Source organism: Carassius auratus, chromosome 15 (genome assembly GCF_003368295.1).
Source record: "Carassius auratus strain Wakin chromosome 15, ASM336829v1, whole genome shotgun sequence".
In the NCBI taxonomy this organism is placed as follows: Eukaryota; Metazoa; Chordata; class Actinopteri; order Cypriniformes; family Cyprinidae; genus Carassius; species Carassius auratus.
In genome coordinates this window covers 22,460,775-22,532,863 of record NC_039257.1, presented here as the reverse complement: position 1 = coordinate 22,532,863, position 72,089 = coordinate 22,460,775, and the positions used below count along the sequence as shown (strand labels likewise).

Genomic DNA, 72,089 nt, shown 5'->3' with positions numbered 1-72,089 from the left:
AGGAACATTATTTATAGAGGCTTCATGTCTTTCTCTGCCCTGTTTGACATCGGCGGTGTTGAGTGATCAAAACTGTGTTCTGTATGTTAGCTTAAAGACAACACGACTGAGAATACACTGTTTGCAAAATTAATGCAGTGACACTCTTAACTGAAAAATACTGGCTAGTTGTTGTAAAATTACAGTCCCTTGAGGATACTGTCATCTTTGCTATACTTTGACAACTGCAAGTGTTTGAAATTGCTACAGAATTCCTTTGACAAACATTTTACTTCCATGCAGTGTTTTATTATATAATTACATTTCCTTTTTTGCACTTATTTTATGCAATTGTGAAATTAATTGTTTCAATAAACAAAAATCACAATTCAGTCCACAATATCTAATGGCAAGACAGATTGTTATGCACAAATTCAAATACTGTATGTGAAATAATGTATTGTACTACATGAAATGTAGTAGTACAGTAAATAATCCTGTCCAGAAGTTAACTAGAGGAGAAAATGGGAGTGTTGTAACACATTTTGTTATATAACATTTCTACATGTATCCTTTATAAAGCAGTTTGGCAAAAAAAAAATATAAGCTGTATTTATTAGTGTTAAATACAATTAGGGATACTGTAGGTGGAATAATGGAGTTAAAGCTACTTTTCTACAGCAAATTGTGCTTTACAAACAACTATACTTATATATAATACTGTTAGTGCTTAATTTATTAGAGTATGTAAATAGGCATATCTTAATATCAGCATTTTTATATCTGATATGTTTTATAATATATATGTATGTTTATTTGCAGAAAATTTAATAAAAAAAATAAGCAGCATTTTTAGACTTCAAATCATGCAAAGAAAACAAGTTCATATTAATATATTATTATTCATTTTTGAACAGCACATGATTTCACTTAGAAAGAGTTCTATCATGACAACTCTTGGATGGATTGGTATGGTAATGTACTTTACAATGGTAATGTATTTGGTCTTGACAGAATAGATCTGCTGCTGCATCCACAACATGCTGTTGTGAGCATGTAAGAAATACTGCTGCTGCAGATACAACATACATAAAATAACCCCCATATAACATACATAAATCACCTCATATCAGATTTATACAGGTAGAGCTGGGGAAGGTGGAGGGTTTCTGAAGCATGCTGCAAACTGCTACAGCAAGCACTAGTCATATTTTTAAATGCTAAGCTCATTGGCTACCGATACAGAAAAGCATGCATCAGCTGTACCATGTGATAATGATGTAATTAGGTCAGATTGAGTTAGACCTATCAGATTGTGCCATCTAGAGTTTCATACCAGAACTCAGTATTTCAGAAATTAATATTTGGTGGAATAAACCTGATTTTTTAATCTCAACTTTAATGTGTCATGGAATGCTCTTCACCAGTCTTTCATCTTGCTGTTGGGTGACTTTAAAGCCTCACACTTCTGGTGTAATTATTCAATCAGCTCAGCTTTGTTTGATGCATGGTGACCATCCATCTTCCTCTTGATCGCATTTCAGAGGTTTTCAATGGGGTTCAAGTCTAAAGATTAGGCTTGCCATGACAGGGTCTTGACCTGTTGGTCATCCATCCACAACTTGATTGACCTGGGTGTGTGGCACAGAGCATTGTTCTGCCTGATTCAAGTCTTATTAAAGTACCCCAGATCATCAGTGATCATCCACCAAATTTTACAGTGTGTGCGAGAGACTGTGGCTTGTAGGCCTCTCCCGGGCTCCAGCTAACTATTAGACGGCCAGATTATGCAAAGATGAAATTTGGACTCTGGTATTTTGAAAAGTTCAGCCTGGCTCTTCTTTGCCTCTCAACGATGAGTTTTATTTGTTTCATTTTTTTTTTTTTTTAGCTTTGCCTGTTTTGAACTGTATTTGCCATGCACTTCATCCCAGCTTCCATTTGCCATGCTTTTTGGAGGTCACTTGATGTCATCCAGAAGGCCATTTTAAATATGGCCACAGAGTGAAATGGCTTGCCTTAAAAAATAATTGCATCACTCCCATGGACTTCTACTGGAAACCCAAAATGTGTAAGTAGCATGCACTGGCACAAACAATACTTTCAAACCCTGTATAGTTTCAGACCTAAACCCAAATAATTCCAGTGTTTCCAAAGCACCCTGTCAAGTTGAAAATGTATCTCATACATATATGTTTGTGTGTGTGTGTTTGTGTGTGTGTGTGTGTGTGTGTGTGTGTGTGTGTGTGTGTGTGTGTGTGTGTGTGTGTGTGTGTGCAAAAAAAGAAAAGAGAAAAAATACCAGAGGAAAAAACAAACTTTATTAAAATTATAACTGACCCTCAGGGAACATATTTAAAGTAACAAGAAAAACTCATGTCATGACCCCTTTAATTCTAAGTCTAAGGTCCTTCTCTGTTTTCTTTTGTTGTTGTTTCTTTTCCACTTTGTCCTTTCTCCACTTCCCTCTGGGAATTACTGACACGTGGTTGCTCAGGCTTTTGACTGAAGCGTGTCCAGACCCGCTCTTAAACTTGTAGTGATGACTCCATGGAAAAGTTCACAAATACACACGCTGGTGAGCCTCACACCACAACATCCATGCAAGCCTTTACATAAATTGTATGCAGACTGCAATGGCTAAAAGCTTCGATCACCTACTACACTGTTTTGTTCATAAACATTTTAACATTTTGCAAACTCTTGTCATCAAACTCTGACTTGGAGGCATCTTCACACAAATGCTTCCCTCCAAACATCATCGGTATTGTTTAATTGACGCCCCTTGAGGTTTTTAACAAGCACACATTAACCAAATTAGTTTCTGTCTTTGCCAAGGCACAGAATGAGCTTTGAACAACTTTCAAGTTAACATTAAATCAAAACTGATTCTATTGCAACACTCTTATATGGAAGCATTACTATTTTATCCTGCACCACTGAAATGTTTATGGAAGCCTGTTTCTATCACTGAATAAAAAATAAAAAAGGTAACTTGTACTTTTTATCTCACAATTATCTCAAATATATATATTTATTTTTTAGATTGGCATTATATGAATGTCTCCAGGTTACGCTTGTAACCATGGTTCCCTGAAGGGAATGAAATGCTGCCTCAAAAGCTACTGGAATGCCTTCAGCGTGACCACGCTTTAAATTTCATGTGTAATCAGTCCAATAGAGGGGTGAGATGTCACGGGCGGGTGACATAATGACCAGGGAGCCATAAAAGCATGTGCAGTGGAACCGGCGTCAGCTGAAGCAAGCGCTTGCAGAGGTGCCGGAAGTATGGCCTGAGACAATGCGTCTTGTTGACTTCGGGGACCCATGGTTACATGTGTAGCCTGGAGATGTTCCCCTTCAGGAAGTCAAGCTGCTTCGAACACTATGGGAATGAGTATGCCCACGCCACCAGAGTTGCAAATCCCGGCTCTGTTGTGAAAGCCAGGGCGAGAGGACAGGAATCTCTGAAAATGCTTGACAGTGAGTGACTGGTCTCCTGTCACTTTCTTTACTGCAGTGAAGATCTACTCGATCTGAGCAGGGGACAGAAGTGTCTGCATCATGGTCAAATCCCACACCATGCCCAGATAAGTGGTCCTCTGAGCTGGAGAATACACAATTTTCTTTGCATTTAGTCTTAACCCCAATTGTTTCATGTGAACTACATCTCGATGTCGAACCACCATCTCCTCCGAATGAGCTAAAATCAACCATTTGTCTATATAATTAAGTATGCAGATGCCCTGGAGTCGCAGGGGAGCAAGAGCTGCAGCCACACATTTTGTGAAAGTGCGGGCTAAGAGTGCAAGGCCAAAAGGAAGAACCTTGAAAGAAGACAAAGAAGAAATTGATAGGCTTCCCCCCCCCCGAAAGCAAACCTCAGGAACTCCCTGTGACTGGGAAGGATGGAGACATGGAAGTATGCATCAATCATGACAAACCAGTCCTCTGATCTTATCCGAGACATGAATTGTTTAAGTGTGAGCATCCTAAACTTCAGTCATGACTGAGCAGTTTAACTGACGCAGATCTAAAATTGGACTCAACCCCCAATCCTTATTTTGAGCTATAAATTACCGGCTGTAGAACCTGGACTCTCTTTGGTGAGGAGGGACCACCTCGATGGCTTACTTCTTCAAGAAAGTATCTACTGTACCTCTTGTTCCATTACCAGAGCCTGCTCGGGACCCACCAGGGTGGGAAGAACCCTATTGAAGGGAGGAGGAGGAGAGACTAACTGGATTCTGTAACCCCTTTCTACAGTGTGCAGGACCCACTGAGAAACATTTGGCAGAAGTTCCCATACTGTTATTTAATGTACTATAGGAATCAGTCTCTCAAGACTGACCTGTGGTGTAATGGAAGCAGATAGCTTGGTGCCCTGAAGCAGCGGACCAGCAGGGGACGGCTGAACTAGCTGTTCTACAGAGTTCTGTAGAGGTGGCGAGCCTCTTAGTAATACTATCTTTATTGGGAAGTAGCTGAGAGAAGAGCTCCCTGGAGACAACTGCACCCTGTAAAACCAGCAGGGTTGGCAGACTGATATCCTGAGGGCACTGAGGAGAGACAGGCACCATGTAATGTGGTGAACCCTGCTCCACTCCAGAGGAGCTTGCCCTTAGAAGTCCTGAGGCACTGGCGTAAGGTTATGCATGAAACGCTGGAACTGCTGAATCCCCGCTGCTAGTTTACAAGCCTCCTGGTACCTGTGGACAACGGATCTGACAGTATCACTGAACAGGCCAGAAGAAGCAAGAGGTGCATCGAGGTGGAAGGCCCTGTCCTTTTCTTTCATATCTGACAGGGTCGACCATAAATGCCTCTCCGCCCATAACTGCCATGGACTGCCTAATGGCGCAGACAGCCTTTTTGGTGGTGCGGAGAGAAAGATCAGTGGTCCTCCTGAGCTAATCTCCTCGCCTTCATCCTACTCTTTAAGCAGGTCAGCTTGGTACACCTGTGACACCCCCATGGTGTGCAGACATGCACCAGCCTGAACTGCTGCCATGTACCCCTTGCCCACTAGTGCTGAAGTTGTTCACAGTGGCTAGAAGGGCTAGGCCAGAGCCGTCAAGGATGATGCAGCACCCGGGGACAGATAGCTCACGAGCGTCTGTTCAACCTGAGGCATCGCCCTATAACCGCGCTCGTTCAACACTGCAACATTGCCATACACAGCAAAATCCCCAGTGTTAATTTAACACTCTGAGTGTGGACACATATAAACACTGAAGCAGTGTTAAAAGTAACACTGAAGCAGAGTTGAAGTTAATGAGGTAATTAAGAAGTTTATTGAGTTATGATTGACCATTATAGAAGACACCTGATGTTAACAAGCAGAATCACCACCCGAGAAAACCACAATTTGTGTGTCACCATTATAGTGGTCAGTGTTTGCTTTAGTTGGGATCTTGGCTTGTAACTTTTAAATTTTTAAATTTGTGTGTCAAGCCAAGAGCAAAATTGGCAATAATTATGTTTTATTGCAATCATTGCTTGGCCTTAAATACGTAACTCATTTACAGTTTTTCCTCTTCTTATTGATCATTATATATTGAAACAGCTTTGATTCTGCAAAGAAAGTCTATATTTTCTATACATTTTGAATGCATCTCTTGTGATTCTGTGATTATGATTTTTTTTTTCGTTTATTAAAGAGTTTTAATTTTAGGAACACACAGATAACAAGAATCAGCGTATGAATCTCAACAATGGTGACGAACAGCATATTCAGATAAACAGATCTACTCTGAACATCACAAAACTAGATACAAAAAATTCACATAAAAACAGCAAAAATAAAATATATTTAGAATAAAAAGTTAAAAAGACTGTTCAGCTCATAATTTATTCATGCCGCAATGCATGATGGGAGCCATGGATGAGTTTTTATTGGCTACAACATGCTTTATTGATGGTCACCATTGTTGTGATGATCTGTATGTTATAACTCAGTTACCACAGCCACACAAAATCTAAAGTTAATAACTGAAGGGTCAAGATCCCAACTAAAGCAAACACTGACCACTATAATGGTGACACACAAATTGTGATTTTTCTCAGTTGGTGATTCTGCTTGTTAACATCAGGTGTCTTCTATAATGATGAATCATAACTCAATTAACTTCTTAATTATTTCATTACCTTCAACTCTGCTTCAGTGTTACTTTTAACACTGCTTCAGTGTTTATATGAGTCCACACTCAGAGTGTTAAATTAACATTGGGGATTTTGCTGTGTAGTAATCAGAAACGGGGATGAAGAGGCAGGCTGAGAATGTATACAAATATTTTGTATTGCAACTATATTCTGAACTATATTACAAGTGAACTTATAGATGAACTTTTAATGTACTAGTTTTATGCTTCTAGCCAACTTTTCATTTATGAAGTACAATTTGAAGAAGTCTCTCAGCATACCAGTGGGAAAAAAAAAACTTTATACTGAAATTAAACTTGTAAATTTAATTTAAATAAAAAGAAACATCGTTTTCTACTGTATATATTGTTTTTTGCACATTATGTATACTACTAAGTTACAACTAAAACATTTTCAACAGTACTGCCTCAAAGAATCCAATATGTGTGAGAAAAAAAAAATACTTCCACTTTTTTAAGTATATCTCAATCAAAAGATTAAGGATAAGTTTAGGGCAAATTTACTTAGACTTTTTGTGTATAATTGTCAGTATAAGCCATGTTTAATTAAGTATAATTTTGTTATGGCACTGGTAATTACATAAAAAGTAGACTGAAAATATGTTCTCTTCTTTTTAGTTTATATGAAGTATACTTCAACACACAACAAAATAAATAGCAATAATAGTCAATAATAATATAAATTCTATCTTAGTTATAATCCAAATCTTTAGACTTGAAACTTACAGTTCTTGTACTCATTTAGTGATTACCACAACCTCAAAAAGTGTTACAACACAGGTTTGACATCAGTGATGTAAGTACTATTGGCTCTTGTGTGTTTTGGGACCAAATGCGACATGCCAAATTTAGTATTTATCTTTTTTAAAGATGTTACCCATATGAGACTTTAATGTTCTATTTGCTTTATTTAATAAATGCTCCTAGTCTTATCATAAATCATACATAAGTGCACAAACAAATTTGACCTTCAATTTTAATCCTTAGAAATGAGCCACATCACAGAAGTGCATGTGCTTTCTTCTGCAGTCCTACTGATGATGAACTAAATTGGCGTGGTTGTTAAATGTCATGTACATCTTTCAGGGTGCTAATATAAGAGCCCCAGTGGGCCGATAAAGCCGGAACATTCTGTGTCCTCAAACGAGCTTCATTCAACAGCTGCACTGGAGACGATAGGTTCAGGGGAATTTATATACACTGTGTATTCTCATCAAGGTCTTCGCCATTGTTCCCACACTGAGATGTGAAGTGGTTACGCTCCATGTTTCTGCTTGTATAGCAAACATGAGGTCTGTCATCTGAAACACTCACACATCCACAGAAAGCATGTTCCAGCAGTGTCTATAGCTCTTTGATGAGGTTAGACTGAAGCCAAAGCAGGTGTTTTATCTACCAAGTAACGAGTATCTTAAAGCAGCCATGGCATGTTTTTTTTTTTTTATACCTGCATGTTTTCAAGGTTTATTTATTTATTTTTACAAATAAAAGAAATGTGAAAAAATAAGAGGAGGCTTCTTTAAGGGGATAGTTTACCCCAAAATAAAAATGATTTCACCTTTTGCTCACCCTCAAGTTGTTCCAAACCTGTATGAGCTTCTCTCTTCTGTAGAAGAAGATATTTTTGAAGAACACTGGTAACCAAATGGTAGCCACTGATTTTCATAGTATGGAAGTCAATGGCTACCGTCAACTGTTTGGATACCAACATTCTTTAAAATATATTATTTTTTACATTCCACAGATGATTTTAATTTCTGGGTTATCCATCCCTTTTAGGCTTTTCAATAACAGACCATTGTTTTGATTGGAAGTAATTGCATAAAAAACAGTATCAATGTCCTCTTGCTACTGCCCACAAGTCAAACATTATCAATTTGAAACTGTCATTTATAGACAAAGCATTATGAAATCATTTACTTACAGTATGCAATCCAGCTGCTGTCAGATCCAGTACTACTTCATCTTTCGACAAAGTTTTTTGTGAAACTCTCCATTGCAATGTGCCTCGTTCTGCAGTCAAAGTCAGCTCAGAACAAAAATATAGTCCTCTGACATGATCCAGAATGCCATTAAAACAGTTCATCCACTTGTTCCTGACACAGAAGTCCATCTAAAATATGTGCAGAGCCTCAAAGGAGATGTTTAAGGCTATGTCTACACTCATCCATATACATTTGAAAAGACCATCTTTTTTGTACACACTAAAATTTAATTTTACTAATATATTGAGCTTTTCGAAGACATTCTTTCATTTTCAAATTATATAAAAAGGCAGACAGTTGTTGAAGCCACTTCATTCTTTTCCATTGTTGAGGAAAGTTACTTTGAAAAGTAATGCATTACAAATATTGCTTTACTCTAAAAAAAGTAACTAATTGTATTATTTAGTTGCATGGAAAGTAATAAATTACGATACTTTTTTGTTATTTTTTGTAACCTGGGCTGTGCTTGCTTGTTTGTTTTTTAATTTAAAAAAAAAGGCAACTGAAAAAGGACTTTTCACACCAAAAGTGAAATCAGACTGAAGGACATCCCTCTGTTTCCACACACACAGCAAAATCCCCAGTGTTAATTTAACACTCTTGAGTGTGGACTCATATAAACACTAAAGCAGTGTTAAAAGTAACACTGAAGCAGAGTTGAAGTTAATGAGATAATTAAGAAGTTAATTGAGTTATGATTGACCATTATTGAAGACACCTGATGTTAACAAGCAGAATCACCAAACGAGAAAATCACAATTTGTGTGTCACCATTATAGTGGTCAATGTTTGATTTAGTTGGGATCTTGACCCTTCAGTTATTATCTTTAGATTTTATGTGGCTGTGGTGACTGAATTATATCATACAGACAGACCACAGCAAAGGCAATCATGTGTGCCATTGATTGTGATTTGAGCTATTTGTTATAGAGTGACCTGAATGCCTGAGTTTAAGTTTCTTTACTGCATACATAATTTAAGTGAAAAAGAAAAGTAAGCAACTCAGCATTTCTGACATAGTATGACATGTTTTTAATAGTTAGTACTACGTAAAAAAAAAAAAGAAATCTTTTGTTTAGACACACAGACATCAAGAATCAGCGTGAGCATCACAACAACGGTGACCATCAAAAAAGCATGTTGTAGCCAATAAAAACTAATCCATGGCTCCCATCATGCATTGCGGCATGAATAAATTATGAGCTGAACTGTCTTTTTAACTTTTTATTCTAACTATATTTTACTTTTTCTGTTTTTATGTTCATTTTTAGTATCTAGTTTTGTGATGTTCAGAGTTGGTCTGTTTATCTGAATATGCTGTTTGTCACCATGGTTGAGATTCATACGCTGATTCTTGTTATTTGTGTGTGCCTAAAATTAAAATTCTTTAATAAAAAAAAAATCAGAATCACTTGCAAGAGATACCTACAAAATGTATAGAAAATACAGATTTTTTCATTGTGGAATCAAAGCTGTGACAATCAATAATGGAAGTTTTACTTTGAGAAAACACTGTAAATGAGTTCAGTGACTCATGTCAAACAACGATTACATTAAAACATAATCATTAACACACGATGATTTTTGCTCTTGGTTTGACAAACAAACTTTAAAAGTAAAAAGTTACAAGCCAAGATCCCAGCTAAATCAAACATTGACCACTATAATGGTGACACACAAATTGTGATTTTCTCGTTTGTGATTCTGCTTGTTAACATCAGGTGTCTTCAATAATGGTCAATCATAACTCAATTAACTTCTTAATTATCTCATTAACTTCAACTCTGCTTCAGTGTTACTTTTAACACTGCTTCAGTGTTTATATGAGTCCACACTCAGAGTGTTAAATTAACACTGGGGATTTTGCTGTGCACCCAATTTATATCAACACTGGGAAAAGAGAGGTGCCAGTGAATAAATGGAAAAACAAAGTATCTTGCATTATTTATTCAAAAATCAGATAACTCAGATATTTTGTTGTAATTTAAATAATGCAGTACTTTACTAGGTACTTGAAAAAAAGTAATCTGATTATGTAATTTGCATTACATGTAATGCATTAACCCATCTTCCCTTCAGATAGGTTAGTTTTGTTGATAGTTGGTCAATCAAGTCCAACAAGCACTATTTTAAAGCTATTTGTATTGGGTAAAATTCACTCATACACCCTTGTAAATACGGCAAAGGAACAGATATCTGTTTTAAGTGTTCACTTCAAAAAGAACAGTTAAAAATAAGTAAGTTTTCATGTGTCCTTAAATCCACCCTTCTGTTTAACTAATCAAGCTCTAACCTAACCTTTTTAGCCTCTAACCTAAAAGATGAAAAAAATTATGTATTACTGCTAAACACATTTGCTCTGTTTTGGTTTTATAAGACAGCACAAAGTCAACATGTGGTTGTCATGCTAAAAATTGATTGTTTGTCTTTCTTTGTTTCTAATCATAAAAAATGTAACCCACAGTTCCATCCTTCTAAATCACAGGCCACTGAAGATAATGAAAAGCACAGTGGTGATGAGGACACTTCACTGGAACTGAAAGGGAGGACGTCCTCATTTCACAAACCTACCACAGAAAAACTGATCTACTGCAACAATGCTGCAATGCAAAACCACACAGTTTCTTACACAAACACACTTCTGGTGGGAAATGTTTTAGATATAAACAGTTTAACAAGCTTTTTATTTATTCATTTAATTATTTAAAATTAATTAAGTTAATGTATGCTTAAATATGCTGAAATCCATCAGCCTACATAAGCTTCTGTAATTAAATACTTTAATTTCCTACATTACAATTAATTTTAAATATGGTCATGGTCCTGTGACTCTTAATCTTAAAAAAGTTAATCTTTTTCTTCATTACTCTGTCCAGTATATCCTTGCCAACTTTCAAACCAAACTTTCAGCCTTGGTCTAAATTCACTTATCTTGGTTCCTCCTGAAGTCATTTTCTCATCCACAAAAATTCTATAGGGAGTTTTATTTTGTCACCTTTGACATACTCTCTCGAAGGATCCATTATCCAAGCGTATGTCCCACGTAGGGTTGCAGATGCTGGATTCTATCCCAGTGTCTCAGGTCAGAAGGCCTGTTTTTCTTTCCAGAGACTTTTCTTTTGACATACTGTTTATACTGCCGTAATGCTGCTTTGGAACAAATATCCATTGTAAATACATCTCAGTACACTCAATCAGTGAGTACTTTGTGCACTCTAGTGCCAAAAAAAAAAAAAAAAAAAAATCATATATATATATATATATATATATATATATATATATATATATATATATATATATATATATATATATATGATTATTTGAGAAGTATGTGTTATAATATTTTGAAATTATTAGACTAATGTCATACCTATATGACATTAAAACTGTAATATTTTGAGAATAAGTCATGGAATTTTTAGATTTTCACATGAATCACATGAAACTTTATTCACACAATATACTTTATTCTCAAAATACTGCAACTTTAATCTCATATTACTACAACTTTATTCTTGCAATTGTAATATTTTTTTCTGAAAATATTATGACTTGAATCTTCTAATCTTAGATTTAGTTATTTATTTTCATTTACATAGCTCTAAAACTCTATTGTAACTCTAAAACAAGGCATGTCTCTTCAAAAGCAAATGAGCTGCTGTTACCCGCCCCCTTTTCCAGAATAGAGCTGTGCCTTTGCAGCTTGCACTTGAGATCTCATCCAAAACAAAACATCTGTTTGGTTTTGATTATTATGCCTGTGTATTACATTGGCATGTGAGTACTTAACTCTCTTTCATGTCTTTTTGAGCTTAAACTGTCAAATACACATACGTTTAACAGAGTCAGTTATGTCTGTGAAGGTAAACAGCTGGGAAATAAATTGCATGTTTATATTAGATATGTGTATTATGTTGCAGCAGCATTATATACAGTACCTATACTGCTGTCAATGCTATTAATATGACCCAAACAATAAAATAAAAACAGAAAATCACTTACTGCTCCGGACTGAATAACATTAAAGGTCCCGTTTTTCGTGTTTTTTGAAGCTTTGATTGTGTTTACAGTGTGCAATATAACTTGTGTTCATGTTTCTGTCACAGTGTCTGGGTTGTGTTCCCTGGGTGTCCACTAGATGTCCTCTTTTCCCACAGTGTCTGTCACTTCATTAATCACATTCCTCACGTCCCTGCCTAATCAGTGCACCCAGCTGTCACTAGTTATCAATTATCTCACTCTGCCAATCTCCCATTAGCATTTGTCTCTCCTAGTGTGTATTTAACCCGGTCTGTCTTAGTATGTGTCACGGAGTCGTTGTTAATTAATGTCCGTCAATCTGTCTTGCCCGTGCCTTGTCTTCTTGTTTTGTTTTCACCCCTGCCTGGACTGTTTATGCTCTTTGGATTATCCCTTAAATAAAGACTCAATCGCAACAGATTCGTGTGTAAAAAAAAAACACAGTATTTTTCACACAATTCACCTATCTGTATACCGCAATTTTCACTATCATAAAAACGGGCTGATGACTTCCTTATTCTATAAAGTCCCTCCTTCAGAAATACATAACGAGTTCTGATTGTGCCAGCGGTTCCTGTGTTGTGATTCGACAGTAGCTGAGAGCAGGCTGCCCTCCTGGAAAATGAGTGGGCTAGTTCTGAGAAGCAAGTGGGCAGGAGCATGTGCTGGAGATGTACTTATAATCACAGGAGTGTTTTTACTGACGAGATGTGCATGAAAATCGCATTCTATTTTTTGTGTCTGCTACTATCTAGTTAACAAAGCTAAACAGCATTGCCCTTTGTGTAATAAGTTACAGAAACTGTTAAACGCACCAACTTAAATAATAAAATACACTTACTGGCTGTGGTCCATAAACAACGCTTTCTCCAGACAAACTGCTCCATCTTTCAAGAATAATCTTTGTGCGAATCCTGCATTAAACTGATTGAGATTGAGGAAGCTGTCCTCAGCAAAATGTGCTGCACATAGTTTTACATGTGGATTATAATTTTCGGGAACCGAGTTAAACATAAATTGTAACCACTGATCTCTAAGTACAGCGTCCCTGGGAAGGCCAAACAAAGATGATTGGAAAATAACAGCGTTTCGACGACATGGCAAACACAAACGCAACTGTTCCTTCTTCTCCGTTCTCTGCTCTTTATAGCGTTCATGAATGTTACACAATGATCAACTTGCATAGTGCAAATAGCCAAAACCTGGATATTTTAGGCAATATTAAAATCCTGGCTGGGACGTGTCCCGTATGAACGGCGCATTTGGTCACCCTAAGATAAACAATCATTGTATCTAACATTTACAGAACATCATATCTTGTTAGATCTACAAACCTGCTTTTTTTTCTATAGGATCTTCTTCCCTTTTCTCCTTCTTTTCACACCTGGAAGATAACTATCACAAACCTATTCAGCAGAGCAAAGCATGTCTTTTTTATTATCCTTATCTGTCTATGTGCCTGTCTTTTTCTCTTGTCAATTCATAATGCCACTTTGAATATGCTCCCTAACCCTTTGTCACCTCTACATAACTCCGTATGATAGGGGAAGAACAAAGAAGAGGAATAGAGAAAGCAATATAAAATGGGAAGAAAAAAAAACAAGACCACACACTTCTTCACTGGATGACCATAAAATAACAATAATGTGTTGGTCATAGAACATCTTAAGGATTCATATGTTAGGGTTCAAAGTGATCTCTCTTTTGATCTTTGAGAGAGGAAACCACAGTTTTCACATCAAAGGGGCGAATCAAGAGGGAGGAATGTTTTTGAGAATAATTTGTACTTGAGATCTTCACACACCCACACCCACTCGCCATTTGTGTATGTGTAATGTGTAATTTTTGTTTGTTAAAGTGAATGACTTTATAGTACTGTTTAGGTTTGAAATGTGACTTGGACATGATTTTACAAATATATATATATATAAATATATATAATATATATATATTTTTTTTTTTACAAATAAGCTTAATGACACTGGAAGCTATTTTTAGTCTGTAGACATTTGTCTAAATTAGAACATTGTGTCAGTGTGTATTTTGGGTCAGTCAGTATGTGTGGTATTGATGGGAGCGTTTCAGACTGGAGTTGTTATGAGTCAGTGTGTGTAGTCTGGCTTGTGTTTGGAGGCATGGTCAAGGCTGACTCATAGTCAGTAACTCAATGAGGGATTTTCTAAAAAGAAAAAGACTAATGTGATTTTTGGAAAGCTCTTCCATTCACACTACCCTCCCTTCCTGCCCATGACTCTCACTGTCTCTTGATGTCACTTAGCTTTCAAAATGCCTGAAACTTTAGTCCTTGTGTCTAGATCAGTATTGGGGAAGCTACTTCAACCAGTTATTTAAAGGGGCAGTATATTTTTAAAAATAAAAATCAGTTGATGTCATTCATTTTCACAATCTGGGGTGTGTTTCCATACAACAAGGTTGAACAACACAACATGTAGGGCCATATGATTTCTGCAAATTGAGAAGGCAGACTGAAGGTGGAATCAAATCATAAAAATGGAATTCACAGTTTAACCCGGAATGTCATGGAATTTGTCAAATTTTGAATGAATGAATCAAAAATAGGTCATTACACTTAAATCAAATCGTGATATGGACTACTATCTGTAAATATTAAGCCACAAAAGTCAATTTAAATATGAATCCTGCCTTTTCTCTGTGTTCTCTTAAAGGGACAATAAGTAACTTTTTGGGTATTTTATTATCTAAAATCAATATTTTTATTCATAAATATGCCCTCATTGGTGTACAAATACCTATGCCAATGTTTAAACTAATCCTTGTAAATGAAGAATTTATTATCTTTATATACATGGGACGGGTAGGTTGACGGAGGCTTCCATGTAGTTCCGCCATCTTGCAAAACTATAATAGCAGAGAGGGACAAAAAGTACTAAGCCAACGCGTTTCCACAGCGCGTTTTCGGTCAGAGCCAGAAACGAAGGTGCAGAGCAGTGAGAGGCGCTTGAAACTGCACCGGCAAGTTTAAAAGTCTGGATTGCATTCTTATTATGGACCATACATATGCCGCGCCACAGGAGAAGAAAACATCGTCGCCAAAACAGTAAAAAATAGAACGTAAAAGGAAACGTGACCGTAAATTACAGAAAACAAGAGTTAATGTCGGGGAAGCTTTGTCTAGGTGGAAAGAGCTAATGCTTGATAAAGATTTCAAAAGAGACGCTGAAGTGGCCAGTTTTCTTCTCGACAGGTAAGTCAGTGTTACAGTCTATATTATAATATTTTTTTTATATCTAACAACGCATATAATTCAAAAAAAAAAAAAAAACGAATAAATTAGACATAACTACTAATTACAATATTTCATGTTTTCCACAGTCAGTAATTCATACTGTAACATTCGTTTGTTAGTTGTCATGTTGCAGTTTGTTTGAAATAACACACCTGTTCACCTGAAGGAAAACTCAACGAAGTGCTATTAGAATACATCCTGTCAAAGCTTTTTGGTACATATCACCTACCGTAGATGCAATGCGCATTTGAAAAAGCGAGGCGCTGGAGAGCAAAATTAGTTTGAATGCAAAATACAATTTCACCACTAGATGGGAGTAATTCCTACTCAGTGTCCCTTTAATGAATGGCACAGATTTAAATACACATCACAGAAATTTTGAGGGGGGAAAAAATCACAAGTCTACTTTAAGAAAAACGATTAAAAGAATAAATTAAGTTGTTTTATGCATTCAAATTATTAGACATGCTAAAACATAGAATTTTGTTAACAATAAAAAATAAAGCATTTCATAGGCCCTAAACACAATTTTTGTAAAACTTTTAATAAATTTATATGAAAATGTATGTTTCATGGTTTTAATTAATTAGACATGCTTTTTGATTAATAATAAAAAAAATTTTTTTGAAAAAATATTAAATGTTTTTAAGAAAAAATAAAACAGCCCTAAACATGGTCTCACCTCTGTTATTTGAACTGCATTAGTTTAACAGTTATATAGAGAAATATAGGTCATTAACCCTTGTGCATTGTTAAAATTCACTACCATTTCGTTATGTTCAGGATGAAAACATCCACTAAATTAAGATGTTGTAAAAATGTATCAGAGAATTTTTGTTTAATTTTTTTATTTTTACATAAATCTATTAATCAACCTCAGTCCTGATCAAAACTACCAAATGTTAAAAACTCTTTAATTGCCAAGTTCGTAAATGATGTCACCTTATTTGTGGGGGAAAAATAACAAAATTACTTATTTTCAATATAAAAGTAATTGTGGCTGGATATTTTTTTTACCCTTTATCACAGTCTTGGGCATGTCAAAAATTACTAACAACACTGGCTTTGACACATTTTTTGTTTTTCTGCAGCATTAGATTTTATTTTTTTCTCCCTTATTTATTGTTTGTGGCTGTTTTTGCCCCATTGACTTCCATTATAACAACATTTTTTGATTGCAAAGCCATGGCACCATATAATCATGGTTCCCTTTCAGTCGGTCACTCTCGACGCCACGTCGGATGACCGACGAATATGGGATATCGCTTCGATAGACCAATCTACTTCGAGTGTAAACTAAACGAGCCAATGCACATTGGCATGCAATTATTGCATCCAGCTGCCGCTGATCACTGCGTGAGTATAAGAGGGCAGCAGGTGCAATGCATACCAGCTTTTCACTTCGGAGCCGAGCGTTAGTATCGCTCTGCTCAACTGTGTCTGCTGTGAACTACGAGTTCAGCACGCTCTCGGAAGCTTCGTGTGTTGGCGAGATGGCGCTTCAGCGGCGGTCGTTCCTGTGTCGAGTGGATTGCACACTTCAGGTTGCACTACCCCTGTCGTGTTGCAAGCGGCCAATTCCCCTGTGCGCCTCAGCACTAAAAGAGCATTTCCTAAAAGAGCAAGTTTCTCTAAAAGAGCTTCACGGGTGCGACTTTATAAAGACGACGGATCGTCCTTATAAGGATGCCTTTCACCCTTGCGTTTCTGGGTGCGGTTGTTACCTGGCAACGGGTGATGGTCACGATCGCTGCCTCACTTGTCTGGGCCGACAGACGAGAACCACTTCCGGCAGTAGCGCGAGTGGTTTGAGGGTCACAGTGGTGGCAAACCCCGCAGGGAACCAACCCTCTGGGGACCACCACTCCTCTAGCACCTCCGATCCAGTGGAGCAACCCATGGAACGCGCTGGGCCCTCTTCAAGGAGCGTACCAGCGGTATCCAGTGGGACTCCCCCCGACAGCTATGCTTTCCCGGGCCGCCGAGAGGGTAGGGCTCGAGTGGAATCCCCCACCGCGTCCCGAGCCCTCACGGCTGGATGATTGGTTTCTCGGGGTGGTGCGCGCTGGTTCTCAGCGCCCCACCCCAGTGCCTTTCTTTCCGGAAGTGCATGACGAGCTCACCAAGTCGTGGATGGCACCTTTTACTGCCAGAAACCAGCCGGTGGGCTCCTCCTCCCTCACCACCCTCGAGGGCGGTGCAGCGAAGGGGTATTCAGGAATCCCGTCGGTGGAGCGGGCGGTGGCGATGCAATTGTGTCCTAAGTCCGCCACCTCCTGGCGTGGAGACCCGGTGCTCCCTTCCCGGGCCTGTAGGCACTCGTCTGGTCTGACCGGCAGTGCCTATGTGGCTTGCGGGGAAGCTGCTTCCTCCTTACACGCTATGGCGTTACTGCGAGTTCGCTGGGTCGTGCGATGTCCACATTAGTGGTCCAGGAGCGCCATCTGTGGCTGGGTCTGGCAGACATGAGGGACACCGACAAGGTCCGGTTTCTCAATGCCCCAGTGTCCCAGACCGGCCTCTTCGGCGACGCAGTCGAGGTCTTGGCCCAGCAAGTCTCGGCTGCCCAGAAGCAGACTGAGGCAATCCGACACATCCTGCCCCGGCGGGCAGCTGCTGCTATCTCCACCCACCCGCCGGCTGCAGTGCCCCAGCCTGCTCGTCGCCAAGGGCAGCCCCCTGCATCCGCCCCTGTTCACGCATCGCATCTGCAGCAGCCTCCAAGTGGTGCCGTTGAGCTGGGCGCAGGCAGGCTGCCCCTCCCGTCCTGGCCCCCGTCAAACTTGGCGGTGAGCAGAAGAGCAAGAGGCCCTGGGACGGGTGACCCAGAGAGAGGTAGCTGCTCTCTGGGGGATGGTGAAGGCACCTCTCCCTCCCCTGGAGGAGGGCCAGGCGGAGAATCTGGAAATCTCAACAGGAGAGTAGTTTCCTCCCTCTCTGGGTCCCAGGAGGGCACGGAGAGTTGCGGACGGCCAAGCACCGGACCTCACTCATCCTCCTCCTTCGCCAGATGGCAGCAGCGGGTTGTTCGAGAGCGTCAACAAAGGCCCTACTCACGCACCGTCTGCCAACCTGTGGAACCAGGTGAGCCCTGCACCCCACACTCGCACCACACTCCGGCCTGCTCACAAGCCGCCCGAGTTGGGCCCCACTGCGGGTACGGCTGTGGTTCCTTACACTGCTCGGCCTATTACATATGAGACCGCTCCAGCACTGGCTTTATGGCCGAGTCCTGAGGTGGGCATGGAAGCGCGGCACTCACCGGGTCCAAGTTACACCGGCCTGTCGCCAAACCCTCACTCCGTGGTCCGATCTGACATTCCTATGGGCAGGGGTGCCCCTAGAGCAGATCTCCAGGCATGCTGTGGTTTACACGCATGCCTCCACCACCGCCGGGGGGGCCACGTACAACGGGCATGCAGTCTCAGGGGTTTGGATGGGCCCGCAGCTGCAGTGGCATATCAATTGCCTGGAGTTGTTAGCTACGCACCTTGCCTTGAACCGTCTCAAAGGTCTCTTACGAGGCAAGCCTGTGCTGGTCCGATTGGACAATACTGCGACTGTTGCGTACATCAACCGCCAAGGTGGTCTGCGCTCTCGTCGCATCTCGCAACTCGCCCGCCACCTCCTCCTTTGGAGTCAGAAGGTTCTGAGGTCACTTCGTGCCGTTCACATTCCAGGCCTGCTCAGTCGTACAGCCGACGAGCTGTCTTGAGCAATGCTCCCGGGAGAATGGCGACTCCATCCCCTGACGGTCCAGCTGATTTGGAGGCGGTTCAGAGCCGCTCAGGTAGACCTGTTTGCTGCTCCAGAGACCTCTCACTGCCAGGTTTTCTACTCCCTGACCGAGGGAACTCTCGGCACGGACGCACTGGCACACAGTTGGCCGCGGGGCCTACGCAAGTATGCGTTTCCCCCAGTGAGCCTTCTCGCACAGACATTGTGCAAAGTCCGGGAGGACGAGGAGCAAGTCTTGCTAGTAGTGCCATATTGGCCTACTCGGACCTGGTTCCCCAAACTAGTGCTCCTCTCGACAGCCCCTCCTTGGCCAGTTCCTCTGAGGAGGGATTTACTGACTCAGAGATGGGGCACCATTTGGCACCCGCGTCCAGACCTTTGGAAAATCCATGTTTGGTCCCTGGACTGGACGCGGAGGTTCTAGGTGACCTACCCCAAGAGGTAGTTAACACCATCACTTCGGCAAGAGCACCGTCTACGAGACACGCCTATGCCTTGAAGTGGAACCTGTTCATTGAGTGGTGTTCTTCTCGCCGAGAAGACCCCCGAAGATGCCCGATTGCGGTCGTGCTATCCTTTCTGCAGCAAGGGTTGGAGCGAAGGCTGTCTCCCTCCACCCCCAAAGTCCAGTTTGCCGCTATTGCTGCGTACCATGACCCTGTGAATGGGAAGTCTTTGGGTAAGCATGACCTCATCATCAGGTTCCTTAGAGGGGCCAGGAGGTTAAATCCATCCCGGCCCCCCTGTATAACCTCTTGGGACCTGTCTCTAGTGCTTAAATCACTACAGCAGGCCCCATTCGAGCCTTTGCATTCAGTTGAGCTAAAGTTTCTTTCATTGAAATCTGTGCTCCTGCTTGCACTGGCCTCCATCAAGAGGGTAGGGGACCTGCATGCATTTTCGGTCGACGATTCGTGCCTAGAGTTCGGGCCGGCTGACTCCCAGGTAATCCTGAGGCCCCGGCCTGGCTACGTGCCCAAGGTTCCCACTACACCCTTCAAAGACCAAGTGGTGAACCTGCAAGCGCTGCCCCTGGAGGAGGCAGACCCAGCCCTGGCTTTGCTTTGTCCTGTTCGAGCATTAAGGTGCTACGTGGACCGGACGCAAAGCTTCAGGACCTCAGACCAGCTCTTTGTCTGTTACGGAGGCCGGCAGAAGGGGAATGCCGTCTCTAAGCAGAGGATGGCCCACTGGATTGTGGATGCCATAACCCTGGCTTATCAGGCTCAGGATGTGCCCTGCCCGTTCAGGTTGCGAGCTCACTCAACTAGAAGTGTTGCATCCTCCAGGGCGCTGGCTCGTGGCGCCTCGCTGACACATATTTGTAGAGCTGCGGGCTGGGCGACCCCTAACACGTTCGCTAGGTTCTATAGCCTTCGTGTAGAGCCGCTATCCTCCTGTGTTCTCACCTCAAACGGGTAGTGGCACTGAGAGGCCCCGGTTAGTGTCGGCTTGCTAAAACTGCTCCAGAGTGTCCGTACTGTAGACCCTGTTGAGATCCTCCATCACCCTAGGCAGCTGGACGCGGCGGAACGTCCGGCGCCAGGCATTCATGATGAATCCGTGAGAACCATGGAAGGCTGGGCTCCATATTGAGACCTAAGCGGTACTCGTATGTGTATAGTCCACGGTATAGCCTTAGAGCCCGTGTTTCCCCGGCAGACTTCTGCCTTCCCAAGAGGGTTTTAATCACCTCAAATTTCTCCGTATACTCATAAACGGATGCTATATGTGTATTTGCCTCCGAGACCTCCTTCGGGAAGGATGGGGCTTCCGCAGCGTCCCGGCTCCAAGCGGACCAGGTACGTTTTCCCAGTGTTATCCAATCTCACCCAGTGAGGTAGTGCTTTGACAATGGTGAGTGGAGCTACTTGTTCTGAGCCCCGGCCTACACCTAATAGGGGTGCAGGCGGCTCGCACAGGGCACTGGAAGGGGCAGCACCCATGGCGCTTTGATAGGGATCCCATATTCGTCGGTCATCCAACGTGGCGTCGAGAGTGACCGACTGAAAGGGAACGTCTCGGTTACATATGGTAACCCTCGTTCCCTGAAGGAGGGAACGGAGACGCCACATCCCGTCGCCATGGTTGCTGTACCGCCGCTGAGCTGCCGGGTTCCCGCCTCGGCTCCTCAGCGAAAAACTGGTATGCATTGCACCTGCTGCCCTCTTATACTCACGCAGTGATCAGCGGCAGCTGGATGCAATAATTGCATGCCAATGTGCATTGGCTCGTTTAGTTTACACTCGAAGTAGATTGGTCTATCGAAGCGATATCCCATATTCGTCGGTCATCCGACGTGGCGTCTCCGTTCCCTCCTTCAGGGAACGAGGGTTACCATACGTAACCGAGACGATTCTTGATGGTTGGTGGTTTTCCCTGTTGGGAAGAGGTAAAATTTGTAATTTTTATGGTTGATTACTAAGTGGGACCATTAACCCTTTAGATAGGCTTGTGCAAAAATAAAAAAGCTTTGTTTCTGGCGAGCACAACAGCATATTATATTGTGTGTGTGTGTGTGTGAGAGAGAGAGAGAGAGTGAGAGAGACCTTTGCGCTCTTACCTTGATGTATTTGAGAAAATCAAAATGTACACCTCAGCTCTCAGAACTACATGGAGTAAACAAAAACAAAGTAAGTGTATTTATGCACCTGCTGCCTTTTAATGGTGGTGACAAGTACAAACAACAAAAAAAGCAAGGTACAAGGATTTAAACACTTGCATGCCATCCTGCTGGTCATTTGATGGCTAGAAGAGCAGCAAGCAACACGAGAAAGGGTTTGACTTGTGCTGAAGTTTTAGAAATTATTATGCCGCTTGACACCTCCAGCGAGCTGCAGTTTATTTGAAGTTGGTGTTGCATTTTGGTTCATAATAAATTATCAAAAAAATAAAAAAAGTTTTGAAGGATTCTAAGCTTTTAAACGGGCTTTACCATCAAGAAAAGACAAGCATTTCACACATAAGCCGTTCATACTTTTCACCATCAAAAGGCAGCAGGTGCATAAACACACTTCTTTTTTATTGTTTACTCCATATATTTCTGAGAGCTGAGGTGCATATTTGTTTTTTTTCAGATACATCAAGGTAAGTGCACAAAGGTCTCTCTTTCCCTCACACACACACACGCACACACAGAATGTATACTCTCAAATACATTCATGCCAAGCTCGATAAACAGTGACGACTTTGGTAGTTGATACGCTGGAGCTTCTTCCTGTTATAGCGTCCTGTGTTTCACACTGCGCATGTGCAGAATGCCTACATGCAATTCAGCTGTTTGGAAAAGCATATGCATTTTACTTGGTTTTACTGGCACTTGAAGCCTTCAGAACGTGAAAATATCGATCCTAAAGTATTGTGGCAGAGCAAATGAACACCTCCCAAAAATAAGATTGCCCAGAGTGCTGCTTATGTGATGGTGGCGCATGTTTGTGTTTCTGAGTTCATTCTTTCGAGTTTCTCTATGCATAATTTCATAGATATGTGGCTATATTTAACCACTGGTTCACCTAAAACTCTTACACTATCTGTAGTTAAATGGCATGGTTTGATATAGTGCTCAGGTAAATTTGATCTAAGTAAATGTTAAACTTTTGAAATTCAGAAAAAAAGAACCACATATTGAAGAATCAATACATTTAAATTATGTATCTGTGTCCTGTTATTTATCTTTTGGTATGCATTTCAGAAAAAAAAAATGGTTAGGATTCAGGTGTAATTGCAAATAGTGATTAATCCTGATTAATCCACTGAAAATTCTGATTAATTTGATTAAAAATTTTAATCATTTGACAGCCCTAATATATATATATATATATATATATATATATATATATATATATACATATATATATATATATATATATATATATATATATATATATATATAAACAAATTGTAAAAAAAAAAGTTTAAAGTAATAAACAACCTGCAGTTTAATGTTCGCTTTTCTTTCCCTTACTGTACCTAAAATAAACCGGACTGTGACTTTTAAACCGAGGTACGCACCGAACCGTGATTTTTGCATACTGTTACACACCTAGTGACATAATTTATGAACTCTGTAATTAAAGAGTTAAAATCTTGCATTTGAAAAAAAAAAAAAAAACATTTGGTAGGGGAGAGTGGGGGTGGTTGCAACACTTTTTACATTTTCTTCAGTTTCTCAGCGACTGTTTGTATTAAAAAGACAAAATATACATATATTAAACCCATATAATCACATATCTGCCCATACTGTTGCAACATGTGTACATGTGATAATATGAAAGTAATTTGTACTTAAATGGACCCAGAAAAATGTTGCAACTGTCCCCATATATGGGGACAGTTGCAACAGTACCGAGGGGCAGTTGCAACAGTCATTTAGATGTAATAAAACTCATACTTTGGCATCATTTTTCAGTTTACCTGAAATATCATTTATCTTTTTTAGTTTATTTGAGACCAGAGTTCACAGAGTTAACTTATTAAAGTAAAAAAACAAGTACACAACCATGTAACACCTTTGTCAATCCCACAAACTGATTTATGTAGGCCCTAACAATTTCATAATGGTTTGGTTTGGTTTGGTTTGTTGGCTTGTTTCCAGTGGGTTTTTTGTCAGTTTTCTCTTAACTTTTGCTTTCTCCCTCTCCAAAGCCTCCTTTCCGGGGGTGTCTGTCAAGATGGCCAGTTTGCATTTTTTCCTACCGTTTGCTTTTGTTATCTTCTGTGGTCCTGCTCTGGGGTGAGGTCTAACAGTCTCGCATGAAAACTCAGCTTGCACTGGAGGAACTGCAGAAGAAGCAGGACTCCCAACTTGCACTGGAGGAACTGCAGAAGAGGCAGAAGTCCCTGCGTGCACTGGAGAAACCTCCAAAGAAGCAGATGTCACAGCTTGCTCTGGAAGGACTGGTGGTGACTGGTCTGTCACCAAAGATGTCACTGTCTTTGAATTTATCTTGGTTATAAGGCCACATTTCAGTGCTGCTAAAGCCATTCTGCACAATGCCTGGTGTTCCATTTGCCTTTTATAAAAACAATGCGTTGCAACTGTCCCACCCCCTGGCAGCCATCTTAAAACTAGTGATGCCAGCCTAACAAATTAACTTGAACACATTGTACCTAGGTCTGTTAAGAGCTAAGAAACTGCACATTCAAACTATAAAAACCAATGGTTAATCAGTTTAGACATTATGACAAATAATCTAGTTGTAAAAAAAGTTTCTTTTTTGCCTTGAATTTCAGTCCTCCCATAAGGTAGTTTCACATGTGGCTGTTAACTTCCAGAAAGAAGGAAGGGCACACTGAGCATGTGCAGTAGAAGTGTCATGACTCCAGCTCATTCCTGATTGGAAAAATCAGCAATGTTGCAACTGCCACACGTTGCAACTGTCCCCACTCTCCGTTTTGATCAGGACTGATGTTGATTTATAGATTTATGCAAAAAAAAATAAAAAATAAAAAATCTGATACAATTTTGCAGCAGTTTAATTTAGTGGATGTTTTCATCTACGAACATAACAAAAGGGTAGTGAATTTGCCCACAGCATTTTCCCAAAATATGTGTCGAAATCCAAACCAAAAATCATTCCATTTGATGAAACACAGAGAAAGTTGTGGTCATGAGATGCTGCTGTAACAAACATGGCTACTACACTATTTTTGATCCCTGTCATTTTGTATTATTTGATGTCGGGATGCACTGATCAGGATTTTTATTTTCCTGGCTGATTCTGATTCTTTTGTTAAAGTTTTACCAGCAAATGGCCAGATTGCAATACTAGTTGCTTGTTTTTTCCATTTAAAAAGAGACAAGAAAAAAAATAGAACTGGCCTTCAACAAACGGTAGGCTATATGAAGCCATCTGAAATAGAGGCGAACACTGCATCTTTATCACAATCAAAAGAAAGATGCTACATTCATGTGACATTTTTTAATCCAGTTAGATTAATTAGTCATTTATTTATCGATGGCCAGTCGATCGCCACATCTCTATTTGATGTTTGAATTTAAACCAACAACTCAGTTCAAAACTTTACATGCACTTACATGAAAACTGCAAACATTCACTGATGCTCCAGGCATCACACTAATTTAAGAGCCAGGGGGTATGAACAGCACCATTGGTGAAAATTCTTATTTTGTTTAAAGATATTCTTTCTTAAGTAGCCTACTGCCCTTAGGAATGTGCATAAGATATTTTCCCAGAAGACAAAATATGAATAATTGACCTTGATCATTCTGTTCAAAAGTTTATACCCCTGGCTCTTAATGCATTGTGCTTCTTTCTTGAGTATCAAACAGTGTTTGCATTTTTTTTTTTTTTACCTACTTTTCTGCATACCTCAAAAGATGGATATAAATGTCATACAATCAGACTGCTGGAAAGAGTTCAAGTATGCAGAAGATGATGGGAAACCAAGAATGTAGGAGCTTGAGGATTTTTCTGAAGACCAGTGGGAGGATTACTCAGGAGAAACTGTTTTATTTATTTTTCTGTTAATTTTGTTTGTTTATTAATTTCTGTTTACAGCGCCTTGCGAAAGTATTCATACCCCTTCATTTTTTAAGTGTTGTTATGTTCCATCCTTCTGTTAAACTGCCTCAAATTACTTTTTTCCCCATCAGTGTATAAGATCCACTCAATCCAGTGGCTCAATCCACCAAAATATTGAGATAGCCTTAGTGAAAACCCAATCCTGAAACTTTTGACCCATTCAATGTATTGTTGGCTATTTCTACAAATATACTTGAGTACATTTACAGTAATCTGTTTCAGGAAATTTCTCGACTCATTTTTCTTTGAAACTGGTACAGGTTCAACTGAGATCAAGTAGTCTGAACCCAAGTGCAGTTTATTGAGTAGAAAGTAAACCAAATACAAACAAACACAACTAAAACATTACACGGACATGAGAATTTGACTTAAACATGGAAACATGACCAGCAACCGAATTGACTACACGCAGGTTACAGGTTACAATAACAATATATAACAACCAAACATTATGGCATGGACATTAATACATGGTCATTGGGAATGACATGATTAAAAAACAACCAATGATGAAGTGGAACTAATCAAACAAGAATCAATAAAAAAAGAGAACTGAAGAAAAGTAAAAAGCAACAAAACAAAGAGTATGACTCATGAACTCAAAGTTGAGGACTTAAAGCAGTGCTGTGCAGACTAATCTGTGTATGGCATCAAAGCACTTCTAGAGCTAGAGAGCTCTCTATAGCTCTCGCTGTACTCAGATGTCATACAACGATGGGAAGTGCAAAACACCTAAAGAAACCAAGTGACGATTACATAACAGGACCATGACATTTTAAAGATATCTATATTTGATTTCAGATTCTGGTTCTTCGGAGGCTTTATTTTTAAGGCTGTATATAGTTAAATTTTGTGAGAATAAATGTATATTAGACTCTCATAAAATCCCACTCCCACGGCAGCATGAAACTATTTGGAGGAAGTTCGAAGGCAGGGGCAGAGACAGTATCATGACATGGGTCAGGAAATTCCCCAAGCTGCTGAATCTCATTTCTGAACTGTATTACCCCAGCCCTTCAGATTTAACCCTGAACTCCATCACCCCATTGCTCACCTATTTCAAATAGATTTTGGACAAAAAAAACACAAAAAACAAATATATATATATATATATATATATATATGTATATATATATATATATATATATATATATATATATATATATATATATATATATATATATATACACACACACATATGGGTGACAAACAAATTCTATAAACCAAACTAATTTTCAGGACTCACAGCTATACTTTCACTGAATTCCTACTGTGTGAACGGAACCGAACTGGACAAACACAATATTCAAGAGATCCTCTTTTATCATCTCAAATGTGATATGTTTTTACAGTTTTATGTCAGCATCTCTTTGATATTACATGAGTTACTGATGTACATTCATTCAGGTAGGATTTGAGCCACTGTTATAAGCAGGACATTTGGAGATTCACACCTGTACGTATAATTGTGGGAATTAATCTCAAACACTGATCGTGTGAATGTAACCCTAATGCTTGAATCCACAGTAGTTGGCTGAGGTCTCTTCATGGCTTCTGTGCGTGATTGTGCTCTTCATAGTAGCCTTGTTGATTAACCCCTCTAGTACATTTTTAACCCTTTAACTGCCCCACCAAGAAAAAAGCATTTTTTGTTTGCATTTCTTATCTCATGTCATTAGTTACCACACTCAATGTATTTTTTTTCCAACACGTCCCATAATTTTTAAAACATTAGCTTAGCTTTTCTACGTTTACCATAAAGTGACAAATCAACCATTTGGTTGAGCACGTTTTTGAAAAATTATTGAAAACATGCTAAAGTTTTTTTTCATGGCACCAAGTAAAATAATTTTGTAAAGTTAGGGCTCTTACAGTGTAATATGTCAAAAAAATATGCTTACCTTGCAAAATTTCACCAAAAACAGTTTACATCGCAGGAGTGATTTCTTTCTCTCTGACATCCATCAAAGAAGAAGTGTTGTGACAAATGCTGTTGATTTTTTTTGGCTTAACATACCTCTACCAGATGGTAGAGATGGCTCAATCAGCTTGAATTAAGTTAGGTACTCCTCTCAATAAAATATAGTGACTCAAAATGTGCTCAACCATTTGGTCGAGCGGCAGTTAAAGGGTTAATGGTGTGATTAATCAAGCTTCCAGCAAGGACGGACTATTCGTAATTACATTAGTAACAACACAAACATCCCATTTTTTCTGTCACACTGCATGGTTTTAAAACTTAATTGACAGATTTAGTCACAATTACTCTAATAATATAATGACTATTTACAACACGATTTCCTGGGACTGTGCATCTGCTTTCATTTGCTTGTTATACACAAAATACACTTTTTGTGCGACTAGTTCGGGTCGTAACCTGTTTTGGTTTTGTTTTCTCTCATTTTGACTTATCATTAGATTTCTTGGTTGTTAATTATGTAATACACCTGTTCTGTTCACTTTAATTTATAAAAATTACGTTGATCAATTTGCAGGAAGTGGCTGCTGGGACAAACAAAACAGACTTATTTTAAATCAAGAAAGTATGAAAAATTATTATTATTGCTTGCTTGCTAAACTTTAGTCATCTTTACCCGATCATTTAAAGGCTTTATGACTTAATTTCTCCTTTTGTATGATTTCACAATATTCTGGTGAGTGGTTCTTTGCAGTCTTGGAGTTGAAACTATAATAATGTATGGTATAATGTTAATAATCTTTTTGGAGACTTATAGCCAAGGTTCCTCTTCATTCACATTGTATGGAAAGAGCCACTTGTCATTTTAAGCAAATCATATTAATAGAGATGTTTACATTCTGCAAAGCATTTTCAAAGTGCATAAATCTTTAAATGCTGCTGTTTCTTACAGTATGTGCCAACTAAAGTTTAAGCTACTGAGGTTACATTTCTTCTGTTTCTAGTGAACTGCAATATGTTTGGATCCATATTGTTACTACTGTGACACTTTCTCCTCCGTTCCTGGGCCGCTCAGAATCCCTCACTCTCACAGGACACCACATTCCTTTCTATTCCCAGTCCGGTAACGCCAAGCTGGCCTTTCAACTGTCCACACAAACATTTGTGTCAGTGTATGTATGCTTGTGTCCATATTTGAACATGTCAAGTATGTTTGGGTTTCTTGGAATGTGTTCTGGAATCATCTCTTGGTGGATTCATTCATTTAATTTCATAGTCATTTATTCCATTATAAAAAAAAATCTAACAATTAAGCACATTTTCCTTTACCCATTAATGCAATGCAAATAATAAAGCTAGGTTTTATTGCATGTTATGTATTTTATATTGTTAAAAAATAGCGAGGTGCTCAAACATATCTGTATAATGATGTCACAAAAACAATGTGACTATAAATTTACCTGCCTTTGTTACTGAGTGGTTTCATTTAGTATTTTGGTGGGGTTCTAGGGATGTAAAATATTGATATGAGAGTATAACATAACTAAACTAAAATATTTATATAAAACCATGGGCGTAGGTTTGGTCTCAGCTTCAGTTACTTGCTAACGTAGCATTCTATCATCCTGGGTAATACTATCACCAGTTAATACTATTTTCCAGAGAATATGAATTTGAAAGCCTGGTCAGTCACTACTGCTAGTTTATTTTTGTGGCTAGCTAGTTGTTTTGCCTACTTACACTCTGACTCTGCTTTATGAAAAAGCTTCTTTTGTCCCCTTTCTTCTTCTTGGGTGGCATCTACAAAGTACAAAAAAGGGGCAAAAAAAAAAAACTCTGGCCTTTGTATGTGGCAGAGAGACAGCCCTTGTAACTTACCATCGGAGTCGTCTACATGCGCGCGCACACAAACCACCCGCTCGCTGCTTGTGCAAGCACAAAAGTAGTCCCGGTCCGCGCGTGTAGCCTGTCAGATACCCCGCCGCCAATCAAATTACGGCGTTTCTTATACTGTCGTCTAGCCTGGTAATACCAGACTCTGCTACTTCACTTTGCTTCGTAGACAGAGTCTGGAATGGCATAATAGAGAAGTGTTTTCTCTCTTGCTAGGGGGCGCTTGTCTGAAGTTTAAAATCATTGGTTACCAGTAAGCCAATCAGATACGTTTAGTTATGTTATTCGCCTGTACAGCCGCATCGAAGCACAGACATCATGCATCGAACTCAAATCTATGATTGAACTTCCACTGTAAACCTGTTGTTAAACAATCTTCTTGATCTGGCTTCAGTTTGAAAAAGAGTTGAATGTTCTCCATAACAGAGCGAATTGCATCCCGTGTCTCGTTTCCCATTTCCGCGGTTGATTTCTCTAACCTACAATGTAAAACTCGGCGCTTAGCATCTACGTCACGGCTCTCAGCCCGCCCTCTGTTCGTTGATTGGCCCGGCTGTTTCCAGACCGGTGGCAAACAGAAAGCTCTGACGCTGTATCAGACTGAGTACAGAAGCGAAATGAAATTGAGCGGAAGAAGGAAGTCTGACGTAGTCAGGCTAACTGTCGTCGTCCTGGCCGTTAGAATCGATCCAAATAGCAGTGCAAAGATCCAAATGGCAGTTCAAAGGAGCTTGCTAAATATTGGTGGGGACAAATTTGTCATCTCAAAATATTGATGGGGACTAGTACCTAGCGTCCCCCCTAAACCTACGCCCATGTATAAAACACACAAATGTTACACTTTCTGATAGTCCACTTTAGACATAGAAATATAAGTAATTTTGCAACTACATGTCAACTAACTTGACTTTAGAATATTAGTACTCACCCTTAGGATGCTGGTAACCATACAGTTGTTGGTAGCAATTGACTTTATTTTTATTCAGTATTTTTTTGTTTATTTTTTTATTTTAGAAGTAAATGGCTACTCTCAAAGGTTTGGTTACTGACTTTTTCCAAATGTCTTATTTTGTTTTTAATAGAAGAAAGAAACTCATACAGGATTGGAACAACCCAGAGTTATGTGAAAATGAATGAGCGCACACAGGGTCAGACAAACAAAAACACCCAGAGCAAACGCATATGGGTCGTTAAGTGATGTGGATACAAGTTGAGAAATGTTTATTTATTGTTAGTCAAGAAAATGACAGTTCCTTCTCAGATACCATTGGATACCAACATGTACATAATAGAAAGGATATATGTACACACATGCTGACTCAAGGACAGAAAATAAGACTGAGTGGAGTAGTTAAATGGACCCAGACGTGAAAGCACAGCCCTAATTTAAGACCGTTAGTCATTTCCTCGGCAAAGGATGCAGCTGTCATGAAACTGCAGTCCACTGTGCTCTACTGGGCCAGCGCACCGCTCTGGAATGATTCCTAACACCCCAGGAAAACATCTAGAACAACAATCTGCCATCCATGTGGTATATGGGTGTTAGCCATGTACTGCACTTAGATCTTAGAATAGTACATATAAACAATCTTCAGTTAAATATTACATTGTGTTGACAGATAAAATACTTATTTAACACTTTAGATTTCATCAGGATAATTAATATCACCACTTATTGCTACTTTTCCCACTAGCTCATGTACAGTACATTCTAAAAAAATGCTGCATTAAATACAATCCAGCACTGGGTAAAATATGGACAAACCCAGCTATTGGGTTGTTTTGACCCAGCGGTTGGGTTAAATGTTTACCCCAACCATTGAGTCAAAACAACCCAAGCTGGGTTTCTTCCAAATTTTACCCAGTGCTTGGTTGTATTTAATGCAGCATTTTTCTATGTTGAACTTTTGGATATTTAATATGACATTAGTGATTTTATAAAATTTGGGAAATTCACAATGACCCGACTTAACACAATTTTCTGATCAAATGGATTGTCACTAGCCCAGAAACATTAACATGGTAAAAACACTGACCTGACTGAACTGCTGTGAAGAGAGAACTGAAGATGAACACCGAGCCAAACCAGATAATGAACAAAAGATTGACTCGTTCTCGAGACAAAAACCAGTTACATCGGTTTTCGGATAATCAGTAGTGATGGGAAGTTCCGTTCTTTTCCATGAACCGATTCTCCCGGACATTTCAATTCAATAAACCGGTGATTGGCGATGACTGCCCTTGATTCAAGCCTTCGGTTTACTTGGGCTCATAACATTAGCACATAATCAGTTCAGAATCAATCACCAAAAGAATCAGTTTGGTTCAAATGCTCTGTGTGTTGGTCTGCTTCACGCTGAATCACACATGCGCAGTATCATCAGCTCCTCGGTTCTCGAATCAGACGCGTCTGACAGAAACAGTTCTTGACTCTTGAACGAGTCAATCTTTCGTTCGTTATCTGGCTCGGCTCGGCTTTCTTCAAAGCAGTTCAGTCAGTATACTGTTTGAGTAAATGAACTACTCCGGGATATCGGATTGTTTGAACTCAGAGGGAGTGCAGACACATTAAAAAAGTTAATAGCTTAAGTCATTTGTGGATTAATGCGTATTGGAGATGCGAACCGTTTCAAACGATTTAGTTTGATTTGGTGAATTGGTTCAAAAAGATCCGGTTACATCAAATGATTCGTTTGTGAACCGGATATCAATAACTGCTTTGTTTTGAACTCTCTCTCACAACAGACACGGAAGAGAAGACAATGCTGAATAAAGTCGTAGTTTTTGCTATTTTTGTACCAAAATGTTTTTTTGATGCTTCAAAATATTCTAACTGACCCTCTGATGTTACATGGACCACTTTGATGTTTTTCTAACCTTTCTGGACATGGACAGTAAACCGGGCACAAAATGGAGGGACTGAGAGCTCTCAGACTAATTCCAAAATATCTTAAACTGTGTTCCAAAGATAAACGGAGGTCTTACGGGTTTAGAACGACATGAGGGGAAGTTATTAATGACATAAATTTCCTTTTTCGGTGAACTAACCCTTTAATAATGTGCTATTTGTTTGTAATTTTCTACTTTTTTCTTTGATGCATTATTTAAAAAATCACCAAAATAAAATTTAGTGCACGGGTATGAATTCTATATTCATAAATACAATATTATATTCTGAGATATTTATAAAAGATAATACTAGACCATAATCTTTTGATTACAGTAATATTTTTGACATGGTACTGTAGTAATACCTTGTTTTGTTTTTGTTTTTTTGCTGAACAGTCTACAACTCTTCTTCTGACACCTAATCCCAGTGTAATGTACCTTAATCATTATCACACCACATTCATTCATTTAGGCCATAGGAGAACTGGTCCTTGACTGAGCCTGGTTTTCCCAAGGTTTTTTCCTTCATGTTATTGGTTTCAACTCTCTTATGAAAATATATAAATATAAACATATTGTGGCGAGTGGGGCGGGGCCGAGAGGCGTGGGAACGAGGAGTGAGGCCAGGTGTGGTGATTGAAAATGAGCTACACCTGCGCCCCACCGCCGGTATCGAGTCCCACGTAGGAGATGGAAGGATATAAAACTTGAGTGACTATAGTGAAGGACGAGAGAGGACCAGGGCTGGGCCATTATTTTGGTTTTTATTTGCGCGCACCAGTCGTCCGCGAGGGGCTGGTGCGCTGTTTTGTATTTATTTTGAATATTAAAGTTTCATTTTGATTGTGCGCCGGTTCCCGCCTCCTTCTTCTGGATGAATATGGAGATTTAATCATTACACATATATACTATACTATAGTTTCTATACTATAGATTACTATAGTCAAACCTGGGTGATCACAAATTAACTATGGTTTTGCTGCACTAGTCATATTTTAACCATGGCATTTGCAGTAAAACTGTGATTATACAAATTCCTGTTCAGCTGCTTCTACACAATCTGTATTGTATCTAGGGCTATACAAAAAAAAAAAGGTGACTTGACTATTAGTGTATAGTAACTTGTATATAGCTATGTTTTTATAAACAGGGTGATGGTCATGTGTCAGTTATATTGTGTGTAAATCTCTTTGGACACAAGGCCTTAGAGTTTTAGGGGATTTCAGTGTGTCTCCTGAGGGGAAAATAGTTTCCTTTGTTTTACAGCTCCATAGACAATGTAAACGGAAGTGCCAGAGAATATAAACACACTCTCTCACTTTATCTTTGAAATCCAGTTAGGCCTGAAGACAGACTCTGTTTTCAAGCAGGTATTTGTTCAGTAACTTTTTCCACATAACATTACATCATCATTAACCATTCCATAATCATTTCCAAACATATAAACAACTCCAGTGATCTTATATCTAATGAAATACCATTTCAGATAATGTATGTAGTGTCTGCCCACTAAATCTGCTAGCAAGAAACAATTTTTTTGATACACCACATTAATAATAATATTAGGTTAAACTTTATTTCGATAGTCCACTTTTGTAACTACATGTCAACTGCATGTCAACTTATTCTCATTGATTTGCAATTACGTGTCTACAAACTCTGAGATTAGACTGTTAGGGTAGGTTTAGGGTTAATATAAGTTGACAATAAGTTGACAAGGAAAGTTTTAAAAGATTTGAAGCAGACAGTCTACTAATATTCTACTAACTGCTAGTTGACATGTAGTTGCAAAGTTACTTACTGTTAGTATAATGTCTAAAGTGGACTATGGAAATAAAGTGTTACCTAATATTAATCATTCATTACATTTATATAGTGCTTTTCTAGGTACTCAAAGCACTTTACATGAAAGGGGGAATCCCCTCGCAGCATCCACCTGGATAATGAGACGGCAGCCATATTGTGCCAGAACGCCCACCACACACCAGCTTACTGGTGGAGAGGAGACAGAGTGATGAAGCCAATCAGTGTATGGGGATGATTAGGAGGCCATAATGGTCAGAGGCCAAAGGGGAAACTTGGGATTTTTAATGACCACAGAGAGTCAGGACCTTGGTTTAATATCTCGGTTTTACAACACGATGCAAACAAGTCGCAACACAACAAAATTAGCACAACACAATGGAAACGAGCTGCAACACAATGAAATAAGCATTACACAATGGAAACAAGCCATAACACAACAAATACAAGCTGCAACACAACTAAATTAGCACAACACAATGGAAACAAGCCACAACACAACAAATACAAGCTGTAACACAACTAAATTAGCACAACACAATGGAAAATGTCGCAACACAATGAAAACATGCCAAAATACAACGGGAACAAGTGACAATGCAACCAAATTAGCACAACACAACAGGAACGAGTCGCAACACAACAGAAACAAGTCACAACTCAACAGAAACAGGTCACAACACAACAAAATTAGCACAACACAATTGGGAACAAGTCACAACACAAACAAGCCACAACTCAACACAAACAAGCCACAACACAACAAAATTAGCACAACACAATGGGAACAAGACACAACACAAGTCAAGTCACCTTTATTTATATAGTGCTTTAAACAAAAAAGATTGCGTCAAAGCAACTGAACAACATTAATTAGGAAAACAGTGTCAATAATGCAAAATGATAGTTAAGTGCAGTGTTGACAGGACCGGGCTAATATGGTCATACTTCCTGTTTCTAGTAAGAACTCTAGCTACTTCATTTTGCACTTACTGGAGTTCGTTTACCAAGAAATCACCCAATAAAGCATTACAGTAATCTAACCTTGAGATCATAAATGCATGGATTAACATTTCTGCATTTGACTTTGAGAGCATAGGCCGTAATTTAGATATATTTTTGAGAAGGAAAAATGCAGCTTTACAAATGCTAGAAACTAGCATTGCTATCAAATAGCACACTTAGGTTCCTAACTGATGACGAAGAATTAACAGAAAAGCCATCAAGTCTTAGACTGCGTTCTAGGCAGTGTTGAGTACTCGAGACTCATACTCGGTATGAACTCGGTCTCGAGACTGTATTTTAATGGTCCCGGTTTTGTCATGGACTGCATGGTGTGCATTTGACTCGGTATTGACTCGGACTCCAACATATTAGGAATCTGACTTATTCGAGTCCACATCAAAATATTTCATGATTATTACTGTATGTTAATATTTCTTTAAATTGATATATGATTGATACTATGATTTCCGTGATGCAGAAAAAGCAGACAGAATCAAGGAATCCAGTAATAAAATTAACAGTTTAATGCGGAACATCATATAATTTGTACAATTTTGAATGAATTAATCAAAAGTCTGTTACAGTACCCCCCTCCCCACAGCCCGCTCCTGAGGGCCGGGGACCCCAACAACGTGGTGGACGTCCTCTTCCCCATGGAGCAGGTCTGTCAGGGTGGTTGGAATGGAAGGTGTCTAGCAGGTTCGGATCCAGGATGTGGTTGCGTGGGACCCATGAGTGTTCCTCTGGACCGTATCCAGTCCACTAGATACTCAAGTTGTCCACCATGACGCAAAGAGTCCAGGATGTCGTGAACCTTGTAGGCAGCTCCATCATCAAGGAGGAGTGGCATGGGGGCTTCGGCTACGCCAGGCTCTGTGGAGAGGGAGAAAGAAGGATGGTGAGGTTTAAGGAGTGAAACATGGAATGTGCGGTGGATCCGATACTCAGGGAGAAGGTTGAGTTTGAAGGTGACCGGGTTAATCTGCTCTGCGATGGTGAATGGGCCAATGAATCTGGGACTCAGTTTGCGGCATAGTAGGTGCAGGCGGATGTCACCTGGGTTGACAGCCAGACCTTCTGTCCAGGTTGGTATGCTAGGGTGTCAGAGTGGCAAAGGTCGGCTGTCATCCTGCGCCTACGTAGGGACCGTTGTAACTGGTGGTGGGCCGTGTCCCAGACCCTCTCGGAACCAGTAGTCGACCAATGGAACGTCTGAGAGCTCTCCTGACCATGGGAAGAGTGGTGGCTGGAAGCCGAGTACACACTGGAATGGAATGGAGTGAGTCCTGTGGAAGGTTGACGTAGGGAGTTCTGTGCATACTCTGCTGGTTCCAAGAGTCCTGGTGCCCATGGCAGAAGTTACGTAGTCCACCCCTAGGTGCGACCAAGGGCGATTTGGAACAGGCAGAGGGAGGAGCTTGCCAGATGGTAGGTGACGTGGGTTCTTCGAGATGGCACTCCTTACATCCTTGCACATACCTTCAGATGTCAGAAGCCATAACGGGCCACCAGAAGCATTCCCTCAGCGGCGAGAGGGTTTCATTGACCCCCGGGTGGCCAGTGCCAAGTGATGTGTGAGCCGAGTGGATGAGTGGGGTGTGCCGTGTCCTGGTGATGTACTGCAAGACCGGGGGATAAGATAGTGTCCTCATATGCAGCGAGATGAAAGCTAACTCGAAGATCCAATCCCTGACGGTAGGTGGTCAGCAAGGCTTGCTCATTCCATCCAATAGTTGTCCAGAACTTAAGAGCATATTCATTGACAGACATTTTTCCTTGTTTCAAATTATAGTGTTTCTCACCAATGGATAAATCCCATGTGGGTCTGCCAAAAATCTCTCGGAAATGATCAATCAAGCTAGAATAGGACTGGATGACAGAGTTATTTTGGGTCCAAAAGGAATCGGCCCACTAAAGCGCTTTACTTTGCACCTGCGAGATCAGGAAGGCTACCTTAGATCACTCGGTGTGGTTGCATCTCTAGGACCAGTGAGCATTGGAGTAAGAATCTGCTGTAATCCTCCGCCGAACCAGAGAAGGGCGCCAGCTTGGCCATGGGGCTGGCGTATACGGCGGGTGAAGAAGCAGTGGTGTTGTTACCGGAAGTGCTCGCTGGTGATGGGGATGCCAGAAGGTTGGTGAGGGTCCGACACAAAGCATCAACAAGATCTTGGAAGGGGTCCGTGAGGCACATGCTTGTGCCGATCAGTCTTGGTCCAGTCTTCTGTTACAGTACTCAGGGACAGGACACTAGAATAACAGGAGAACAGGACATTAGATTGTTAAGGCACAAGCAGAGGAGCAGGTAGTGAATAGTGAGGATATGGTGTTGGAAGTTGGAGAGATGAATGGATCCAGAGGTGATGAACACAAGACGCTGGAGGTAGTTGACACAAACACACACACACACACACACACGATGGAGACAGGAAGATGCTGGAGATGGCTGGAGAGAGGTGAGCAGAGTAAGAGGTTAGTCCTTAGAGTTAGCAGGTAGGTATTGACCCAGTTGCGAACAAAATTGGAAGGTGACTGAGTGTGTGTGTGTGGTTTTTGTAGGAGTGGTTTATAGCAGGTGGATGAGGAGCAGGTGGGAGTGATTAGTATTCCGGTGAGGGTGTGCGTTGTGATTGGTTGGTGTTGGAGCCTGGCGTGTCTGTTACAAATATTAAATTGTTTTATGCATTAAAATAATTATACATGCTAAAACACAGAATTAGGTAACAACAAAACATATGGTGAAGTAAAAAATAAATAATTTCATAGGGCTCTAAACATGTCATTTTTGTTAAACTTTTAATAAATTGTTGTGAAAATGTATGCGTTATGATTTTAATTAATTAGAAATCCTTTGATTTATACATTTAAATTTAACCATTAAAAAGAGTTGAGAAAAATTAAAACAGAAAAATGCAATCCAGAAAATTTTTTAAAGAAAAAAATGAATTTGGGAAAAAAATAAAATGGATTTCATAGGGCCCTATGATTGACATGTTCAATGATTGGTGATTTTCTTGTGACGTGATGTTAGTGTAACGTTAGTGCAGGGGCAGCAACATTCAGGTCAAGATGTCTCATGAACACATTAACTTTTTAAAGTGTCTGTTACATCATCTATTATTCAGTTTGCATATAAGAGCCACAAAGAGTTTGTGTGCAGGTTCGAGTCTTGGGCTGGCAATACCACAACCGAGGTGCCCTTGAGCAAGGCACCAAACCCCCAACTGCTCCCCGGGCGCCGCAGCATAAATGGCTGCCCACTGCTCTGGATGTGTGTTCATGGTGTGTGTGTGCACTTTAGATGGGTTAAATGCAGAGCACAAATTCTGAGTATGGGTCACCATACTAGGCTGTATGTCACGTCACTTTAATCTGTATTTTATTGTATTTTAAATAAAATACAGTGTACATGCCATGTTATATTTTATATACTGTTTGAGTACGGTACCAATTCTATTGTTTCCGGCAAACATTTAACATACTCTTGAAGATTTCTTTAGATCTTGTCTCAGACCCAATCTCTCTGATCTTGACTCAGACTCAACCCTCTCTGGACTCGGTCTTGACTCAGACTCAACCCTCTCTGGACTCGGTCTTGACTTGGACTAAACCCTCTCTGGACTCGGTCTTGACTCAGACTCAACCCTCTCTGGACTCGGTCTTGACTTGGACTAAACCCTCTCTGGACTCGGTCTTGACTCAGACTCAACCCTCCCTGGACTCGGTCTTGACTCAGACTCAACCCTCTCTGGACTCAGTCTTGACTCAGACTCAACCCTCCCTGGACTCGGTCTTGACTCAGACTCAACCCTCTCTGGACTCGGTCTTGACTTGGACTAAACCCTCTCTGGACTCGGTCTTGACTTGGACTAAACCCTCTCTGGACTCGGTCTTGACTCGGACTCAACCCTCCCTGGACTCAGTCTTGACTCGGACTCAACCCTCTCTGGACTCGGTCTTGACTTGGACTAAACCCTCTCTGGACTCGGTCTTGACTCGGACTCAACCCTCTCTGGACTCGGTCTTGACTCAGACTCAACCCTCTCTGGACTCAGTCTCGACTCAGATTCAACCTTCTCTGGACTCGATCTGGACTCGGACTTGAATGAGCTGGTCTCAACTACAACACTGGTTCTATGCATTCCGTTAGTTTTTCAAATTGGTATGTTTCGCCGGGCCGCAAAGAAATATAGAGTTGAGTATCATCAGCATAACAGTGAAAGCTAATACCGTGTTTCCTGATGACAGAAACAGAAACAAGTTACGACACAACAGAAACAACTCACAACACAACAAAATTAGCAGAACACAGTGGAAACATGTCGCAACACAATGAAAACAAGTTACAACATGTTAAACATACTTGGATGGATCTTTCATATTAGACGATTATAATGGGTACACTGTAGGTGTGTACCCACACAATTATTATGTGCATAATATGTACTTAAAAAAGTACACTTAACTGTTATTAAATGTTACAATGCAAACGTAATGTGTTGTAAAATATCCTATTATTAAAATAATTGATAATTCAATTAAAAAGTCATTATAATTAAAACACACAGTCATTTAAAACTGCAGTGATGCTCATCAGGATCTTTTTTCTTCTTATCAAACCCCATTCACACCAGCTGATAAGTGGGATAGGACAAATAAAGATAGAATAGAAAGTCCTTTGAAACCAGTCATTTTAGTCAAACATAAAATCTGGAACATCTTACATGTACTTTACTTAAACTTTGGCTTATATTCAGTTTCTGTTTTAAATGTGACCAAAGTCCGCCCACTTCCTCCAAAAGCACATGTGGTTGCAATTAATGCCCCTGACAGACCTCCAGTGGACCTCCTGCAGATAACCCTCCATCCATAATTAATTCCAGAGAGAGGGAGGCATAGTGAAAGAGAACCAAAGGAATTTATTGAAGGTTGTTGATTCTTGAGGTGTAAAGAAATGCTAGATTTTCACTTTTTCTGAACATCATGTAAGTTGTGCTTTCCTGTTTGTAGCTCTCTTACACAGCACTGGGGTATTGTGGTGATTCACATCTACCACATTCACCACACAAAAATGTAAAATCCTAAACAACAACAACCATAGAAATCTTATTGGTTTCCCAACTTACCTTAGATATGTAAGAAGAATGTAAAATTAAACTTTTTCTTGTTTCTTCTCCATTTTTCTTTATCGTTGTTGTTATTTACCTACCCTCATTTGTTTTAAGAGTTTTTTCATCCAAAGAACACAAAAGGGGAACTTTTAATTAATGCTGATGCTGCTGCTGCTTTTTTATTTTATTTTACAGTGTACTTTTTATGACCCCTGGCCATATATGACCTCAAGCAGCTGGCACATTATCAAATTGAACATTCTGCTAGAAATCAATTTTTGTATTTCACAGATACAAGCATGTGTATGTTTGAAATGGTGACACAAAATATGACCAAATGTGTTTATGCTCTGTTTTTGAGCTATTCCTTTAAGCTCCCTTTGAGATTTGTGCTTCATTAGTTGTTGTGGGCGCTCTCTAACAACACCCCACTACTCATGTTCCAGAATGTCTGGCATTCATTTTTCCATCTCTGTCTCTCTCTCTCTCTCGCTCTGTCTCTCAGTAGCCATGGATTTACAATTCCCTCCATGAGTTTGTTTAAACTTTCTCAGGACTTTAAAATCCCCATACCAGTCATCAGTCCACCCACGAGGCTGCTCCTCTGTCCCTCCCACAGCCTTTCTATTCCCCGTCTGTCCACCCACTCACTCTCTCCCACTTCATAATTTCATCTCAGTAGGAATAAATAGCCTGAAAAAAGGTAACTGCGACTTTTTATCTCACAATTCTGACTTTTCTTTTTTAATCACAATTCAGATTTTTTTATCCCCCATCATAGTTGCGTGATATAAACACAATTTTGAGAAAAATAACCAGATACAAACTGAAAATGTCAGAATTGTGAGATTTAAACTTTTTATTCTGGGCAACAAAGGCGAAACTGCGAAATGCAAACTTGCAATTCTGAAAACTAAAGTCAGAATTGCAGGATATAAATTTCTTATTTTGAGAAATAAATTCACAATTCTGGGAAATAAAGTTGGAATTGTAGGATATAAACTTATAGACTTTTTTTCCTAGAATTTTGAGGTAATATCTTTCAATTATGACTTTTTTTCTCAGAATTGGGAGTTTATATTGTGCGATTTTTACTTCATAGCGCAATTGTGAGTTTATATCACAAATGTGATAAAAGAATTGCAAGAAATAAGTCAGAATTGCGAGTGACTTAACACTTATACTTAAATTCTTAATTTGTAACTAGCAATTGCAAGTTTATACACTATATCAAAATAGCCCTTCAGTCATTTTAACATTTTTAATTTAATTTACAGTACGTACTTCCATAGATATGAACTCTTTTTTTTTCTTTAAAAAATACCAGAATCATTTCATAATGATTGCTTTCATGATTGTTTTCAATGATACTTGCCAATGACTGAAAAGCAGTTTGACCAATAGCATTCTGGTATGGCACTTAATTGACCAATTGTGCAAAAAAATAAAAAATAAATAAAAAGTGGGATACAGGTCGCAGGAAATGGCTGAAACAATATATATAATGCGTACATAATGTATAAGGACTGTAGAGGATTTGTCAAAATGAAAACAAATACGAAACCCAGACATTTTAGGCAATTTAGACATCCTGGCCAGGACATATCGGAGAAAAAAGGGGATTTATGTTTTCATGTGAGCATACAGTATGTATGTCTTAATTTAAAGCGTATCACTAAAGTAAGACTGCTGTTCATTTGAAATTATGGACAGATGTGATTCAGGTCTGGGTCATTTATTTCCTCACTGGTGAGGTGAGATAAAACCACACACTAAGGTTTGGTGGTGTTGATTTGTTCCTTCCTGTCTAATGAAATTACAAAAAAGGCTAACTATTTGCCCTTCACTGAGCAATGGTTTTAATCTATTTTTATATTCCTGTAAGCAATAAACTTGTAATTACAAAAGCACCTATATATGACAACATCATATTTCTGAACTAATTACATTTTTCTAGATATATTCCTTTAAGTTACAGTGTTCAGAATGGCTCTTGGTTACAAGAATGCCTCTATCCCACACACGGAGTGAAAGTAGAGATCTGAGATGATCACACACATTCACCCCCTAAACATGGGGAGTGAAAGTTCACACACACACACTATTACAGTACCTTCACTCCTCCTGGAGCCGCTTCACAGCACCGCTGACTCATCCTGGTGCCTGTGTTTCCTCATGACGTGGTGTCCTTTGTGAGTCAGACGGCCAGATGTTTTAGGGAAACATTAATGTAATCAACTTCTCCCGTCTGCACGAATGGCCATCTCAAAGATATGTTTGTGAGATTCACACATAACTGACCAAGACTTTTGTCACTGAATCATGATATCATTCAGGTTCAAGAATGATGGGTTGTCTGTGTCACAAAGAGGCTGAGAAGTATCAGGAAAAAAGACACTTATAAGAGTCAGCCACCATGAATCAGTCATTGGTTTATGAATCCCGAGTGTCATTCGCATACAGACAGAGAACTCATAAAGGTCTGTCCATCCAGTCTCATTAACTGCTGCAGGAGGTGCTGTAATCATGCATAAGTAAACATTCAGAGATTATAGTGTGTGCGTCAGATGTCCAGTCTGTGATTAAGATAAAAGATACCCCATGTGAACCTCACAAGATCGTTCCTCACCGCATTTCCCTCTGTCAGTAAACTAACCATCCAGAACTTCACATCTTTGGCTCTAGCCACCTTTACAATTGAAATCTGAATCATTACCACCCACTTCGTCTGAGTTTTTTTGTGATATTCTCCAAACCCTGTTCTGTCAGTGTCTAGCTTTACTCTCTCTGACCCATTTTCTGTAAGTGATCCACAGTAATTTCAAAAAGGAAGAAAAATTGCTCATCTTCCTGTTAGTTAGACCCAGCAGTTGTTATCTGTGATCTCCTCTCCCACTGCTAACCTAATAAACTGCTTTATTTCCTCTAGGTCTGTCACTATAAACTGATGTTATCACTCACGTTTTAAAGATCCTAGGTCTATATCCTATGTCTTTTAGTTGTTTCTAAACTATTGGAAAATGTTGTTGTTCAGCTGCATTGTTGTCTATTTGATGCTTATCATTCTGGTTTTCACTCAAACCACAGGATATCTTCTATCAATGTAGATGGTGTCCTATCATCCACATAATGCCTGATTTAAGCAGAACCTTTGACATTGTGTCTATCATCACACACCTATTTCTTGTCTTGCAGCCGTAGGCATCTTGGGTATTGCCCTTTCTTTGTTTACTGACAACACTTCATTGCTGTTGATGATCTTTCAGTCCTCCTCTCACTCAAGGTGTCCCACAGGGCTGTGTTCTGGGTCCTATTCTTTTCAATATTAACTTGTTACCCCTATTATCATGGTCTCAGTCACCACTGTTATGCTGAAGGCCATTAAATCTACACTATATCTACTTGTTCTGCCATAGCTCTTCATCACTACAGAAAGTTTCAATGGGTCAAAGCCAGTCCAGTCCTCCCTATATTTAAAGTACTTATTGTGTGTAGGATTTCTAAACCACCCGAGGGCCTCTTGCTCTCAAAGACGATTGAATTTCTAGAGCTTTGCAATTAATATAGTTTTAGTTTCATGGCTTCCAGCAGTTATGAAAACCTGATGCCACATTCTGTTCATTTCTTTTAAAGCACTGCCCTTCCTTTAAACATCTATCCATGCACTGTTTTTGTTCAAATCAAAGCTAAATACACCTAGAAACAGCGCATCCTTGTGGACACAGAAGAGCTCGCGCAGCCTACAGTGATATGGAGAGACACAGAGGAGACCGTTGGCAAAGGAATTATTGAATAAAGTCATTATTTTTGTTTTCTTCGATTACAAAAAGTGTTCCCGTCACTTCACATTACCCAGATTGCACATCTGATGGCAGATGGAGTATTCTGATGATGACTTTCATACCTTTTCTGGACCTTGACACTGCTATTTACTTAACAGTCTATGGGACAATCTCAAGCCTCCAGGTTTGCATCTAAAATATCTTCAGTTGTGTTCTGAAGACGAATGGAGCTTTTACGGGTTTGGAATGACATTTGGATAAGTGATTGATGACAAAATTTTCATTTTGGGGTGGAGTATCCCTTTAACCTACTGGTCAATGCAGTCAAAAAGCTTTTGGACATGATGGACAACCGAAACCTGGAATCTGTTGTCGCTCTTTGATTTTACAAAAAGGTTGTCCATATTGACTGGTTAATTGCTGGGGAACTGAAGGGGCAAACCCAAGCAAATTAACTAATCTTTAGTAAAACAACAGCTGTTTGTTGTTTCAGACCATCATCATGGTAAAGAGTAAAGACCTAAACCGAACTGAACTTTCTCACTACCTGCATTTTTTTTTTGTGCAATTTGGTTAGTTCAGTTGTAGACTGCAGTTGTCACTCCTGTAAATGTGTACAGAACAGGATCAAGCTACTGAACTGACAAATGAATTTAGCTGCAGTGTGTAGTCTCCATAGACATGCTATGACTTTCTGTAAAGCTGCTTTGAGATGTTGTGTATCGTGAGAAGTGCTATACAAATAAAACACACTTGTCTTGACGTAGGTGATGTTGCTGCAGGTACTGTTCCCTCTTAAAGTGAATTCTGTTGGTGCAATTCTTGTCCTATTATCTTAACCACCGGTGCGTGTGAGGGAAGTTGTCTGTAACCTGTTAGTTATTTCTGTAGGGAAGCATGTGTAATTAGTTCATTGTTCAAGTTCCAGGTTAGCCTTTCACTTACGTTAGAACTGTTTTGCTATTAATTTGGCTCTTGTACCCTCCCAAAGTCTGCTATGTTGCTCCCTATTAAGAGTTGTTTGTTTTGTTGATAAATCAATTCCTTATGTTATAAAAAAAAAAGGTTGTGTGCTTAAATTCTGGTTTGTTTTTCATCCTTGATGCAAAAAAAAAAGAAAAACTAAAAGGAATGCAAAATCTGTTTAAATCACTGGACTGTCTTGTCATTCACTTAAATGGATCTATAGCCTTGTACCATTTAATAGGCTACATCAGAAAATTTTGAAATACAGTTTTATAAATGATTTTATATATTATACAAATACTTGATAAAATGTCATAAAACAATTTAAAACTACAAAAACACCAAGTATCAATCGATATAGAGATGCATCATATACCATAAAACCCATCAATCTGATGTGACTTTTTTTTTTTATCCACACATTGGCAAACTAAAGGGTAACAACTCCTCTCTATAATGTAGCCTATGCATATTGTCTGTTTAAAGAAGAGAAGAGAAACATCCGATATTTAAAATATATTTTAAGCGTTTATTTTGAAAAGTATTGCCTACCTTTTTAAAAGCTCACGTGCTACTCAGTAAAGTAGCCTACTACTGGCATTAATGCAACATCTGACCATCTAAAATACTACCAACATCATTTCTAAACATTATCTGTTAATGTAACAAATTAAAATTAATACGAAGTGACCCACTCAAACCTGTAAAACAGCGCTGTAGCTCCACCCACAGGATCAAACAAAACATTACACATTGTGCAGATGAACACACACTGCTAACTAAACTCACCTTTTGATTATCTGCTCAAATCAGACGAGTTGTTATTTCTATGTGTCGTATAGTTTTACTTCATTCATATAACCACGACATCTTCTTTTCTCATATATATTTCATTGTTTTTCATTATTAATTAAATTAATATTGACAGTGAAAATAAAGTAATTTTCAACATTTTGCAATAACTTTCACACGTTGATATTATATATAAACATGTAACCTGTTGTAATTCTTGTAATGAGGTGTTGTGGTTCTCTGGACTGTTCTAGAGGTTCGGCGAACAGCGCTTCACGACCCTCATGCTGGTGTTTGCGACAGCTCTGCGCGTACACACGGCAGTATGACGGAACACGGCAGTGTGAAGATGGCGGAAGAAGAGCAGAATGCCAGTGCAGAGAAACTCAAGGAGAAGGCGAATAACTACTTTAAAGGTAAAAGCTTGTCAGATATCTCGAGTAAATAAGAGACGGGGTAGATATCGACAGGACGGGGCTGCGCGGGGTGAGTCTGTCTCATCGTGAAGACTGCTGAGCGTTAGAAGAGATGAGCAGCTCATGATGAATCAGACTCATGATGAAGCTCTCACTCATCTGTCTCTTCTTCTGTTAGTTTCTGTGTTTACTCCACACATACATCGATGACGAGGAGAGACGCGATAACAGCTGGTCTTCTTCCGTGAGCTGTCAGTCTAGTGATAATACTGTGATAATACTGCTGTTGGACACTCATCTGATCTGTCCTCAGTCATGAGTCTAGTTTCATTTCATTGTATGTCTGCACTGTTCGTATCGTTTAGTCTTGAAAAATTGTTTATTTTCTTAAAATACAAATAGAGCGTTAAAATTAGTTTAACCGTGGGATGTTTCCATCATCTCAAATAAATTAATAAAATAGATGAATCCGATAAATGAATCAGATAAATGAATCAAATGAATTCATGACCCGGTGCTGTTCATTTTCACAAATAAATAACCTTTTACCCATATATTAAATCTCTAATAGTTTATAGCACCTCTTTACATTTTTCAGAAGTTAATTCATAGATATATTTGATTTATTTTATTCTTTATTTTGCTATTTCTTTTATATGTTTTTTAGGTTTGTACCCATGTGAACATCTCAGGATTGCTTGTGACACTGAAATTACAGTGTTTTACATTATGTTATGAGAATACAGTATTTTATAATTGTAACTATTATTCATTTATTAAATATAATTATTTATATATATATATATATATATATATATATATATATATATATATATATATATATATATATATATATATATTTTTTTTTTTTTTACAAATAAAACAGTAAAGTCCATCTCTAAAGAGCATAAAGCTTAAAGTATTTTCAAAACTAGCAGGATCTAGTTCTAGATACACCCAAATGTAGACTAATGATACTACTACTACTACTAATAATTGTATAATTTTTAATTTAACCTTGTTTTCCTTGTTATTTATTCTATAAATAATATAAAATATGATTTATATTTGTCCTCTGAACTCTTAAATCACCTTTCTTTATGTAGCACTTTACACTACAGAAATCTAAACTCTTTTGACAGATATAATACTCAAATGAAGAAGTTTGCTCTTTCCTCTTTTTCATTCTGCTTTTTAACTGTAGTGTGCAGTCATCATGAGCATCTGTTGTTCAAAAAACTGGTTTCTAGAATGTTTCTGGAGTATTTTAGGTAAGGCAGGGTTATTATAGTAAAACTGAAAGTAAAAATAAAAGTACACACAAACTTAAAATTATATATTATACTGAACTATAACTACCAAAACAAAATTATTAAACCTTCACCTACATTTTAAATTCAAACAGGAAATGTAAAAATACGACCTGATTTAAAATATTAATAAAACTATAATAGTATCTCAGTGAAACTAAAATATTGAACGTTTGGCTTCTCGAGTAATAATTTCTAATTATTTAAATCTCCGTCTAAAAACCCTCTTAAAACCGATTGGGATTGTCAGTTTGGTAAGTCTCTAACATTTTTAAAACGTGATGGTAACATTTAGGTTCAATAAAGTTTCAATATTTTGCTCCTTTCTAGAAGCTTATTTGAGATTGTTGACTCTTTCTTCACAAGTGGCATAGACACAATGCTTTGTGATGTATTCATTAATAGTGTCCTGCTCTGATTTCAGATAAAGACTATGAGAACGCCATCAAGTATTACACGGAGGCTCTGGAGCTGAACCCGAGCAATGCCGTCTACTACAGTAACAGGAGTCTGGCGTACCTGCGCACCGAGTGCTACGGCTACGCGCTGGTGGACGCCACGAAGGCCCTGGAGCTGGACAAGAACTACATCAAGGGCTACTACCGGAGGGCCACCTCCAACATGGCCCTGGGCAAGTTTAAAGCAGCTCTCAAAGATTACGAAACGGTGAGACTCCGTACATCCTCAGCACTTCAATACACCGTTTTTACATCCATATTGATGCACTGAAATTTCTGCATCCAAAAATATTCAACTGAAACAGCGATTTCTGGTTTTCTGTTGATATATGTTTATATACACATACACTTAGTTATCTAGCACACATACTTAGTGTACACTTACATTTTTGCACATAATATAACTGTACATACAAAACCTATACATACATTGTCAATTTGTATATTGTTATTCCTTACCTACTTATTTGTATTTTTTATTCTTTTATTATGTGTTTTTATGTTCTGTCGCCGTCATTCTGTTGCACCGCGGAGCTTCTGTCACGAAAACAAATATACACATATATATATATATATATATATATATATATATATATATATATATATATATATATCAGAAAGGTCTGACTCAGTATGACATCACAATGACATCATCACATGGTGCAGCGGATTGGTTAGTTTTGTAGCAGTTGCAGCATGTTTCAGGAACCCTCCACCTCCCCAGCTCCACCTGTATTGATCTGCTACGAGGTGATCAGTATTTCTGATGCGCTCACAGCAGTGTGTTGTGGATGTATTGGCAGCAGCAAGGCTCTGTACTTGTGCGCCTCAACATTTAGCTCAGCTCACAAACTTGACTTATTTAATTTTTTAATTTGTCTTCTCATCGCTGACAGGTAGTTCGAGTTCGTCCCAATGACAAAGATGCCAAGATGAAGTACCAGGAGTGCAATAAGATTGTCAAACAGAAGGCGTTTGAGCGGGCCATCGCCAGCGACGAGCTCAAGAGATCGGTCGTCGACTCCTTAGACATCGAGAACATGAGTAAGTGCTTGGAGGAAGTTTCAGTTATTAGGAGCAAATCATGCTTAATTACAAGGAATCGACCCTAAACTGAACCCTACATGTTATTATAAGAAATCATATTGCTTATCATATTTATTTGTGTAATTGCACTGTAACAAGGACACCTTAAAATAAATGCAAATTTTTTTTTTGTTCTTGTGTAATTTCCCAGTATGCTCAAGTGCATTTGTGAAAAATGCTGTTGTTATTTTCAAGAAAAAACAATTTTGTTGTAGCAATAAGGTGACCTAAGAAAAATACTAATAATAGAGTCAGGTATTCTGAATCATTTTTGTATTACATTTTTTTTTTTTTTTTACAAAATTTACAAATTTTCGACAGGGCAGCACAAAAGTGTGTGGTACTGAGAAATTATATAACCGGTGCATCAGGGGACATTAGGTCTTTTCTTTGACCTTTTTGCAAAAGTGAAGAGAATAACTGGACGATTCTTTGCTCTTTAAAATATTTCAGAATAAAAATTATTGATGTTTTTTTTTTTATGATTTAGAGATCTTAAGATCTTTATTTATGTCTATATTCCCTCCCACCAGCAATCGAGGATGACTATGCTGGACCTAAACTTGAAGATGGGAAGGTTACACTGAAGTTCATGAAAGACTTGATGGCCTGGTTCAAAGACCAGAAGAAACTGCACAGGAAGTGTGCTTACCAGGTGAACAGAACTGTGTTCATCTATTAGTTATTTCCTTAAGGCTGGGTGATATATTGTCCATCATATGGAATAAACCTGTATGTAATATAATGTACTGAGCTCATGCAGTCAAAGAGCCCACAGATAAAGTTGCAGTGTCTTACTGATTTCTTTTTCATGACTTATTGTGTTTAAATGGTCAAATCATCACAAAATGCTTATCTGGGTGAGTATAATGATGATTATTATACAAAACTGCTTACATTTAATTTCAAGGAAAGTTGTGTGTTCATGTTATTGTCTTTGTATTTTTTTTAATATTTTAATAAAATAACACCCATTCAAACGATCAATCAGGGAAGGGGGAGCAACAGACATATTGTCAAAAAAAAAAAAAAAAATATATATATATATATATATATATATATATATATATTATATAATTTTTATTTCTATTTTTTTTTTTTTTTTTTTTTTTGGTCATTCCTTTTATATTGTTCAAAGTGTCGGAAGAAAAACATTTCCGTGCATCAGTGGTGACAGGTTTAGCTCGGTTAATTCGTGCCATTGTACATTCACGGGCTACTATCCCAAGGAGACTCATTTTTTATTTCTTTTAGAATAAATCAATAAACCATCTCGTCATTGACTCGTGATCAAAATCAATATTTCTGTCTTTCAGATACTGGTCCAGGTTAAAGAGGTTTTATCCAAACTGCCAAGTCTTGTTGAAATTACATTGAAAGAGGTAAGAGGATCGAATGAGTGTTCAGTTTCCAGAGACTTCTGTCCCTAAAAAAAGCTTCTAGTTTTGTTTCTTAGTTGTTTTTGTCCTTGCAGTAATTTCCTGTGATGATGAAATGATATTCCTGTTCTCACGGTTGATTTTATCTCGTTGTTCAGACAGAGAAAATAACTATTTGTGGAGACACACATGGCCAGTACTACGATCTTCTAAATATCTTTGATTTGAACGGTTTACCGTCTGTAACTAATCCTTATGTATCCTTTCGTGTCTGTGATGCTGTCACGACTGCCCTCTTGAGCATGGAATTAAATATTAATTGTCACATTGTATAATATTACAGTAAATAATTAAACCTATCAGCCTTGACGTCAGGCTCTCAGCTGTTTAACGGTGACTTTGTGGACCGCGGCTCTTTCTCTGTAGAAGTCATTCTCACGCTGTTTGGCTTCAAGCTGCTCTATCCCGAACACTTCCACCTGCTTCGAGGTGAGGACACACCAGCGGTTCCTACTGATTCCCAAACATGCTTGCATGCGATGGATAAACGTCATGATCTGAAATGTCTGTTGTGTGAAGGGAACCACGAGACGGATAACATGAATCAGATGTACGGCTTCGAGGGCGAGGTGAAAGCGAAGTACACCGCCCAGATGTTCCAGCTCTTCAGTGAAGTCTTCCAGTGGCTTCCTCTCGCTCAGAGCATCAATAACAAAGTGCTGGTATGACCCTAACCCTGACCCTGACCCATCAGATTCAGCACATACCTCTCTGGATTTGAGTATGATCTGAGTTGTGTTTCAGGTGATGCATGGAGGACTGTTTAGTGAGGACGGCGTGACCTTAGATGACATTAGAAAGATAGACAGGAACAGACAGCCTCCAGACTCTGGTAAGACATGTCTGATATCACATGGAAATGATGTTCATGTTTGAGCTTGAGGTCCTGCATAGGGTTCTGTGATATTGTAAAAAAAAAAAACTACGTTTGAATGGTTCGTGATGATCATTTGTTCTTATTTAATTTTTTTTTTATTACTATTATTATTTAACTAGTCAACTTAAAAATATAACTACAACAGATTTAACCAACATTAGCTATGTTTGCATTCAAAGATGCGAATTGAACTCATGCACAAAACTGGAATATATTGCATAACATATTTACTAGGGGAGTATGAAAATATCGATACATGTGAGTGTAAAACGGAATATAGTATTATAAAAATGAATAAATAAAATCATACAAAATTCATGGCAGTTGTTTCATTTTGAGTTTATATCCCGGCCACTAGATGGCAGTCTTCATCTCTGAACGACAGTGAGAGTAACAGGAAACACTAGCATTGTTACAGGTTACACTGCTAAAGTTTCAGTGGTGTAGATGGTGCAGTGTGTGCTTTTTTGTCACGATCGCCCCGAGTTTGAACCCCAAACTATTTGCACTGTTTAAATGACATCTTGTTAAAAATACAGCTATTTCCACTTAGTTTAAATAGCATCTGTCACTATTTACACTTAGCGCAAAAAGCCTCTGCCATAAAGTTGTCTCTCAAAAGAAAGCGTCTACTCTGAATCTCTGAAGCTTCAGAGCACGCAGGTGAAACATGGTCATGTTATCTTATTTTCAGAGCATGCTGTTTGGGAATGCAGTTTATAATGCTCTTTGGCGAGACTTTGCGCAAGCATTTTAGAACAACAACTAGCATTCAGATACTGCGCATTAAATAGCTAAATATTAGTGCTGTCAAACAATTAATTGCATTCAAAATAAAAGTTTTGGTTAATGTAGTATATGAGTGTGCACTGTGTATATTTATTGTACTAACTCATTCATGCCACCTCACTCTAGCATTGTGTTATGAAGTGTTTCTCCACTTACGTTTTCATTGAACAATGTAGAACTCAAGTTTTATGTTGTATCTTTCTTGCGCAGGTCCGATGTGTGACCTCCTGTGGTCAGATCCTCAGCCGCAGGTCAGTTCTGTTCCTCTCCCTCAGCTGAGTGAAGGTGTTGGGTCACAGCTGTGTTTGACTGATGTGTGTTCTCCTCCAGGACGGACGGTCCGTCAGCAAGCGCGGTGTGAGCTGTCAGTTTGGGCCTGACGTCACCGAGCGCTTCCTGGACCAGAACAAGCTGCAGTACATCGTGCGCAGTCACGAGGTGAAAGCCGAGGGTTACGAGGTCACTCACTCAGGGAAGTGCATCACCGTGTTCTCAGCGCCAAACTACTGGTACGAAAACCTCTCGCGCTCCTTATCATGAGATGTGGAGTAATGAATGAGCTTCCAGCTTACCAAGAGCCAGAAAAACATCTGTTCGTATTGTACCCCAAATAAGAAAATGATATTCTGTGTAAAGAAAATTAAGCAACAGACAGTTAGAAAGTGTTTGATTTAATACAGTCTTATTGAAAATCAAGTGTGTGTTAGAACAGGTTCTGGTGAAGTCAGAATTAAATGTCTGGATATATTTGCACATTCACGACTCTTTCTGTTCTGTGTGCTTCTGTTTTGCTTTTAGTGACCAGATGGGAAATAAAGGAGCTTACATTCATCTCAGGGGATCCGACCTCAAGCCAGAGTTCCACCAGTTTAATGCTGTGGTCAGTGGACTTTCACTTTTATGCATTTTATTTATATTTACCAATTCGTCACCGATGCGTCAACTCATATTTGGCATTTTTTAATTATTGCATTGGCTGATAAGTTTTGTTCTTGGCCCATGTGTCTGATGCATGACTTTTATTCTGACTGTGCTGTGAACGTCAGCGTCTCCTGTTCTTCAGCTTCAGTATGTTGAGTTTGAGTTATATATTAGAGAGTAAACAAGGAAAGGAATCAGTATATGAAAGAGTATTATAGCATTTGCTTTTCTAGAAGCCCAATTCTATAATACTTTCTCAGCTACCCTCAATGTTCAGCACATCACATTATTTAAATAACATTTAAGCAAGTCTTTGAATCTCGAATAAATGTTAAACCTTGCAAACTTTGTCAGAAATAACTGTGAGGTCCTCTAATGTTAGCGAATGCAGAAAAATAAGTGTGCATGATGTTCCATGTCCAGGCTTAGCTGTTTTTGTGAAAAATAGTATAATAGGACAGAATCAAGAAGTTGCCATCTAAAATGTATCTATTTTGAAAGTTCTTTTTTTTTTTTTTTTTTTTTAGCTTCATAAAACCTGCAAAACCCTTGTAAAATAATTTATGTAATAATAATAAACTATAAAAAAACTAATGTTTTTTTTTTCCCCTCTTCTCAGCCTCACCCGAATGTCAAGCCGATGGCATACGCCAACTCACTGATGCAGATGGGTATGATGTAGAGGTCCCTCCGAATCCACTCTCACATTCTGCTCCTCTCTGTTTCCCACACACTTTCTTCCTCGTGTACCCACGCACACTTTACAGCACTCAGACCTGTAGATACATGGGGAAGAATCACACTGGTGATGCCTTGACTTAAAAAAAAATAATTAAAAAAGGAACTAGGAATGTTTTTGGCAAATTGATGGATTGATTGACCCTCCCCACGCTCTCGTCATAAATGTATCCATTCCTGTAGAGCTGCATAGTTTGAATTGGATGTTTAGCTCTGTGATGAATGAGCTGAATTGTACCAAAGAATGGGCAAGTGTGTATGACGCGTCCCAAACTAAGAGTGTTGATGAAGAATTAGATTCTTGTGGGGACTGGAGACTAAAAACCTGATCAGCACTTTTACCCAGCAGTGTGTTTGTGCATAGGGCCTTTATTTTGACATTTGACCCCTTTGTAATCCCGTATCCTGTTTCATCTGATGTACTGTTGGGAGGGAGAACAGTGTGTCATTCTAATACTGTAGCAGTGTGCACCATCTATCAAAAAACATAATAAAAGTCAACTCTCATAACAGGAAACTCCACCCGGAGCGTCTGTCACGAGGTCAGAGTTTCTGTGATTAAACATCACCAAACGAATTGAGGTACTGTGCTAGCTCCAGTCGTTTTCTTCACATTAATGCCTCTCTTTCCCATCTTTCAGAGTAGAGAGAAGTGCAGTATTGTGAAGTGTTTGGTGTTCTCCACTCTGTAGGCAGCTCACACACGTTCTTTCTCCCAACACACTCGACCGAATACACTGGAGATGCTCTGTAACCCTCGTGTAACCTTCCACTGTCTGTCTAGCAGATCCTGACTCCAAATAACAGCAGAAACCTACCTTCCTCTTTAAGCGCACAGCAGCCATGTCCCATGCCCTTGACTTTTTAGAGAATATCATATACACCAATATATATATATATGTATGTGTGTCTATATGTATGTGTATATATATATATACACACATACACACTGTATATTGACATTTCTGTGTACATGTTTGGAAAAAAGAAGCTATTGAATAGAAAGCGGCAGTCCATTACTGTAGAATGTGTTGATACCTCTCTGTGTTCTGTTGGGTGACACGTGGCTCCAGGAGTGACATCATCAGCACTGGCTGCAGCTGATATCAAAGAATGTTGCATTCTGTCGACGAGGACTCGATGGGAAAACGTGTCATTTTTTTAAAAATGTCTCAGTACTGCACAATAGGCATCGTGTCTGGCGAAATATGTTATAAATAAAAGATTTAACAAAATTGGTGAAACTAGTTTTGTGGCTTTTTTTTTAGCTCAACCCAGAGAGCTTAAGTCTTGAAATCAAGTGTGATGTGAAGTGCTTTAGTGAGTTTAATGCTGTTGTGTTGTGGTTAGGTTGAGGGTGGCTACATGAACACATGGAAAAGATTGTGCTGCTGACAGTAATAAACAACATTACATGCTATTTAATCTACTTTTGGCATGTGCTATGTTTCAGAGCCACAACAAACTTATTTTTTATTTTTATTAATCTTAATAATTATTGTTTCTCTATCTCAAGTGTAGTTTGTTGGTTTAAAAGATTCATTAGAAATAGTCAGAACTCAAAAGCTTGGATAACTATCTGAACAGTCCTGATTTCTGCTTGGAAACTAAACAAAGAAATAAATATATATATATATATATATATATATATATATGAAGGCGTACAATAATGTTAAAATATAAGAAATAAAAAGCCGCGTGAGATTACACTTCGGACTGCTGTAGACTTATATTACGTATCCATGTTTTATCTTATCTCTAGTTTGCTGACACATTTGATTGAACAAGCAATGTTCCGAAGACTAATGATAATTCTAGCAAATATTAACATATATACATGTAACATTAATCATTCACAGTTTCACTAAATATGTAATGCATATCTAACACTGCTCACTGAAGACATAATGATGTAAACACAAATTTCACTCTGAAATTACTAGTGTGTGTGTATATATATATATATATATATATATATATATATATATATATACACACACAATGTAGGAGTACAAATATATAAAGAAATACACTTTCATGTCTCAAACACCTCAGAGCACGCACTGTAAAAGTGCAGGGGAAAGATTTCACTGTGATATTAAGTTCCTACTGTAGTCAGCTGCTGCACTGATAAACAATCTGAAATGTCACTGACTAGGATGGATGGTGGGTGGAGTCCTGTTTCAGTCACGGCTTCTAGGAACGAGAATGAGCGGAGACTGAGAAAGAGTTGTAGCCCTTTTGGATGCCCCGCCCACTTTGGATTCCCCCTGCTTTGTTACAAGTGGAAAAGTTTTTTGTTTGTTTGTTTTTTGCTGTTGTTGTTGTTCTCTTTTCAGTAAATTATGTCGATTTTATTTATTAATAGTTGTGGAGTTATTTATTAATTTTATTTATTAATACTTAGTGGTGGATATTATTTAAGCTGTTTCTGAAACTTTCTTTTTATGAACATGTTTTGCAGCAATAACCCCATAACCCAAGGCTCGTTTTTTAAAAAAAAAAATAATAATTAAAATATGCCATCAGAATTAATAATTGTATCACAATTGTAAATTATATATATATATATATATATATATATATATATATATATATATATATATATATATATATATATATATATATATACTATTTTATTTTATTATTTTCTCAAGTTTTAAAGAGCCGAGTCACCTGAAACTTCACAAGCCCCGCCCACACGAGTTCCTTTCCATCATCCGTCTGCAAACAAACCCACGAGTGAATCCACCAGAGGCTTCTCTCGCTCTCTCGCTCTCTCTCTGTGTGTCTCGCGCCCGTGGAGACCTGAGGTGCTCATTGTTTCCGCTCATAACACGAGCGCTATGAGTCGGGGAGAGGAGCTGTGTTGTAAAGCACATAAGATGGAAGTGGAGGACGACTTCTACTCGTATGGGTTCAGTCATGATGAAGGTCCGCCGGTGTATAAGGACAGTGAGGATCTGTTCGCAGCGCTTCGACAGAAGGAGGACGAGGTTCTTCTGGCAGCTCAGCTGGGGAACGCTCTGCTGCTGGAGAACACACAGCTGAAGCAGCAGAGAGACGCGCTCCAGGAGCAGCACGCGCAGCAGCTCGAGGTCAGCCGCTCACCGAGTGACAGTGTGTTCGTGGAAAGCTTCTTGTTCTACATAAACCCATGTCTCTATATCTGTATGCTATTATATCAATGCCTAATACTATATGCACAGTGGTTCTAAAATGTTTTTGAAAAAAAAAAAAAAAAAATTTAAAAGATGATTGTCAAAATTAATTGTACTTTTATGTAACAGGTGTCTTGATCATTTTTAGTGCTTAGTCAGTTTCATTCAGATTAACAGAGTTATTGACATATATAACATATATAACATTGAGCTTTCTAAAACTCAAACGGCACTTGCTTTGATTCTTCATCTAATACAATCAGGCATTTTTACTTTTCAAATACATTTGATGCCACTGTATTAATGTATTTAAAGACATATTTTTGGCAGGTATTCAAAATTTAATGCAACAGTAAATTTAACTGCTCGTTTAAAATGGGGGAAAGATTTATTTTTCATAGTTTTAGCATTTTCATTTCATGTTTCATGTTGATGTATTCTCATTTATTATTTACAATTAATTACTGCAAATCTGATTCAGTTTTTAAAAGTTGTACGACTTAGACTATCAAATATGTTACCGTAAAGGAATATTTCTCCTGAAAAATGAAATTCTGTTATTGTTTTTCACCCTTACCTTGTTTAAGACAATATGCCTGGAAATCAGGATCAGTTCGTAAGCATAGCCTAGTTCTGTCTTAAGTGCTAAAGTTTGACTTACTAGCAGTTAACAAAATGGTAATCAACTATTGATTTTCAACTTTCAACAAATTAGACGAATCTACATTTTAATGAAATTTACAGAAAAAGTTATGACTACTTTTGCAAAAAAAATAAATAAAAAAAATAAATAAATATATATATATATATATATATATATATATATATATATATATATATATATATATATATATATATATATATATATATTATTATTATTATTATTATTATTTTATTTATTTTTTTATTTTATTTATTTATTTATTTATTTATTTATTTTTTTTCTGTTGTTGCAGATATTCAAGTCATACATTCTACTAACTTAGCAACTAAATGTTAGCAACTGAACTTAATGTACTAAGCCTAAACTAACAGTCTAATACACTAATGACTGCCAGATGATCTGTAGCTGCAAATACACTCCTCGTTAGTCTGCGGTGGAGCCTGGAGTTAAAGTGTGATATCTGAGAGTGGTGTGTGTCCTCAGGAGCTGGAGCAGGGCAGGTACGAGCTGCGGGTGAAGCTGGAGGACTGCCGGGTGCAGTGGGAGACTCAGGTGTCCGAGCTGGAGCGAGACGTGCAGGAGCTGCAGGAGCGGGTCGAGAGACTGAGCCTCAGTCTGAGCGAGGCGGAGAGAGAGAAGAGCAGACTGAAGCAGGAGCACAGCGAACACAGCCAGAGACTCGCAGAACAGCTGCAGAGGGTCAGTCACATCAGCCACCCGCTCATCTTTTCAACCATCTCTTTTATCATGGTCACTGATCTGAACAAACACAAACACAAGTATTAATCCCTGGTGCATAACTCATCCTGCAACACGGGAACCACAGGCAGAAAATGACCAGAAACCACCACACTTGCTCACTTTTGATTAATGCAATTAAAAATATAAATAAATAGTAAATCAAATTTTAGATGATAATATCATGTATATAGTCATGATTTCTGTTTCTCATAATTTATATGTGTACTCGTATGCAATATTTGCATTGGTAACAAGCCTCCACAAGCTTTCGGTTGCCAGATTTCAAAAGTTTATATCCCCAATTTTTTCATAAATCTGGTATTTTATTCTCTCTCTCTCTCTCTCTCTCTCTCTCTCTCTCTCTCTCTCTATATATATATATATATATATATCTATATTTGCTGTGACTAAATCTGTAAAATGTAAATTAAATGTTAAAATGAAATGTAAAAAAACAGGGCCAATAATCTTGATAAATCGTTAAACCATTATCATGCCGCCCTATCATATAAAAATCATTGTAACATTTGGCCACACTCACATAGGCTTCGCAGTGATCAAAGTGACAAGCCAGTTTTGATGATGCGATCATTAAGGGCAGGTCTCTTTACGCATTGGTTGCTTTTATTGTGTAATGAATGCGTCCTTTATTAGCCAGACAGAAGAACCCAACCACACAGTTAACTGGAGCACGTACGCATACATAGGGCTCATAAAAGATTGTAACGATTATAAAGGACAGTAATGCAACTGATACTGCTCTTGCTCAGATAAAGATGAAGTCACACTGTTCCTGCGCTCATCAGATACGATATGAAAAGTAGCTGACATCCAAATATTATGAATGCAGTGTGAGGAAGAAAGTCCATACAAATCTATAGGTAACACTTTACAGAATCGTGGAGTTTTATATTTACTGTATTAATGCATTTTTTAAATAAATAAAAAAGTTCTGTTTAAATGAGTTAATGCGCTCAGAAGAATTAAAGAAGTTTAATGAATGCTGGGGGGAACGTATTGCTAATTGTTGGTTAATGCTCAATAATGCATTAACTAATGTTAACGAACAGGGACTTCTTGTGAAGTTTTACCAGTCTGTGAAATGACATGGTGGTCACATGTTGAGTTTATCTTTGTAAAGAGTGCATGATCACAGTATTTGGCTCAGGGTCTGTGTCAGTGCTGTTTTGTGACATCCCTGTTTACTTTTAGCCCATATGAGTGAAACCACAACAATCCAGACATAACAGTATTTCATTCATAAAAACGTGTCATATTTCAGGAAATTATATTTTTACATAAAGAAAATGAAACATATTTTAGGATTTAAATATTCTTGGTAACACTTTAGATAAGTGAACATACATTAACTATTAACTAACAATTTCCCATCAATAAACTCCTAAGGTTTAGGCAATATGCTCATGCAGAATATGTTCTTTATAAGCTTTAACCTGTTAACTGTCACCCGTCCACCCTGTGGGACACCTACCTTTACTTCACTATATTACAATCAAACCTAATCTAATCTTGACAAACTATATATCGTTGGAAAGGTCTAAGACTCCCAAATATATATTTTATCAATGTTTTTTGTTAAAAATTATGTAGGAAAAGTAATAGATTAATTTATGACAAGAGTGCACCCTCAAAAATCTACATTATAACAGGAATTTTGACCTTTGTTAAAAAAACAAGACTTCTTTGTTGACTTTTTCTCTATCACATTTTAGAAATCATGAGAAATTATATATCAACTGAAAACTTAAAATCTCAAAATTCATCCTTTAAAACTCATTTTAAAATCAGACATTGTATTACCATGTAAATGGTACATCAATATCATGTTACAAAATATTTTCATTCATGAATAATAAAAATTTAAGTTTGGATCGTGCACTACAAAGTCAAAAATATGAGTGACAGTTAAGGGGTTAATAAACAGCCAATATGTTAATATTAGGCATGCTAATGAGCAACTAGTTAATAGTGAGAATTCGCCCCTAAGTGTTAACATTGTCTGAGGAGAGAAAGAGAGAAATACAAAACAAGTAACAGGACTCCCAAAATCAAAACAATAATAAACATTATTATTATTATTATTATTATTATTTAGGGAAAACATAAACCAACTCACCACATTAATACAACATTGGTTTATAACAGAACCATATTTTATAACAGCAATTTTATTTACTGTGCAATTTTTTAAAATAATTGATTTAAACTGGTTGGACATTTATTGTAAATTTCACTGATTTTGTAATGAATTCCTTCTGTTTTGGAGTCCGTATAAGCTTGTTTATGCCATGGGAAAGAAAAGGTAACTATACGTTTACAATTGAGAAGAAAAAGTCAGAATTGTGCAGTAAAAATCATAATTAGCCTATCATTTTATATTTTACTTTAATTGATTTTATTTTTCTGTGGCAGAAAGAAAAAAAGACAGCATTGCTAAACACAAACTCTCTTTTGCGAAAGAAAGCCAGACTTCAGAGTTTACGTCTTGTTTATATTTCCACGGTGGAAACAAGCTTCCAGAAGTCACCTATATGTCTTCTTTTATGAGATGAGAAAGCTAAATTTAGATCCACTTGCTCCCGTTGACTCATTCTGTGTGGAAACTACTTTCACACACCTTCTTCTCACACTCCACTTTTATCTAATCTCACAGATTTCTGCTCAAGGTCAAGGTTTGCAGATTTTGCACACTTGCCAGGACACCCGGTTCGAACTCACGAGCTCAGTTTAATAACATTTAATCACAGTCTGGTTCGACAGACATGCTGTAGTCCTGTAGAGTAATGGCTAACTCACACATCCACCACACAACACACACACGTCACTACACTGATCTCTGTGAGCGCTTTTTCCAAGAAATCAAAGATCAGGAAACACTGTTTATGTGTGCCGTCCTGCTCCGAAGGAAGAGGAAGTCTGTCTTACTCATTACACCACCACCATGCATATGTTTTTATTATAACTGCTCTCAAACGGGGACTGGACTGGAGTTACAGATAGACGCCTCTTATGCTTCGATTTCTGTTGTGCTTTTGTCTGTTATGGTAAACAGCTCTTTTTGGGGTGTATGAAGCCTTGAATGGTGAGTAATTGTGCATGAAGTGGGCTTTGATATACTTTTGGGAAGAAAAGTAAATGTGTGTATGTACAAAGACAGTACAACCTGAAACCAGCTTAGTGAACTTACTAAATACTGAATGTTTTTTTTTTTTTAAATGCAGAAAGCTTTGTACAGATATGTGTGTTTGTTACTGTTTGTGTCGTACTCTTAGTACCTAACAGTCTGTACAGGACATAGAGCACAAAGCGCAGAGAGTCAATCCGGAGAATCCAGGGTAATTTAGAGGAGATGAGCCTTCCATGTTGTTTACAGAGAAGCACTTAAAAATGTGTTGTCGCAGGAAATGCTGTGCCTTCCTGTTCAAGGGAGTAAACCTCTCGGGATGCTACAAACACACTTGCTTTGTAATCAGGTCTGAACCTAGTAGGATTCATTCTAGAAAAACATGAGTCTTTTCCTATGCTTTGTAGTACTTGTATTGTTATTATTATTATTCTACAGCTTTCCATGACTCTTGAATGAAGAGTGGGGATGTCTTCTGACACGGTTTTGATAGCACACCTAACAAACCTTCAGGAATATCTCTGTGAACCGTTTACTGGAAGCGTAGAGCTGTTGAGGTCATGCGAGTCTGATTCAGCAAATCAGTCACAGTTTAATTGCATGGCTTCGTTAATCATTCACACTTGTGCTGTTCTCCGGTCACCTGCTGTGAGGTGGACCAGTCTTACGTAATGCCACACCTGTCCTCGACAAACTGCATGATCTGAAGTATCGTCCGAGCCATTTCCCACAGTTTTAATATCTGTATGGACAACAGTGATGCTTCATAGCATGCAAACAAATTCCAGAAATGGAATAACACTTGTTGAATAGCTTTTATTTCTTTACACACACTCATTTGTATTTTCTTGTTGGTTTTTCTTCTGAATTTAGAGCGAATGTACTATTTTGACAGCTGTGTTATGCAATTATAATTTCTTTTTTCAGAAGTAATTTGAGATTCATTGGTTTGGAGACGCTGTCTGGCTTGAGGCATCAGCTGGGAGGAGCGTTGCTGAATGCAACAATGCATTGGTTAACGTTGGCCAGTCCTGAATAGCTCTTCCCTCTTGGGACCACTAACCTTGTGGTGCTTGGTAGTTAAATCTAATTGAACCAGGACCTCTAGCCACCCCTCCATATGCTGTTGAGCGTGGGGTCATTCTCACCCCCATCCCATAAACGCTCACATCTGGCATGATGATGCCTCTGCCAAGACCAAGATGCCAAGCTGCATCAGTCATGCGGCTCTTTGATCAGCTTCTGAAGGCGCGTGATGCACGCTGACATCTAGCCAGTTATCTGCTGATTCAGCTTCATCTCCAGAGGCCCTCGATCGGCCAGCGTGTGCTTTTGTTCAGCTCTTATCAAGCGAACATAACTGCTTTTCATTGTCAAAATGGGACGCATTCCTAAGTGGAAAAACACGTCTTTTTTATTGTTACTTTCTTTCCTCAATGTTGCTAATTCTGGATATCACCCATGTGATTCATGAACATATTTGAAAGCTGGAAAAGTGTTTGGACGCACAGTGGTTTGATTAGAGAGTTGTGTTGTGCATGTTTAGGGAATAGAAGTGGAGCGAGCCATGACCAGCGAGCTTCAAAGACTGAAAGAGGAAATGAGAGAAAGAGGGCAAGCCAGACCCCAGGACGAAGAAATCATCAACGCACTCCGAGAACAGGTGAGAAACCGATCACACACTGCAAAATTATATACTGTAACTACAGTGTAAAAACAAAAAAGTTTGCGTGTACTGAGTCGCCTGCTGTCCATGCATGCTGGTTTAGTAAATGTTATGCAGTTTATAAGTTCCAGATAGCTAATTTGATCAGCTGAGCAACTTTAAAGAAGCACTTTTCCTGTTGTATCATTATGTTTGTCTTTGTTTGTGGCATTCTAGACTAGACAATAGCTGTGCCCCAGTTCAGAGGCTGCATTCTTGGAAGGACGCAGACTTCAAACCTCACACCTTCACCTTAAAGATCGATCTGAGCCAAAGCAAAACAGAGTTCACCACCTGCCTAATATGTTCACCTTGGAAACTTCTGTTAGCATTTACTCACTCTCAAGTTGTTCTAAATCTGTATTCTGAAGAAACTAAGTGTCCTTCTTTTGCTTAACACAAAAGAAGATATTTTGAATAATGTTGGTAACCAAACAGTTTCTGATTCCCATTAACTTCTATAGTATTTCTTCTTCTTCTTCTTCTTCTTCTTCTTCTTCTTCTTCTTCTTCTTCTTCTCATACTGTGGGAGTCAATGGGGACCAACAACAGTTTGGTTTCTAACATTCTTCAAAATCCACAAATAGACATTACAACATTTTAAAACATAGTCAAATCTATAAGATTATAGAGGTGTGGAACCATATGAGGGTGAATAAATAATTTACATTTTCAGGGGAACTTTCAGGTTTAGATTTAAAATCATAATCCAGGATATTTCTCAATCAAAATCCTGTGGTAACTGGCTTGCAATGAATCTTGGGCCAGGATCCATGTGTATCTGCCTTCATCACCCGGGGAATGATGTTGTCTTTAAATCGGGACATCCTTCATTGTGCCGCTGAAACACATTTTGTTCTTCAAATGCAGCCTCAATTGTGACACAGCTACAGAATGCAGTTCTTTGAAGAAGTTCACAATACTGGAGCACTTCATCATGGACTGCAAGCAAAATCTGTTTACTTTCTCTTCCATTCAAGGATTATAATAGCATACAAACAGAACTATTTTACTGTAACTAGAAGCACATGAGAAAGTGAACGAGGACGACTGTAGAATTTGCAGAACAGTGTAGGGTAAAAGCTCTAATAATGTGTGTGTTTATGTGCTTTCAGGTGGCACGGCTCACACAGCGGGAGCAAACGCTCGAGCAGCGCTTGAAGATGACTTGTCATGAGAACGAGGAACTGAAAGACACTGTGTCCACTCTACATGCACGCCTGGATCTACAGGAACAACAGAGTCACACACACATACAACAGGTTAGGACACACACACACACACACACACACACTGTGCTCAGCTCAGCAGAATGTGTAACACTGCTCTGTAATGGAAAACTGGAATTTGGTGGTTCAGGATTTGTCTCTGAAAATTCAAAAATTAATTAAAAAAATGTATAGTACTTAAAAAAACATTTTTTTTTAAAATTACATTTATTTTTAATGTTTTTTTTTTTAAATAACATAGCAAAGTACTTTTATAAAAATAATTCAAATTAATAATAAAGCAGAACAATTGCTTGCTAAGAATTCTAACAAACCTAATTTCTAAATCAATAAAGGGGAACAAAGACACACACAAGCAATAAAACACAAAGAGCTTTTACTATCTGTGAGTGCAGAGAGCTCTAATAAGCTCATGCACAAATCTTTTTCAACATATCAGATGTTTTGTCCTGACATAACCGATTGTGTTTACATTAAATAAGCATTTTGAAATGCAAGTGCTTTTACTGCTCACAAAGAGTCATGTACAGTCACATGCCACGAGCGCCTGATCTCACAGAGTGCATGGAGCATTTGAAAGCATGTGTCTGTCAGTTAGTGAGTATTCAGTATGTGCTGCATTCCCAAAGCATAAATGATGCATACGGAGGCATTCGGAAGGGAAAACATGGAAATACTGCAATGTGCAATGAATCTGCAATCATGAAACTTCATACAAGTTTCTATACGTATTTGAAGTAGTGTGTTTGTATGTAATTGGCAAAAGGCCATATGACTGTCTCTTACAGACACAAACAGAATTGATTCTAAAATATCAGGGTGAATCTATTGGCACTTGTATTTGTATATGTATATTGTATATGTATTTTGTACGAGCACTAACACTTTTTTTCCCTCTCTCCCAGCTGGCCGAGGCCTGGCAGGAGGTGGATGGGGTTCGATCCCGGGCTCAAGAGTTGCAGTCTCAGGTCCAGGAGCTGCAGGAGGAGGTGGCCCTCCAGGAGAAGAGTCACAACGACTCCTCTTTACTGTCTGAGCTTGAAAACAATCTGGACGCTGCAGACTGGAGCCTGGACAAAGAACAGGTGATACACTGTGCCCTGATAATACCAGACTGGACCACATTAGACTTCAAATCAATGTGTAACACAAGAAGAGACCTGTACTCTTAGTTATTTTATCTCAATATCATTTCCATTGGAAAGATACATACATGCACGGGTTTCAGTTCACACAACCTCTCATGGATTATGTGTTGATTTGCTTTTTTGTTAAATAGTTAAATTCACTTTCTCTATCCAGCCGCACTGGAGACACATCGCAGTGAAGGCGTAAATGCAATTTTTCTTTAATCATGATAAATCGCACCTAAAATTATGTAATTATAAGTGTATTAGCATTGAATCTCAGCCATAATTCAGAAACAACATAAAGGCAGTATATTAAAAAGTATATTAATATTTTTAAATATTTAAATATTTGTTTAATGCCATGTTTTTACTAAGTGCTATGAATGAAGGCAAATATCAGTGATACTAATGCTGATGATGTATTATAAAAAATTATCTTGACATAATTATTCAATTAATATAGCAATTTAACACAAATGTGTGCTTTTTTAACTGTTACAGTTTTAACTTTTAATTTAAGTAATCTCAGAACAATTTTGAAACTCATTATAATATCACATTTAGCTGTGCCTTTATGTAGTGTGTTATATATAATGTATATAGTGTATATAGTAATATGTGACCCTGGGCCAAAAAACCAGTCATAAGTAGCATATTTGCAGCAAAAGCCAAAAATTACACAGTATATGGGTCAAATTTATAGATTTTTAGGTAATACCAAAAATCATCAGGATTTTAGTTAAAGATGTTCCATGAAGATATTTTCATGCATTGCTAAAAAATTTAACTGGACAACTTTAAAGGCGATTAAAGATTCCAGATGTTCAAATAGTTTTATATTGGCCAAATAATGTTGATGGAAACAATGGAATGCTATTTATTCAGCTTTCAGATGCTGTATAGATCTCAATTTCAAAACATAGACCCTCAGCTCTCCCTGTTTGACTGAGCTGTCAATTCTCTGAAGTCAATCAGTGAATTAATGACTGAAAATACTAGTTAAAACTTTAGACTGCAATGCCCGTCAAAGGATGTGGGGAAAATACATTAATAAAAGCTTCATCAGGAAGGGAAAAATGCTGATACTGTATTACTTATGGTAATGCATTTAACAGAAAATATTAATCAGAGTAATTTGAACGTTATCTCTGAAAGCCTTGGATGTGTTACTCTGTTGAAATCATATTGAGTCTCTTGTGCACACTAGTACAGTGAGGTGCTGCGTATGCAAGGTCTCTTGTGAGCTTCTTGATTAGGACGCTGCAGTAGACAGCTCTCTAGGTTTTGAAACAAAGCTAAACACATTTAAGAGATTTACATTCATGTGTGTTTATTTGATATTTGGGCACAACTGGAACATGTGTCTCACTCACTCTCTCAGGTGTGTCAAGAGCTGCACTACATCCTGGTACTGCTGCAGCCTGTGAACTACAGATCAGAGACTGAGCAGGACTCCGATCACAGCCTGCAGGGCATGCTGGGACAACTCAAACACGCAGCACAATGGATAGCACACAGTGAGACGCTACAGGTACAGCTGTTCTCTACGGGACACAAACGTAACAGAAGCTGGCATATAATGTGCTGCATGCGATGTAATGTATCTTATGTTGTTTTGGCATCTTGTACAGTCTCACCTTTCATCAACAATGATTCATATTCATATATCTTCATACTGTATATCTTCATTCAGACCGTATCAGTTTGTGTCCTCTTGGCTGTTGTGTTGTCATTGGGTAAATCTCACATAACCTTCCTGGATCATATTCCAATCTGGCATCAAACATGGGAAATATTATGACGTAATTAAAGAAAATCAAGCATTTTTATATACAAAAAAAAATATATATATATATATAATGTAACTCCATTTATTAGTTTGTGGGTAAAATGCCAACTGGATGTGTTTTTGTGAGATTATATATATATATATATATAATATACATATTGAAACTGAAATGCTCTTTCTGTGAGCTCAAACAGTACATTAGGATTTGAATGAATGTACAGTATGTTTAATGCACAAAAGGTTTGGACACTAAACAAACTTCCCACTGTGCCGTTGATGCAGTATTGACCCAGTTTGACCAGTTGTGCATTGAAGAGGGAATTGCGTCAGGGGTTTTGTTCAGGTTGGGGTGTGTTCACTGAGGATCAATGAAGCCACAAATGTAGCCAGAGGTAGAGACTGAGGAGACTGAACAGAGGGCCATTTATGCTGGTTACATGATACTGATGCTGTAGAGAGATACACCCTGCCGTCACAGTCCAACAAAGACCACGCTCGACAAATCCAGCATGCAGTGCTGAACGCTCCTGTATCATCTGTGTCTGCAGGAGAAGAGGAAGTCCATTGTGGGATCGGTGAGCGATCCGTGTGAGAATGCCGTCCGGATACAGGAGCTGCAGGATCAGGTAACAGTTCTTCAGGCATTAAACTAACAGCAGCCCAATACATCCACCACTGACCTGGAATCAGTTCCTTAAGAATGCCTCCATTGTTTGGAGGGTCTGGCATCGCCTGAGGAACTTTAGTTCAGAGACTCACTGCTTTTTGACTGTATGAAGACAGTCGACATTATACAGTCAAGTGGTGAATCTATTGCTTTCAGGAAGGAAAGAATACCTGAGTTAAGTCTTAATTTGCACTTAAACAAATTACAGCCTTAAAAAGTTCTTAAATCAAAGCAGGAAGTCTTAAAACCAGGAAGTCATGGCATAAAAAAATAATAATATTCCTCAGTATTTTTGTCTTGTTTTCCGATGTTGTCTTAAAACAACTTTATATCTTATGTTATTTTGCTCTTCAAGTAAATGGATCTTGATTAACGAACAAAACAAAGCTAATGAGTAACAAGCTTGAAGAAAGCCTTGTGTTAATCTAGTCTTCATCGACTTTCTTTGGGCTTCACACTTTAATTTGGTAAAGGTGAAGTGTTTCATTTCTGGAAAATGTCCATTTACAAAAATACTGTGGTGAAGCTTTCACTCCTGGTCCAAAAAAATGAGACTTCACCTTTAAACCCAGCGTTAACATCACCCTGGCTTATCATCTTCAGTGTTTTACACTTTGTCCTGGGTTTATCATCAGTCCTGGATGGGCAGGTGTTCAGTTTTCATGCCCTACATTTATAAAACCCTGGGTTAACTTTCTTTATTTGCATATTGACAAGAATATTAACATTAATTGGACAACTAAAGAAAGCTCATACATATTTAATGAAATCCAATTATACAGTAGTTTTAGGAGTGCTTGTTTGTGTCTGAACATCTCATTGTGAGATTTTTATCTGTACACTTTTTGTACAAATATGTAGCTGAAAAATGTATTTAAAAATGACTTAAAGTATTGAGCCTGAAATTAGTTTTTCCAAACAAAGCACACCTTTAAGATCACAAGCAGAGTGAATACATTTAGCATGTATGTGCAATTAATATGCTTATTAGCAGTATTAGACTCATATATGAATCCTGATGTGTGGTTTTTCTCTCAGAACGAGCGTCTCGTAGCAGAAAACGCCGAGCTCAAGCTGCGAGCCGAGAGACTTGTGGAGCAGGAAGTAGTTCAGCAGGCCATAAAGGACCGCGATGATGCCATCACTAAGTAAATACTGAACATGTACTTGGTGTTGTGATTCTATAAAAGTTTATGAGAACGTTAATTCATTAGCAGTTATGCAAGTGATATTTTGTAATTGGAACAGATACTTAAATAGTTTTGTCTAGTAGAAAAGTTTTGTTTGTTTTTGTGTGATTCTTAAGAAAAGTTGTATTATTGCAAATTATGGATTGAATTGTTACTGTCAGTGTTAGCATGAATATAGCCGTTGTTGCTGATAGGGCATTACATCTTTAATAAATAATTAGTCTAATAGAAAAGAGGCATTTGTAACGTTTTCATGTTGGTTTTCTGTCTTGCAGGAAGACAGCGATGGAAGCAGAGCTGCTGAGGACTAAACATGATATGATGAGTTTGAACAACCAACTCCTGGAAGCCATTCAACGCAAACTACAGCTGTCACAGGAACTGGAGGCATGGCAGGTAACAACTGTCTCTCAGTCCTCACTGAGTTATTAGGAAAGCTTTCTCGCTCGTTGCTGGGTTTAGAAGGTGTGTTTAGTCTGTTATAGACACTCTGTCGCCCTCTGCTGTTCACAGTGGGAGTTTGGAGCTGGTCCATGTGCTGTGTAACTGATTTTGAGAGCGTTAAATGAGAGAAGATCAAATTGAAATAATAATAAAATACTGTATAATGTTCTTTTGTAAATGTGTGTTCTCAAAACTTCCTGTTCTTATTCAGTAGCAGTATTTATATTTATAAAATATAAATTCATTTTGAAATCAACATCTTGTCAGTGTTATTTTAGCATTAATATAATATTACAGATTTTATTCATATTTAGAATCATTAGTTTTAATTTTATAGATTTTCAGTACGTATTTCTAAGTTTTAGTAATTTTATTTTTTTGTCTATTATTATCAGTTTTAGTTATTTTAGTACATTAAATTCAAATTAAAATGAGAAATGTTGCCTTGGCGACTGGTTAAAATATTCCTTTATTTTGTATCTTGGTTAATGTTTAACATTTATGGTAACACTTTATTATATCGACCAATTTCACTATTAACTAGTTGCTTATTAGTATGCCTATTATTAATATATTGGCTGTTTTATTAATACTAACAAAGCATTTATTCTACATGACCATATTCTATGTCCCTAATCTTAACCAATACCTAAACTTAACCACTAACGTTACTAACTATTAATAAGCAGCAAATTAGGAGTTTATTGACCCAAAAGTTGTAGTTAATGTTCTGTTAATAGTGAGAATGGGACCTTAAAATAAAGTTTGACAACGTTTATTTTATTTCAAGAAATTATCTTTTTTTATTTTAGTTTCAGTTTTATTTTTGGGTACTAATAAAAACTTTAAGACATAAGAATAAGATTGTTTTACATTTCTGCATTGCTATCAACTAACACAAAAACATACACAAAAATAAAAATAATAATGTGCAGAATAATGCATTTTTGTATGATTTATTACACTTGTATATGCATACCGAATATGTTTTAGTAGATTTTTAAAATGCTATAATGTATGATGTTTGTGAACTATGCATGTGTCCCTGCAGGATGACATCCAGGTTATCATCAATCAGCAGCTGAAGATCCAGCAGCAGACAGAAGAGCCTCAGAAGAGATCAGCGGGTCGGCTTTCTTTCCTGCGTAAGTCCAGACGGCCGTCCACGATATCAGAGTTCAGCCCCGAGCAGAACCAGACGCCCTGGAGAGACTGGCTCAAACGCAGCAAATAAACCCGCTTACAGGAACATACCAGACACTCATGGACAACGATCCACTGTCTATGCCAAAGACACTGACCTTGTGTGTGTGTGTGAGAGAGAGATACGTGTTCTTGAAGAAGAAAAAACATTGCTTTCAAGAAGAAATTGTAAATAAATCTCACAAAAAACATGTTCACATTTCTCCCCAAAGTCAAAAAACAAAAGGAAGAAATTATATCTTGTATGGAGATAATGAGACGTTTTAGAACTTACTGGAATGTCATTTTAGAAATGGTAATGGAATGTGCTGTAATTATCTTATTGCAAAATATATCTTTATCATTATATGATATCTTTCTGTTGGCTTTGGAGTGAAATGTGTTCTGAAACGTTTTTGTGAGATTCAGTTGTATAAAATGACTATTTATACTTAATGTACAGTAAGTAATGAAAGAATGAATACATTGACATCATGCTGGTCATGATCTTGTTGATTTTAATGGCATTTAACATAATAACATTGTGTAATAGAACAAAGCCTGTAGCTGAACTGCACACGAAGGAACACGTCCGAGTGAAATAGTCCAGAGTTGTAAAGCTGATATTGTTCAGTTCACTAAAGCTCTGTGTCATATGAAGGATCTGTAGCGCTCAGACTCCAAACATTGTCATGATTTACAGAAGAATTCAATGATTCAAATGTTCATGGTTGAAATCAGTACACTTCTGTGTATCACTACTGTAGTTTTGTTTTGCAAGTTTTGTATGTAATTTATATATTTGCCAATGTGACATTTTTACAATTAAATTTTTATGTAAAGCAGTGTCTTTAGGGTATTTCTTAAGGAATGCATTAGCACATCAGGCTTCAATAAAAGTGTAAAAGAGAACCAATTGTATAAAGAATTATAACAGTAGACATTATGTTCATTAGATCTATCAGAACATGCAAGCCCAGTGGGCAACAGATAAAAAACATCAAATTGACTTTCAAATTAACATTATTCAAAATAAGGTCAAATGTGCAAATCAAACTGATGTCAAACACTTTAGACTGATGTTCATTCAGTCTAAATTGAATATCAAACGTTTTGGCCAACATATAGATAAAACCATTTTCAGTGTGAGATT

At 38.3% G+C, this 72,089-nt stretch overlaps 3 protein-coding genes across 3 annotated transcripts in view; all 3 read left to right on the top strand.

The window, feature by feature from the left end:
* The window catches only part of LOC113115386 (transforming growth factor beta-1-like), a 20,814-nt gene extending 20,433 nt beyond the window's left edge, over positions 1–381 (top strand). The window contains exon 7 of the mRNA XM_026282912.1: positions 1–381. This exon is cut by the window's left edge and continues 1,325 nt beyond it. The gene's annotated coding sequence lies outside the window, so the exon portion shown is untranslated.
* Positions 382–46,137: 45,756 nt separating this feature from the next.
* Positions 46,138–55,124, top strand: LOC113115385 (serine/threonine-protein phosphatase 5). The gene is made up of 13 exons (XM_026282910.1): positions 46,138–46,271; positions 48,006–48,247; positions 48,936–49,083; positions 49,659–49,780; positions 50,442–50,507; positions 50,663–50,761; positions 50,888–50,993; positions 51,084–51,226; positions 51,309–51,396; positions 52,441–52,481; positions 52,561–52,739; positions 53,029–53,110; positions 53,771–55,124. Exons 1-13 carry the CDS (start codon positions 46,181–46,183, stop codon positions 53,831–53,833), a joined length of 1,470 nt encoding a protein of 489 aa, XP_026138695.1. The 5' UTR covers positions 46,138–46,180; the 3' UTR covers positions 53,834–55,124.
* Positions 55,125–56,596: 1,472 nt separating this feature from the next.
* Positions 56,597–71,778, top strand: LOC113115384 (BICD family-like cargo adapter 1). The gene is made up of 10 exons (XM_026282909.1): positions 56,597–56,987; positions 58,198–58,413; positions 63,147–63,263; positions 64,421–64,567; positions 65,440–65,619; positions 67,046–67,195; positions 68,002–68,079; positions 69,159–69,268; positions 69,586–69,706; positions 70,806–71,778. The coding sequence occupies exons 1-10, from the start codon at positions 56,736–56,738 to the stop codon at positions 70,986–70,988; spliced, it is 1,554 nt and encodes a 517-aa protein (XP_026138694.1). The 5' UTR covers positions 56,597–56,735; the 3' UTR covers positions 70,989–71,778.
* The last annotated feature ends 311 nt before the right edge of the window (positions 71,779–72,089 follow it).

Excerpts from the sequence above, each read along its gene's own strand:
- LOC113115385 (XM_026282910.1), top strand. The coding sequence starts at position 46,181 with ATGACGGAACACGGCAGTGTGAAGATGGCGGAAGAAGAGCAGAATGCC. Across the intron at positions 49,781-50,441 it reads ACAGGAAGTGTGCTTACCAG|ATACTGGTCCAGGTTAAAGA; the intron begins GTGAACAGAACT and ends TCTGTCTTTCAG. Across the intron at positions 51,397-52,440 it reads CAGACAGCCTCCAGACTCTG|GTCCGATGTGTGACCTCCTG; the intron begins GTAAGACATGTC and ends TTTCTTGCGCAG.
- LOC113115384 (XM_026282909.1), top strand. The coding sequence starts at position 56,736 with ATGAGTCGGGGAGAGGAGCTGTGTTGTAAAGCACATAAGATGGAAGTG. Across the intron at positions 56,988-58,197 it reads AGCACGCGCAGCAGCTCGAG|GAGCTGGAGCAGGGCAGGTA; the intron begins GTCAGCCGCTCA and ends GTGTGTCCTCAG. Across the intron at positions 69,707-70,805 it reads AGGAACTGGAGGCATGGCAG|GATGACATCCAGGTTATCAT; the intron begins GTAACAACTGTC and ends GTGTCCCTGCAG.